The 60948-nt window shown below is 28.3% G+C and overlaps 3 protein-coding genes across 3 annotated transcripts; 1 reads left to right on the top strand and 2 right to left on the bottom strand.

The window, feature by feature from the left end:
* Positions 1 to 7178: 7178 nt before the first annotated feature.
* Positions 7179 to 13787, bottom strand: LOC148230744 (retinoid-inducible serine carboxypeptidase-like). The gene is made up of 8 exons (XM_088195743.1): positions 13745 to 13787; positions 8500 to 8732; positions 8346 to 8445; positions 8161 to 8291; positions 7667 to 8099; positions 7521 to 7598; positions 7308 to 7462; positions 7179 to 7238 (listed from the first exon to the last, which is right to left on the bottom strand). Exons 1-8 carry the CDS (start codon positions 13785 to 13787, stop codon positions 7179 to 7181), a joined length of 1233 nt encoding a protein of 410 aa, XP_088051869.1.
* Positions 13788 to 14853: 1066 nt separating this feature from the next.
* Positions 14854 to 16837, bottom strand: LOC148230743 (retinoid-inducible serine carboxypeptidase-like). Its single transcript, XM_088194302.1, has 9 exons — positions 16712 to 16837; positions 16413 to 16645; positions 16256 to 16355; positions 16052 to 16182; positions 15671 to 15995; positions 15424 to 15609; positions 15286 to 15363; positions 15058 to 15212; positions 14854 to 14975 (listed from the first exon to the last, which is right to left on the bottom strand). The coding sequence occupies exons 1-9, from the start codon at positions 16761 to 16763 to the stop codon at positions 14916 to 14918; spliced, it is 1320 nt and encodes a 439-aa protein (XP_088050428.1). The 5' UTR covers positions 16764 to 16837; the 3' UTR covers positions 14854 to 14915.
* Positions 16838 to 22479: 5642 nt separating this feature from the next.
* Positions 22480 to 30511, top strand: LOC148230742 (uncharacterized). The gene is made up of 18 exons (XM_088195742.1): positions 22480 to 22569; positions 22623 to 22837; positions 22926 to 23025; positions 24633 to 24763; positions 24826 to 25144; positions 25216 to 25395; positions 25461 to 25538; positions 26284 to 26438; positions 26507 to 26562; positions 26983 to 27068; positions 28172 to 28410; positions 28482 to 28581; positions 28637 to 28767; positions 29381 to 29687; positions 29755 to 29928; positions 29995 to 30072; positions 30126 to 30280; positions 30357 to 30511. The coding sequence occupies exons 1-18, from the start codon at positions 22491 to 22493 to the stop codon at positions 30414 to 30416; spliced, it is 2643 nt and encodes an 880-aa protein (XP_088051868.1). The 5' UTR covers positions 22480 to 22490; the 3' UTR covers positions 30417 to 30511.
* Positions 30512 to 60948: the final 30437 nt, after the last annotated feature.

Raw genomic sequence — 60948 nt, 5'->3', positions numbered from 1 at the left:
CGTAATGTATATATTTCTTAAATACTTTCTAACTTTCCATGGGCGATAATAGTAAAACACATTGATAATGGTATACGAATGAACACACATTTAATGAAATGTAAATGTAAAAACCTGCGTATCTCTGTATTGTATGTAAAGCTGAGAATATAGCATTTTTTTATAATCTAGATTATGTGCTAACAACCATTCGGATTCTAGGTTGTACTTATCATCTTAGCTTAAAATAGTATTTATATGTTTCCAACCCCAGTGTCAGAAGTGTTTATTTATATTTATTTTTTACCACAAAATTATAGTTTAATATAATAAAGTAATTTTTTTTGTGAAACAAATAAAATCGTTACGTACGTTTATATTATATATGTTAGTTATAGATAAAGTTTTCCGTGGGTGCGTCCGTAGACTCCAGACATTTTCGAATTGGTTTCAACTCTGGATTCCAGACGTCAAACTAGACCAAAAGAGGCGAATAGAGAAGTAGTGACTTTTGCGATCAGAAATTGTCTCTTAAAGTTATGATGTCTTGAACTTCGAAATAAATGTTCAAATGTGCATGTTAGTAGAAGATGAGAGAAAATATCTAATGCAGTGTCTTAGAAAGTCTTGGATAAAGTCATTGTTAATTGCCTGCATTCCAATATTTATATATAATTTTAGTGGTATGAGCAATTACAAAAGTTAAAGAATTTTTTATTCAAATTTTCATTGGGCTTTAAAGCAGATTACAAATGGCCGTTTTAAAGGCAATTCCGAATACATGCGTTATCTATTCTTAAGACTTCTGTGACGGTTACTTGTGTACTTTGTAACTTAATCTGCTAAAAGGTTTTCCCACGGTGATGTTTAATTTTAACAAAGAAACTCATTTATGTTTAAGGCGGATAAAACCCGCATTTGTATGCTATGTGCCGAACTGGTCTTGCTTATGATTTATTCTATTATTTTAAGGGTTAAATTGTAAATATAAGGCGGTTCAATTGATTAACCCTACATTGACTAACACGATAAAAGGCTACATAATATTCTAATAAACAAAATAAACATAATTAGAATGCTTTTTCAAGTTGTTTATTCATTATCTGATATAGCGTAAAAAAGAGAATAGGATTTTTATAGCCAGATATATTCTCATTCGACTTTAATCAATAATTGTACCATTATTTTTAATGTTATATAAAAATTAAATGCACTATTTGAAAACAATACTACAAAGTCCAATAATACGCTGAATATTTTTCAATACATTTGAGAAAAATTACGTTTAAAATTATATGCAAACGACTGAACACTGCAAATAAATAGGTGATAACAACAATAAGCTTAATAATATAGACAAAAGTACATTTCCCTGTATTAAATATTTTTTGTGAAAATATTCTCTTGGCATAATAAATAAATAGGTTAAAATATGAATAAAACAATATTTGATTTATTAAATTTTAGCGAACATATACAAAACCTAATGTATACAATATTCAGGTTAATAAATCTGCTGTCTAAACATATTTCATCTGCTATTTATTATGCTATGATTCGTGGTCATTTATTATAACTAGTTGTTGTATTGTAGTTTGTTACTAAATATAAATTATAACAGGGATTATAAGTATATTTGTATAAGAATAATAATAAGTACTATTGTATAATTTTTTTAACATAAAATAAATCATTATATTTATTTAATAATACTAGTATACACTGTCACAATATTGGATATATAGAAGAGATATAGCATATATGATATATTGTTTTAATTTGACTTGCGTTTTAGCCAGCAAATCGATATATTTTTTAACTTTTAATAGTTTTAATAGTGTAAATTTATTGTTTCTAAGTTAATTAAAACAATATAAAGGTACGCCTATTATATATTTTCTATATATATTAATACAATATTGTGACAGTGTATCTATGTATTACCAAATAAATGTAATGACTTATTTTTTGTATACTTATATTATAGCATTGTTTATATTATATAATATACTATAAGTATGCTAAAGAACTGTCCTAGTCTTATCCTTTTAGAACTGCGTTTGTCATGAAAAGCTCTAAGATTTTCTGCTGTTAACACGTGACATGTGTGCTTACAATTCGACATATTATAAGCACAAAAGGCTTAACAGCAATTATGATATATAAGCGTTGTTAAATAATGTATCGTTGCATTATTTTAAATGTCACTTCTATCTGTATATCATATTTTAGGAATTATTATTAAAATTATCATTTAAAAAACATATAAAGTATAATAATAACATATTACATAATTAATTGAGTGTACTAACATATTGGCCAAGACTAGATAACCATTGTTATGGGTACGGTTAACATTTTAAAATTCATTTCAAAAAAGGAGAATGTCAAAATCTGTTTCGAAACAGCTTGTTAAAAAAATAATTAAACATCATAAAGTACATATTTACCTATCTTGTAATAAAACCCATACAAATGAACGCATTTCCCTACTATAACTATTTATACATACATACATATATCGTGTTGAAGCGTCGTTGACGAGAACAATGCTCGTCGATAGTGTCACTCCATTAATCTCATTAATCGACCCAGGCATTTAGAGCTAGAATTTGAGACGTTCTGAGAGACGCGCTGTTTGATTCAATTAGTGTAAACGCTCGACTAAATTTCGATCGACAAGTCTTTGGTACGATAAATAAATGGCCAAAAATAGGTTTTTGAAAGCTGAGGAATTACAGCTAGGCTTAGCACCAGTGGCCGCGATAAAATTGCCTCAAAACAACACAATGTACCGGACGGACTCACAGAAAATATATGTACCTAAACCCACTCTTCGATTATATGAAGTAAGTCCGAATAAGCTGGCTAACCGAGTTTCTATACACCTTTCTGAAGTTCTCACTCTGCCGACTCTGTGAGTAATCCCGAACAATGACTGAATCCGGTCTGATAAGTTACCATCCCACTCTGCTCCTGGCCGCAACTTTTTCTCTGGTACAAAAATCCGATCGATCCGTTTTAAAACGGATTACCGACACAATACAATGGTTCTTACTGTTATTTTAATTTAGTCCATGGATTCTTAAGCGTATCTTGAAAGCATACTTTTAAAAATATGTCCTAATATTCATAATCGTGGAGCAAGTAAGAATATAAATTAAAGCGATATTTTACTCGGTTACGTGTGAGGCGTGTCAATTTTTTCTTCAGCCTAAACCTTACCAAAATTGTTAATACTGTATTACCATTGATTCAGAAATTAAGAAATAATTTATATTTGGCACTGGGCAAATAACAATGTATGTTGTATAACTGTTAATACTTTCTGATTGATCAGTAACATATATAATATTTTTTTTCCTGACTCAGAATAAGTGTCCCAAATATTGGATCACTGCTGTTTACTACATTTATAAGTAATGTAAGCCAGTAGGATAGACAATTGGCCAATATTACAATTTGATATAATAGCTAAATATTGATCTGAAAGAGCTGGGTTAAAGTCAATATGGATCTTAATATTTTAAATTTTATTGTGTCTAAGAGATCGGAATTAGTAATGATTATATAATTAAAATTAGTAATTACATATTTCGTTTTCTAAAATTTACCTAATCTTACAAACAGAACTTCTAAAAATATGTAGGACGTACATATTGTAAACCACTTCAGCTTATAAAAAATGTCATAAATTTTTTAGAAAAAAAAATTGTTTCCTTAGACTTTTTTTATTATATCTTATGTTATTGTTTTAAATATATACACAAATTTACATTGCGATTATTTTAACTTTCGCTTAATCAATATTCTGACCAGCACGATATACAAAATCACTGACTATTGACCTGAAAGATCTATATTCGAATTGCATACGAATCATAGTGTTTTTTAATTGTTATCGAATCTGGGAGATTGGAAATCGTGATTATTAAATATTTATAATTCCCATCCATTATTAAATATTAACCTAGATTTTACAAATCTCACATATGAATATCATAATGATTAATTAAAATCGAGTTAGGTTTTACATATTAAGTATTAAAAGCTCTCAATAATTAGCTAGCTCATAGAGAATATTTAAAATGTATAAAATATTACTAATAAGGTAGTAAGACAGAGTTTATGATGAAAAATGCGACAAAAAAATTAAAATATGGATCGGATATATAAAATTCTAATACCATTAAATGTTTATATTTATTAAAACTCTCGTACATTTTATTTTATATAATTAAACCTTTTTAGATAGTACTGAGTGTCATCAAGCATTGTACTTTCCAAACATTAGTTTTTATCCAAAGCACTCACGTATGTTGCGATCTCGAACATAGTTACTATGCTAGCAGGTAGATGGTCTAAGAAATCTTCAATTAGTACACAGTTGATGTATTGAGTATTTTCTTTTATGGTTAGGTAAGAGGTCTGACAAGTTGTTTATTTCTCTTGCATAATATTTTAAATGGTCGTTTGAATGACGTCATGGCTTTTTTTTTAAATCAACTGTTTTTTCAACTTTTGACAAATTATAAAAAGCCTGTAATTTAAGAAGTTTTCTTCATATGATATATTAAAATCCATCCAAATTTATTTTAAGCAGAGCCATTAAAAATATCAATCTATTTGTATGCTTATTATTATATAAATTTCTATACACTATTGTGTGTAATACATACATACATAAGATACTAAATAGATTACAATCGCACATGAGTGACGTCTACACCGCAAGCTTGTGGTGCTTAATTTCGACTGATGACGTCATTAGTACCGACGCTAAGTGCAGGTGTGAATTTGACTAGACCGCAATGTCATTGACTAGATTTGTTTAACTAATCTCCTCTTAATACTATTCATTGCGGGACTTCCCAAATGAGACGCATCATTGCGAACAGTGGTAATTTAATTAATTTTAGCAAAAATAAACACTCATCACTGGGTTTAAAGATATGGTAGTCATTCATTATTTCAAGTCGTACGTTGTGGCACGCTCGACCACTCCACAAATAACTCACTTTGTTAGTTACTTCTTTATCCCGAACAATAACAATTAATAACGCTTTCCCGACGAACATTCCTTGAAATTGTTTGTTCAAGAATTCAGAACCTCCATTTTCTATTCAGTTCACGCTGTGCTACCCTCTTTCTGGCGATATATGGACGTCATCTGCCTAAACTTGATACCCTTTCGTTAGTGCTGAGATTTTTGTAGCATATTTTAAATTATGTTAATAGTTTTAAAATTATTATATAGACATTGAATTGTGCAATAAATTGTGCAATTCTTGTTACAATTAAGGTACGACTGGCTATACATTTTTTTCGTAATAAGGAATACTTTTTTTTACATATTTTTTGAGAGGCAAATAAATAAATCTCATAAATTGTTGCCACATAACACAACACCTTCACTCAGTATTCCACTTAATTTTGATTTGATAATAAATTGTATTGATGTTTCTCCTAGGCATATAGTGCCTGAGAATATCTAGTTCATAGCAAAATAAGTCTATGAATTATTATTCTCACGCAAAAATGTATGCTGAACCTATGCATTAAGAGTTCGCTACTTAAACAATTAAAATAGGGTCTACTTTTACGACGTCTCCGCGGATGCGTATTATCAAGTAGAGTATGCGTGGTTCGAAAACGATCCATGATTATTCGAATTACTTGCTCAGATGAACGTTAACATCGACCGTAAAATTAACGTAGAGCACACAAGTAAACCACGACTTTCGAAAAAAAATTGCACAATTTGCAAGTGTCGTTCTGACGTAAATTTATTCATGGTGAAATGGCAAACCAAACTGAGTACAAATCAGCTGTTAACTGGTAAATTGGCTGTTGCTGGAAAAAGTGTTGCAAACTCAAAAAACAAACCTCAAAAGCTAACACCCTTTAGTTGGATCGTATATGATAATTTTTCTCGGCACAGAAGGGCCAATGATATACCGTTGTGAAATTTGAGGTAAGCCTCAAAATGACTTTGTTAAATAAAACGAAGTATTGGCATTTCGAGGTTGCGGGTTCGAGCCCCGGTAGTGGCATTCGAATTTTCAGTTATTAAAAAACCATACCATAGAATATTCATAAATAAGAAAAAACATTAAAATGTTTGTTGCTTGAAATTCCATTCCAATTGTATAGTTTTATATTAGTGTTGATTAAAATTAACTTTCAATTTAAATAGAATTACATTTATTTTTCTGCTGCTTAGAAATATTTAAATGGTCGATTCTATCTACTCACTAGATCCGTCCCTTGATAATTGCTCCATAACCACGACCGTGCACCTCAGCGACGAGAATTAATTAGAAAAAGATTAAAAAAGCATCTCGTGCTAGACTCGAGCAACTTGGAAAATCTTAATTTAACCCATGAATAAATTAAATTAAAGCTATATTGCCCGGTTGAAACTACAAACGGTCCACTCCTCGTCGACCATGAAACTTTTCCGCTCTCCCACGAGAGCTTGTCAACAAACGAAAACGTCTCTAATTAGCAATTTCGCCAAAGAATTCCGTTCTTTGTTATTTTCTGCTGCTTTTATATTTTTCTTATTCTTTATTCTAGACCAGGGCAATTCGTCAAACGGTATTTCCCTTAAGAGTTTTTTTTCTGGCAACTCTTTTACAGTTGATTCAAGATCTCCGGTACGTTCGCTCAGAGGCACAATGGAAGACGAATTAATTTCATTTATCACTTCATTTACAGTCATTCCTGAATTAATTGAGTTTGATTGCTGCCCCATGGATTACAACGACGCCTTTATTTAACATTGTCGTTTTTACTGTTATAAAACAATAGATTAAACGACCGCAGCTTAAGTCATTAGGGGAAAATACAAAGAGTACAATTAGTACATTAAAAAACTAAATTATGATATTTGGGTAATTTATTAATTTAAATTGACTTCATATTATTAGACATTTAACAAATAATAAAAATAAATTCAAAACATTTGACAATAGTTCTTTATAATTATAGTAGATAATATTATACCAATTAGTCACTCAATAGTTATTGCTTGTAAAAATAAAAACGATTTAAAATACTTAGATTATACTTATAAATATCATATTGTACCTATAAATATTAATTTAAAAATACAACAATTGTTAGGATAAATCTTTATTGTGCAAACAAAAAAAAACATCACTACACAAACTACGTAACATCATATAATTATTGATTTAAAATCCAGTCATGGTTTTAAGAAAAATTCTGGCTCCATTAGGATTATCGACAGGTACCTAAAATTATATTTTCACAATATTAACAGGTATTTGTTATTTCATTATTAAACATAAACAATTACTAACTCTATGTCCAGCATTGTTGATCCAAAAAAAGGTAAACTTTCCCGCTGTTTTTTGGTAACCTTCCAAAATATTGTTAACATAAATCGGATTCTTAGACGCTTTTTTGAACTCTTTAGCTTCATCCCAGTTCAACTTATCAACCCAAGCAAGTTGACCTATTCATATAACACTTTTAAACATATAATTCATTTTTATGAATAAAAAAAATCATACCTGGTGTATCAACTATCAAATCTAAATTTCCATTATATACATGAACTTTCAAAGAAGTTTCCTTTAAAACACTTTCGACTGTTAAATATTAAATTTAAATATGAATAAATAAATGCAATTATATAGCTCACTAATAAAAAAATAACCTATATTAATGACTGGTTTCATGAAATCTGCACGTAAATGATCAAAGACAGCACTTGAAGATTGGACCCAATTTACATTTGATGGTATATTCAAGGCTTTCTTTACTTCCCTGTTCATTAAATTAGTTATATCAACGTCAGGTTTGCTTCCTGGTTTAGTAAGTATGTTGTAGAAGTCAACTCCGTTAGTATTAGTTAATATAAGTGTTTCTGTATTTCTCCACTCAGCTGTAGCTTGCTTATATTCGCCATCATCAAAAACTTGTTTTACGTAAGAAGCCTGTTGCATAATTTCCGTCTCTTGGTTTTTATCCACAAGGCCCACTTGATATAAATAAGGTGCCCAAGATAACACAGAATCAATGGGTGATATCCAAGAATCTCCCATGGCGACACCAGAAATATTGCTTTCTATATTTCCGGCTTTCATTTCCTATAAAACGTGTTTTTATTATATAAATTGCTGTGAATATAAAATACTTCGATATATTTACATCATAAAGTAACTTTGAAAACTCAATAGCCATTTTCCCTCCATAAGATTGAGCGTATATATAAAAAGGAGTCTTTTTAAATTGAGGTAATTTTATGTAAAAATCTTTCATAAGTGAAACCAAATCTTGAGCTGGAATTTTTATTTTATAAAGGCTGACATTTATAAAATATCATGCATAATTACCAATTCCTGTATTATTGCTGGTTAAATGCGATTGCTTATCTACGTAACTAAATCCTGTTCCAACTGGATTGTCAACGAAAAGTACATTAAAATCTTTGACCTGAAAAAAAATATTTTACACGATATTATCGATATAAATATATAAATGACTTACCCAAGTATGTTCTCTATGTTTTAGGTTTTCATCTAATGGTCCAACTTCTTCAAAATTTCCAATGCCTGTAGAAGATCCTCCTGGACCACCTTGTAGCCACATTATTAAAGGTCTTTCTGAAGAATCAGACACATTGGCTGTGGTGTGAAATAACCACCAAAACATATGTGCACCTTTTCTCACATCTGTATATCCATAATCTTGTTTTCCAGAACCAAATCCTTTGTTACTGCCTGTATATGATTTAAATTATTATTTTAATATAATATTTATATTCTTTAATTAAAACAACTTGATTGCTTTTATTATAAATATAGTAAAGTAAAATATATGTATATTTCCCATTCACATTATATGTAAACAATTTAATGTTTATGTAGTATGTAAAACCACACGCTAATTTAATATATTTTTAAATATTAAGTTTCAGGAAAACATACTAAAAATAATTTAAATTGAATTATACCTTTTTAACATACAATGAAAAAATTGCCTTGGTAAATAAAACCCTGACAAAAAATCACACATCAAAAAATGCCTTCATACAAAAATCAGTTAGGGTTAGGGCTTATTACAATTATATAAAAAGCAACTTTTTCACTGCTAACCTAGATTTTTTATACGAAAGCAAGTATTACATTTTTTTTAATTGTTAAAATTCACATTTGTGTTATATATTTTAAATTTTATTACCTCATAAAAATTTTTCTTCAATCTAAATTACGAATTTAAATTAATGCAAAAAAATTTCATTATTATGACATTCATTTTATTAAAAACTTATTTGTACATAGTATTTTTTGACATACTTTATAGAATAAAAATAAGGATATATATTTAAAATTTCAAACCTATTATAAATATGATTCTTTAATATAACATAAATAAATTCTATCTTGATAGGAAATTGATATTAGAAATTATTATATTAAAATTCATATTCTGATCGATCGAAGATTGGGTTTTCTTGAATTTAATTATCTTACAAATAGAATTTTGAGCATATTGTATGATACAAAAACTTTTAAAATAAACTAAGTTTAATTAATTCCTCGAATCATAAGAAAAAGATACATTTTTAAACCTTGGTTAGCGATCTATATCATTTTATTCTGAAATATGTATATCTATCGGGTTGATATGAAGAAGTTGCCGTTTTTCAAAAATATTTTTAAATAATAAATAAGTATTCAATTAATTAAAATATCCATAAATAGATATAATCTATTTGTTACAATATTAATCCTATTCCTATATAATTATTCAAGTTTATAATAAAAAAACTCATTAAGTAATGATTCGACATTTTTTACAGCTTTTTCTTAAATATTTAAACAAAAATAATAATTGCTAAGTGAAAAGTCAGAGAATGATGGACTATGTTAAAATGTGTAATTGGGCAATAATAAATCTTTTTAAGTCAGCTTTGACCACTAGTTGAGCGTAGTTTGTCCGTGGAATAAAACTTGTTAAACCAAAAAGACACTACAATTTTTTATCACGTCTTTTCTTTACATTAACATTTATTTTTGGTTACTCTAGTTGCAATTTTCATTAAAGTCAATAATTCTTATTTTTATTAAGGGGTTGTTATATGACCTAAGATAGAACGAAACTGACCTAAACTATGTAGAAAATATGCCATTTATAAAATGTGCAAAGTCCAGAGAGATAAAAAATTCTTATATTCCCGAATGGAAGGTTTTCACTTCATCGACAAGTTTTGAAGGCAATGAATGAAAAAACTGTCCTAGAGTTTTTCATCCCTTTGATGATAAATCACTTGAGTGCCAATTAAAACTGCAATTTATGAATGTTTTTGCACTTTTTTTATTAAGTATATATTTCTATCAATTTATACAAAGCAGTTAATCAAATTAAAATATTTATGAGTAAAGAAAGACGTGGAAAAAATATTCAACTAGCTCTAATAAAACGAATAAAATACATTTGGGCTACAATTATTATTCATACAATTATTAATTTAATATAAATATATTTACCATAAGCATTAATGATCAGGCTGAAAGTCAATAAAATATTCTTCAACTCCATTGTATTAAATTTATTGTAGATGGCTATAAAAATATAACTTCATTTAAAGGTAAATAATATTATCATATATTAAGATGAACCAGGTGTTTGTTAAATATTGATATTTTTTGTATATTTACATTTGATCATCGAGAGAAAGTTTTGTGTGTAGGTTATCGTCTAAAACCAAAACCAGCAAAAGCGTTTTGTGCTGAAAAATTTTACACCAAAAACTCAAATATTTCCCGCATAATTTTCGGTCGAAAACTCTTCGTTCGGCATCAAAACGTTTATAAAATTTCCATATTTCATCCCGGCTAACCTCTGGATTGTGCTGGTTTCCCACATGAGTTTTCCAACTTGATAAAAGCGCAAAGTTGAGCAAAAGATTCCCGGAATACGCGAGCACGAGTTGAATATTAAACACAATTTTGTTTTTAGCACACAAATGCAGAAGCAATACATTATATGAACACGTTAAATACAAAACACTCATTCTATAGAACAAAAATTTAATAAAATTGACTAATTTTAAATAGAATATTTAAAAACACACCAGAGGCAAAACTTATTGTGCTAATAAGTAATGAAAAAAACATTAGCAAAATGTTACATACATACTGAAAGATATATTTATATTTTCCGCAGAGCACTGACAATAAAACAGTTGCTAGTGAAGTATATGCATTGATTATATATAACATTATTGGAATTCACAATAAAATGCAGGGGTTTTAACTGTTTTTAATTTAGATAAAAAAAATAGAATATATGTATTATATTAAATATGTTATGCATAAGCCATTGCATTTTTTACAAGAGATATTATATATTATTTTCAATCTAAATTGTATCTAGAGCAGTAGCTGCTATTCTAAATTTGCGATACAAAACTTGATTTAGGCAACAGGTAGATTGCGTCTATACTTATTTTAAAAAGGCTTTTATTAATATTTGTCATGACTTTCTTATAACAAAACTAGGCTCATTGTTTTTATTAATAAATGTATCTTTAAATAATACATAATCTTCAAAAGTTTAAAACAATGTTTTATATAAAAAGCTATACACGACATCCATATTAGTATCTAAAATTATAATAAGACAATACTGTCATTATTATATATACATATAACATATAATATATCAAGAAGTGGCTAACTCAGGAGTTCGAAATTTGCACATTAATGACAGTTATGAAATGCAATACGCTTGAATATTTTGCACAGACCGTACAAGTTAGTACCTGCAGAAGTTGAACTTTAAATAATTTTATGCAAAAGCTCTCGGTTATCTCATATATAATGTATTTCTAAAAATAATATATTGTATGTACATGTGTATCTACATGCAGTGGTCAATATACATTATATTATTTTATAAAATACACATATTTGAATACATTGTATATTTTTTCTTTTCGAGTTGGATAACTGTATTATTCAATTTGAAAGGCATCGCACCTCAGTCTCCCTATTTCAGAAGCACGACGGGTTTTGAGTTAGTATCTCGGTTCTCGGCGGTTCAGACCTGAAAGTTTGCACTTCTGAATCTAATTGAACATTTTAGAAGCCGTATTACCATTTAAATAATATTATCCCGCTTACGAGGTAGGAACATGAGGTGTTCCCGGTGCTCCGACAAGGAGTAATGAGATCTGGTTGCCGGATAAATTATACATAATCTCGTGGGAGGTGTTTCGTTATCGCCAAGAAGGCATAATATTGTAGGAACAAAGAAAAAATATGGATAAAATCGAAATTTCGCGTGAAAACTTCAACGAAAACGGCGTTTTCTATTATTTCCGCGAACGGTCTATAAATTATTGATGAGGTATGATAGCAACGCGAGGTGCGAATAAATAAAAAGAGTATTTTTGACTCAATTTATGATTGTAAAAAACACATAAGAAAACTTTGTTACTAGAAATACAATAAAAAACTATGTATTATATGATTATATATTAATAATAAGCGTTGCATTAGATTAAAATTCAACATAATATAAATTTGTAAGTCTGAGTGCTACTCTTGGTGTATTCACATACATCAACTAATTTAAAAATAGTTAATTAAAAGCAATAAACATGCTTACCGGCATATATAAAGTAAAATAATAAATAGTTTTTGGTTCAAAGTTATAAAAATACATTTTAATCAGGTATCATATTTTCTTATATATGAAATATGTCTAATTTATAAATTCATAATAATTTAACGTAAGGGTGCGAAAAATATTGCAAAAAATATAAATTTCCGACAAGTGTCTTAAAATTAAAAAAAATGCAAATATTATTGTACCTTTGCTATCACATTAAAAAAATTAAAAATTATTACTATAAGTACAACGCAATAATAAATTTGTGATCATGTGCAGATAAATGTTAAGGTAAATATTATGATTAATAATTGATTAAATAAGTGCTTGTGACAGAAGAAACAAATATTTATAAAAGGTAATTCAACAATAAATTAGTTTGATGATTTAATTTTATTTTATTATTTAAGAATTCACTTTATCATTAATTTTTTTTTCAATAAAGCTGTTTTTGACATAATTTAGTTTATCAATAGATAGTATATTGGACATGATGCTAACTAAAATTTAATTTATTAATTAAAAAAATAATTTTTACAATAACTTCAATAGTGTTATCGATATTTCTTTATAAAAATATTTTTTTTGTTATAGCCGGACTTATTGTGAAAATCACGTGCATTAGCAAATTATAAACAATACAATTCTAATAGGTACTAGTAATATTGACGCACTGAGCGTAAGAAGCAAAACGTCTTACGTATTAAGTCATATACAATACCATCCGCTGGGTAAAAATTTAAGACTCCAAATTTATTAGTTTTAAATCAATGTATTATATGTACTTTGATTTTAAATATGACTATAATATTTATTAATCTAAAATAATATACATAGTGATATATTTGATTAGTTACATAGATAGTCTTAGAAAGAGACAAAAATCGAACCATGGAAATGATTTTTGTAGTCTAACAAAATATTAGTATATACATCATTTTCTGGTATTAATATAGACATATAGTATATTATTGTCAATTTCAAATGTATTAATAATATTAAGGACATTGCAAAGTAGCACAAAAACATTCTATAATGGATTTTCCTTAAGATAAACGTGGTCTTCAAAACAAATTTGTAATTTAAAACGCACAACCCTAGCTCGAAGTTTCACATCCCATTTCTCTTCCGAACTCGATTTCATTTAAACCGACCATTAATGTTTGAAGGATACTGGAAATTTAAAAGCGGATCCTTCAGCTCGTCGGTGAAAAATTGCCAAAGTTTTTCGCACCGCTTTTGCATAATGGAAAAATATTAATTTCGATGATTCGACAACATCCATCTAGATGTATATTTTTGCCGAGAAATTCTCGCGTGCATTTCCTACCCGATCGGTCCCCTTATCTCCATCGCCATATTGTAATTACGCGAATTGTCCAACTTTGTTTTTGGCCCTTTTTTATTTGAATAACCGACTAAAGCTTTCGGTAGACATAAAAGTTTTTGCGAGCGGCCCGCATCGTCTATTCAATAGATGTTTGCTCATCATAACAAAACTTGTGCGATAGGGCGGATTCTTCTGCAACGATTTCGTCTATTCGAAAACTAAGATATAGCAGTCTAACTATTTCTGCTTTTTTGTGCAAACGAACTCGTATGAATACTAACTTTTCTCATTTTTAAAAAAACTTACTCAAGAGAGGATAGAGCAATTATTTGAGTTAACAAAACGTTCACAAATTGTTCTTCGTCCTGTGTATTCTATTCAAACTTTTAATAAATCCATATTAATAAACTCTATTGCTTGACAGTCTCTTTAATACATTAAATTTATTTTTAATTTTAATGTGCAGTTGACATAAATTCCATACATATATTTATATGATACTTAAAAAAGATTAACTATTATACATATATTTTTATAATATTTAAGACCGACCAAGTTAATCTGAATAGTTAAATTTCACGAAACTATTTATATGTCAAGCATACAAAAATGCAGATACAACTCTTTAAAAAACATTTATTAAGCAAATACACTAAGACATCAGGTTTTTGCACTTTAAAAAATATAATTATATCATTGGTGTTATTATTATATAATACATAAATTTTATTTTTTTATTTTTTTAAGAATTCTTCTCTATGTTACACTCTAACTTAAATAAATAAATGTTTATCTCTAATTTTAAATTTAAATTTAATCTAATTCTTTATCGATTAAAATTGTACATTTATACTAGCATTCGCATAATCTAGGATAAGGTAATAAAAAAAGTATTTCATTTTGATATTTATTAATAAAATTATAATTGAATATTTATTATATAACATAAAATAAATTAACTACCAGTCATAGCTTTTAAGAAAGCTCTAGCACCAGCGGGATTATCAGCCGGTACCTGCAATTAATTTATTTTTTATTTTATATAGGTGTTTGGTAAAAAATAGTATTTTATCTACAAATAATAAATAAAAACTCACACTATGTCCTGCCACGTTAATCCAAAAGAACGTAAATTTTCCTGCCGATTTTTCATAACCTTCCATTGTGTTGCTAACCCATATCGTTTTTCTAGGCGCTGTTTGGAACTGTGCGGCTTGTGCCCATTTTAATTTATTAACCCACAACATTTGGCCTATGAATATATTATATATTAACTTTATTACATATAATTTATAAAATATTATTTATTTTCAATAGTGGTTTACCAGGTGTATCTACAATTAAGTCTACATTTCCGTTATATGTATGAACTTTTAATGTAGTTTCATTCAATACGCTCTCAACTGTTAAAAATATTCAAAATTATTAAATATGTAGTAATAAATATATTATTATTTATTCACCTATACTAGTAACTGGTTTCATAAAATCTACGCTCAAATAATCAAATACAGGGCCTGACTGTCCTCCCCAATTGACAAACAGTGGTATATCCAAAGCCTTCTTAACCTCACCGTTCATCAATTGATTTAAACTTAAAGCTCTAGGGCTGTAGTATTTACTAAATGTCAATTTATCCCACATACGTTCTATAATACAAAAACATATTAAAATATAATGGTTCTTTTTTTGAACTGAAAAAATTCTTACCCATTATAGTTCTTTTATTGACATTATCATTAGAGTATCTCTTTGTTTTTGTCAATATATTGTAAAAATCAACACCATCCGTTTTCTGCATTATGACATTTTCTGTTCTTGCCCACTCTTTTGTGGCTTGAGCAAATTGTCCGTTATCAAACACTTCCTTTGTGTATAAAGCAGCTTTTAAAATTTCTGCTTCTCCCTTTTCGTCTACAAGACTCACTTGATACAAGAACGGTGCCCAAGATAGTGTAGAATCTATGGGAGAAATCCACGAATTTCCCATTGCTACCCCAGAAATGTTACATTTAATATTTCCAGCTTGAGCTTCCTGAAAGTATGAGTTATTATGTATTCATATCATTGAAATATGCGATTAATAAATACCTCATAAAGCAATTTCACAAATTCAATAGCCATCTTTCCTCCATATGATTGACCGTATACATAAAAAGGAGTATTTTTAAATTGAGGCAATTTATCCATAAAGTCTCTCATTACTTCTACTAGATCTTTAGCTAAAATAATAATTATTTAATTAAGTATTATTAATTTTTAATAATATATATTTATATACGAATAAAAAAATACCAATTTGTTTATTGTCTGTTGACAACTGCGAAAAATTTTCAACGTAACTATATCCAGTTCCTACTGGATTATCAACAAAAAGTACATTGAAGTCTTTAACCTAAAATTATATTTTATATTAAATAAGCACAAAAAAAACATACAATTATAGCAATACCCAAGTGTGTTCTCTAGGTTGCAAATTCAAATCTAATGGTCCCAATATTTCAAAGTTTCCAATGCCTGTAGAAGATCCTCCTGGACCACCTTGAAGCCACATTATCAAAGGTCTATCTGCAGAATTTGCCACATTAGCTGTAGTGTGGAATAACCACCAAAACATATGAGCACCGGTTCTGACTGTAGTGTATCCATAATCTTGTTCTCCGGGACCAAATCCTTTTTGTTGACCTGAAGTAATTGAAAAATAAGTTATTCTCTTTTTTAATTATTATGTTTGAAAGTGATTATATTTACCAGAAACGGTCAACACTAGAGCTAACGCCAAGAACACTACCTTCCACTCCATCGTGCACAGAATTAAAACAAATTAAAGCGATTGACTCAATTCTTAAGTATTTAACACAAATCTTTAATCGTTGATAAAGTATCAAGTAGAAAATCAAATTTCTGATTAATTTTATATAACACAACAATCGAGATTAGCAAATCACAACCGTTATAAAAATTATTTTAAAAAGAAAAAAGATATTCAGCAACTTGACATACGATTTTTAGTAATAAATTAACTCTGATATTATGATACTTATTAAAAAAAGGTTACCAATATGATTTCAATATAAGTAAATTGAATATGAAATTAAAATTTGATTTTTTATCAAAACATCTAAAAAAAACCCATTTGTTAATCGATAAAAGCCAGATTTACTAATCGTTATCTGTTTGAAATTATGTATTGTTATTTTTGACCTATAAATATAAGTTACATAATTTTTTATATTTTTCTCAAATGAGTACGTCCCCTTTAGCTACTTTTAGTAATATATACACTTATATTAAATTTGGCGAATATTAAACATATTTTAATGTTTTTTTTTAATTATCTCTAAAACTGTGAAAGTTCATACATTTGTAATTTTTAAGTTTAAAAATTCGTTCTATTTTTAAACCTATAAGGGCTGACGATTTTTTTAATACATATTCACACTGTCAGATTCCTACTAATAATTCAAATAAACTGTTACTAATCTTTTGTCTTACACCAAAACGGTGATAAGATCTCCCGATGCAGGAATTTAAGTAGACGTTGTATTGACGGACTCTGAGAAGAAATTCGACAATGTTTGTCATGAAATATTTTTTTTTAATTTTCGTACCTTGGTTAATCGGATAATTTAACCTGGTTATTCTCAAGTTATTTGAGCGATCGTAGACAGTTTGTAACACATAGTGGGCGATTGCTGAAAGAATATTTTACTCCTTTGGAGATTACTTAGGGATCTAACTTGGGCCCTCTGATCTTCACCACATTTATTAAAGACATAAATTCGGCAGTAACAAATTAAAGTTTATTTCTGTATGCGGATGAGTTTACAGTTAATTACAGTTTAATTTAGATTCTATATGGAAATGGGCTTTAATCGTACTGTGTCATTTTTTTCGATCCTTTTCGCATATAGTTTATCCCTACATTTCGGATAGAGAAACTTTTACCAATGATCTCGAAATCACTTTCAGAGCAAGTAAAGGTTCTCTATAAAAAATCTTCAAAGAACGCTTTTCACGTTTGCGATTCATTAGTTATGTCCTTAATGCCACTTAAGTTCACAGAATTTTTGACTAAATATTTAGAGTTTGGAATCCCTAAACAACCAAATATTTTCTCTTATTCGAAAATTTTCAGAAAAGGTTTTTGAGTTACCTTTTTAAAAGGATATTAGGTTATTATTTATTCTTTGTATCCCAGAAACTCTCTTTTAGGAGCGTGGATGTACGATTTTCAGAAAGTTGTATGCCGCCAAGAATTTTTTAAACTACTAATGGGTACAGTTTTGGGTTTCGGAAGTTCTACGAGAATCATGATCGCATCCTTTTCTGATGCTCATTAAAGCCCTTTCTACTCTAGCATTACATATCAGCTAAAAGTTGCTAGTCCGGCTTGTATCATTTAATTTGAATATCTTATTATTTTTTACTCTTTCTTACGATGTATTAAATTTCGTGTATGGTTTTTATATATCTTTTTTTGTGTGTTTTTTTCACCATCATGACTCATTGAGTGAGCCCCTTAAGTTACAATAGTTTTAATCTAATTTAAATTAATAAAAAGGCCTTGTTTTACAAGAAGTGATACCACTTTTTATGACTGACTTTCGCTTTCCAACTTATAACCGAATGCCTTTGCTAGTCTTTAAGAATAATTTCATGACATTTTATTAGCAAAAATGCTCTTGAAACTGGTATATAAATTCTAAATTAGATCGAAAAGTTCGTCACAACCCGTTACAATGCTACTAACATAGGTAGCGCTACACTCATTTCTGACTTGACTGCTATGAGTTGTGTGGCACATACTCTTTAACTGGCAATAGATTATGATTTTATAGTTAATTTAAATATTTTTTTAATAATTAAGGAATGCAAAAAATTATATTGCATTTAAAATACAGTAAGCATGTAAATATTAATATCTATCTAATTCTAATTAAACAGTTTCATAACCCAAGATATATAAATGCGATAAAATAATATATTCATCACACTAAGACGTTTGTTTAAGATATTTTTTGTTAATCTTAACATCGTTAAAACAACGGGCAAATATTTTAATGTTCTTAATAAGTAAATCACATTGTAAAATTTTTATCAAACGTTGGGCACAAAACTGTAAAAAAGTGTTTAAAACTGCTATAATAATTAGAATTTAGTTTATATAAAGATGCCAACTTAGGAGTACATATCATGTCCAATTCATAGAATATATTTTATTTGTAACGTTTTTAGTTATTTCAGTTACGGTTAATACTAAAAAAGGAAAAAAATAATATATATGGCTAAATTTATTATAAAATTTGATTAGTGAAATTTTAAACTTTAACTAACAAAATATTAATAATGTTTATACTTTATACTATGAAATGCTATTGTTTCCGTTAAGTTTATTACTTTTGTCATTTCTAACTATTACTTATGTCATTTCTACCTATTGTCATCTTTCACAGACAGAGATTTGCCATTTTTTCCCCTACCATCAATTGGTATACTGCGGCAATACGTGACTGCAAAACACGATGCACATTACTGGAATTTCAATCGAGCTGTTTTATAAATAATATAATCAAATTACAAAGCTGTGTCGCATGATAAAGGTATTTGTCGTGTACGTAACAAACCAGGTCGTAAATTCACCCGATTATGTGTATAATTTTTTGTACTCATTCCAATGCAAACTGATATACGGGTTAACCCTTAATCAGTCGCTTACTATTTTTGAAATGTCCATGCGAAATATACACATTTATAAAATCAATAAAAAACAATTATGTATTATTCCCTTATTGATGCAGCTGCTGCAGCGAAAGTTTTTGTTGTATGTTGTATGGAATGCTACACCAAGTATAAATATTATAATATTTAATTAGATTTTTACGATTATTGGTCGTATATTTGTAACAGTATTTTAATTTTTATTGATATTTTTAGAAAAATCTGTAATTAAATCGGTCTTACTCTAATAATATATAATTTTTAGACCACCAGAGGGTTAAACTAGCAGCCTAGTCGCCAAGTATACCCGCATTAATGCGGTTCGTATTGGATGCTATTTGCCGGCGACGCCCGATTAAAATGGATCTAGCTTACAAATAGGACCATAACTTATACAATGCACTGATACAAATCACTGGTCGTAAATAATACAAATCTTCTTACACGGTAGGTGTAGTAACACAGAAGTTAGCCAGTGGACTTATCCGATCGTGGTAATTTAGGAAACGAATTTCATGGAATTTCACGGAATTTACGACCGTGGGATTGGCCACCGGGTCACTAATTCGCGGATTATTAGTCAATTAGCCATCGGGAAAATTGAATGAGTTCTCCCGTGGATTTACGCCGTGGATTTATCGACGGGCTGAAATTTTAATTGGAATCGTGTTACGCCTTGGGTTTCGGGGGAATTTAGTTATGGGTGAGGTTGAAAAGTGTACGCGATGGCTAATTTGACTGTGGTTTGATTGAAGTGCACTTTTGATGTATTTAAACGAGGTTAATGCATATCATACTATGATATATTTTGCATACTTTTAAGGTTATTTGATAGTGATGCATGTAAAGTCACTATATATAATATTATTTTGATAATAAATTACATTTAAAAATACCTGCATTAGTTTGCGGAGCCTTGAAAGAATAAAGATAACGTGGTCATTTTGCACGCAAAAAGAACAGGAGATAATAGAAAGCCCGACGTCTTGAATATTTTACCATTACTTTACTATTTATTTTTTTAAGTTACAAAATATAAGGTAAGGCAATTGACATGTCTTTGACAAGTAAACTATTCTGGCACCGACATGACGTGAATTGAGGTAAACCCGTCAACACATATTGTGAAATCCTCTCAATTTATAAACTAAATTAATCTTTCAGTTTCCTAGTTTTAGATATTTTAATATAGTAAAATTAGTTGTTTTGTGCTATAAAATAGAAAAATACTTTTGAAAGAAAAGAAAATCAAAAGGCAGCAATGACAGATTAAAGTATTATTGGTTCAATTCGTAACGAAATATTGTATAGAGAAATATTAAATAAATTTAATTGTAGTAAAGTAAAATCTTATTTCTTGGTACGTTCAGTATTGAATAAGAGAGCCGGTCTGAAAATGTTTAAGCTCAGAAAAACAGGTCGTCAGAGGTCGTCAAAGGTCGCTGTATTTAGAAATTAATAATTGCATAATATATAAATATTGACGAGTACTTCAAATTACATATATCAGAAAAACGAATTGTTAAAAAATGCAAGATTCAGATAAGAATCTCTAGATATGTCATATTAGAGCAATTCTAAATCAACTTATTAGACACTCTACTAAACTTAATTCAAATTTAAACTCAAAATTTAATGCAAATTTTAAATGTCGTCATATTAAAAACAGCGGGATACAATTCGTTGTTAATTCCTGACGGTCAAACACAAGCAACGAGTTCAATATGGCTGCCAAATGACATGGGCATTTAATACTGGTAGCAAAAATTTAAATAATATAAGCGTAGCTTTTTAATCAATCCAGAGTTTGTTTTTATATTTTTTTTATCCGAATATTAATGCCGTTTAAATTCATTAAATTATCTTTATATATATTTTGAAATAAAAATTTGTTGCTAACTCAACATGTATCTATTTTATAAAACAGAAAAAAATATGTGTCTGTCTGTCACAATAATTTATTCTACACAATAGCGGCGTGACATTTGCACATATCATTCTAGCTGCCATTTCTAGGTCAATTGTACTCTTTTCAACTATCCATAATAAAAAACATCAATATTTAATAACTTAAAATTGCTATGGATTACTTAACTTTTAAACCAGTGACGTGTATGTAGATATATTACAAAATATAAGGTTCATAATCAAAACAATGTAACATGTAATTTTATGATAACTTAATTTTAAATTATTTTCTTGTATTATTAAATTACATACATCAATACACATTATTTATTTTAAACTATTTTCATTTATTAAAATAAAATCTGTAAGCTCTGTTAAATTATGATACTAACAGAGTAATGCGTTTAATTTACACATAATATATAACTATTTCTATAAATTGTAATTATCTAAAAACTGACTCATGATCTAATGTCGCATTTGGGATTCTTACAAATTCTTTATAACAAACGCATTTTCTGCGTAGCACAAAATATACATATATGACAATATAATTTGTCAAGATAAAAGCGAAAGATAAAGCAACATTTTATACTGTCAAACGTGCGATTGACATAAACGTCAAATTTAACTGTCAATTATTGCCGATAACGATCGACATTGAAAGGGAACATGCGTACTGAACCTTTTTATTTTAATAATTTACAAACACAATTTTCTTATAATATAATAGTAATTTTTATTTTATAAGACGATTAAAATCCATTACCGAAAAAGACATTTAATTTCAAATTAATAATAAATTAAATTATAATAACATGTTCATCAACCCTGATATCATATTGTGATTTATTTTCTTTATCTTTTAACGTCGTTATAAATAGAAGAAAAAACATTTGACATGCAATTCGATCTTAAGTTTGCAAAAATGTTTTCATCGCTGTTCATTGTTACGCTTTTGGGGATTTCTGGAGTTTTAGGTAAATTATATAGTTTTATTAATACATATTTTTTTTAACCATTTAATTTCTAGGTGGTTTTGCTTTCGAAGATCAAGAGCATGGTTATGTACCGGTTCGCGAAGGTGCTCATATGTTCTGGTGGTTGTATCGCGCTAATACTGATTCTTCTCAACGACCTTTAATTTTATGGCTCACGGGAGGTCCTGGGGGATCCTCTAGCGGCCATGGGAATTTTATGAGCATTGGCCCAATGGACGAACATAAAGAACCAAGAGCGCACACTTGGGTTTGTGATATATACACGCTAAAAGTTTTAGCCTTAAAAATTTTCACACTCGAAACCACATTATAATTTATAACCCACGTTTTTAAAGGTAAAAGATTTCAACGTGCTTTTCGTGGATAACCCTGTTGGAGCTGGATACAGTTATGTGGAACATCTTAAATTTTTGGCTAATGACAACAAGCAAATAGGTATTTAATTTATTAAGTAATGAACTGTACAATAGGTCAATATAACAATCTCAAACTTCTTTGCCACAAAGATAAAATAGCTGAATTACAAATTTTCGCATTGTTTGCCAATCTGTCGTTTTATATTAATCTACAAATGCATGTTCATAACTAATATCATTAACTTTTTGCGTTTGAAATAATTAAAAAGTCAATGTTACACAAAATGGTATTTGTGTAACCAGCGCAATAAACATGAATAACCATTTAGTACAATTTATTTTTATTGAAGTATTAAAAATTTTGAGCTCTAGATTTTTAATGCAAAATAAAGTTTTAAAACTATAGAAATATAATTTTTTTGGTACAAAAATCGCTATAGATGTACGCATTTTATAGTTATAACAAATATTTTTTTTTTTTCGTATTTCTCTTAGAAAATATTATTTGATATCGTAAAAATATTTAAAAACAATAAAAGTGTTTTTTAAATATTAATTATGATTATAATATGACTATCTAAAAAAATATTAAATATTTTTTCTTCTAATTTTGAGCTGCAGTTTAAAAAGTGAAGTACTAAAAAAATGTAAAATATTTTATATAAAAATCGCTATAGAATATAATTATAATTTCTGTAGTAGAAATTATAATTATATTCTATAGAAATTATAATTATATTCTTTAATACTATTATATAAATAGTTTATTTTTAAATTGCATAATATAATCTTGAGCTAAGAAGTTAACATGAAATACATTTAAAATATATTTTGTGTTTTGGTTTACCAAAATTAAACCATAAAAATGTAGTTGAATGTAAAGTTAAATTTTGGCAAATTTAAAATATTAAAAAGCAATATTTTATTTATATATTCACTGAAAAACCCTTGAGTTAAAATAAATTCTAGGGCAAATGACATTTTATTTTAGGAAATTTCTGTGACTATTGTATTACTTTTTTTTAAATATTTATTAACAAGATTAAAATACACACATAACTCATTTATTATGCGCTGAATTTTAATTTCTAGTTATTTTTTTAACATTAATTAATTCCTGTTATAGGCTATTCTATATAAATACATATACTATAAAAAAAATAAAAATATAATTTCACATATACGTTACATTATTAAACCTTAGATAACATTTATATATGTGACGCTTTACTTTATATGTGACCTGAGAAAAAAAAATATTATATGTATATATTTTTGATATTAGTCATTCTTTATAGTATATACATATTTAACATTAAAACCATTAAACCTTTTAAAAACAAGTTATATTTTTCACAATACTGTAGTTTTTAGGTATAGTAAATTTTATTTACTTACACAATTTTTAAAAGCAAACTACAGCAATTGAAATAAACTATTGACTTTAACAATAAAGTATATCCTCAATTTTTTAATATGCGTTTGAGACAAAAAGCTCATTTAAATAAACCCGTTTTAACAAGAAAAATATTACGTTTTTTCATATTTTATTTATTTTTAAACTAGTTTTTTTATATTATTATATTAATCAGCCTGACTTACATATTCTAGTTAAAATCTCCTAAAATATCACAAACTAAAGGACTATAATTTGTATTAATAATCATATTGTATTATTTTATGTAGCGGTCGATTTATTTGAACTATTAAAAGGCTTCTACGAAGCACAGCCTGAATTTAAATCTAGAGAACTATATATTTATGGTGATGGATACGGTGGTAAATACGCAGCTGATTTCGTTCTTCTGTTGGATGCCGTAAGTATTTACTTTGTTTAAATATAGCCATAATGGTATTTGAATGGGTTGTGTATTAATAGGAATTTCGAAATAAAACAATCAATACAAATTCTGCCGGTTTGGCCATGGGAAACGTTTGGGCATCGCCTATTGATATTGTACTATCATATTCGACTTATTTATACGAGCTGGGCTTAATAGACGAAGCTGGAAGAACGTTGCTAAATGACCAAGCGGAATTCACTAAGTTAAGATATGACGAAGGTCAATATTATCATACAACCCTCGAATGGATAAGAACTCTGGATTGGATTTATTATCTGACGGATGGTGTTGATTTTGGTAATGTTATTACCAAAATTCCCAAGCTATCGCCAGACTCCGGGAGATCATTCCAACGTAAGTGAATTACGAACACTTACACGAAATAATTAGGTGTTAATATATAATATTTCATATGTATTATACAGAAAGAGTATTCGATCTTTTGACGTACAGTAAATATTATAGTAAGGATGCAGAAGCTTTAGACGAATTGATGAACGGAGAAGTTAAAGAAGCTCTAGGAATCACCACAGTTTGGGGAAAACAGGCTATAAACACTTTTGAAAATCTTTTCGTCGATTTCATGACCCCAATCACAAAAACTAGTACGTATTATGATATCAGAAATAATAAAAATAAAAATGTATTACTATGTCAAACATAATTTCAGTTGAAGATTTATTGACCAATACAGACATCCCGATACACATATGTAATGGAAATTTGGATTTGATCGTTGATACACCAGGTATTTATAATTATTACTATATTTTAGTTTATTGACTAAGGTTTATAACACTTTTAGAGAAAATAATAACAAAAACGTAATGTTTGTAAAAATTATGAGAAAACACTAAAAATTATTTATCAACTCTTTATGATAGTGTTTCTTCAACTCAATGCAATTATATATAACACTATCTTTCACAAATCGTTTAATAATTATTTATAATTGTTAGATTTTTTAAGATGTAGGTTATCGTGTTGTCTAGTTTAATCAGTATGTATTGTTTTGCTTTCGTATGTAATGTTTTAAATATATTTTTTCTCTCATAAAATAAGCATTTATTCTATTTAAAAGTATTTTCTGAACTATTTTTATTCATTAGAAAATTAAAATTATTGTATTTTTCTGTGTATCTTGTTGTAAAAGTTGTACTTTTCACTATTTTATATTCTGTTTACATTATTAATTGTAAAGTTATTAGTATTATTTATAGTATAGATAATCAGTTTCTTTTATATTTTTAAATTTTATTTTTTTCACTACAAATTTCACATTAAATTATTGGTCTATTGAAGTATTATTATAAAAAAATGTTTTTTTTATTCAATTGTATTTATCAATGTAGGTTTATATACTATGCCATTAATAAATATATAAATACATAAAAATAAGCCATACGAACACAATACAGTTAGAGACAACTTGAGTGTTCTTGTGCAAATAATCAATAAGTATACAAATTATCATTTTATTATAAATATTCAAGGTCAATTATCGTGGATCAAGGCGTTAGACTGGCCAGAAGTTGAAGATTTTCATAATGCACAAAGGCATACCATATGGGGCAATAATACAATGGAAGGATACAAAAAATCTGGTGGAAAATTGTCATTTTATTGGATTAACGTTGCTGGAGTAGATGTAATATTTTATTTAATTTAATATTTTTATAAAATATAAATATAATTTAATACTATGTTATATTTCAGTTCATAAACGAAAATCCTGAAGCAACAAGAGAGTTCTTAAGATCGATGACAAACGTGTAAAATATTCATAAAATATATCAAATATTTGTATTCAATATAAAATGTGTAAATGTATGATTTATCTTTTAATATATTATTTTTTCTACGATACGCTTTTTTAATTCTCTAAAACAACAAAAAATCTTATCTTATCTTAGATATTTTTATAAATGAATAGTGTCATTATTATTACATACTTATAAAATCAATAATAATTATATTAAATATAATTGACATTTCAAAAGCAGCTAATTGTTTAAGATCTAGATTATTATGATAAGATAGCAATCAGTGAATTTATTTTGAGCTTATCAGAGAAAAACATTTTTGTTCATAATTTCATCATAAAATATCGTTTTATTTATATCATATAAACTACAGACATTGACTCTACGAGAAGGGGATTTAAGAGATAAAAATACATTGCATTAAACATAATTGTCGATAAACTCTTTGAAATCGCTCGTAATGCGGTCGATCGTGGTAATAACGTTAATAACATGTTTTATTGCATTTTCTATCGGTGAGTTATGTGAAATATAATGTATTGCTACAGAAAATTCGTGCGTGTTCGAGTTCCACAAATTTGGCTTTAATATATATATATATATATATATATATATATAAAAAATATACTGTGTGTCAAAAAATAAAATGTTAGGCATAATTTAAAACCTATTTATAATAAAAATATAGACATAATTAAAATAAAAAATACATTTTATTGTAAATGTCTGAAACTTTGCTTTATTTCAGAGTATCCCTCAATATGATTTATTGCAATAATTCTAGCACCTTTTAAATTTAATCGTATACATGTATAAATATTACAGGATACCAGAAGTACTTAAATATTACTAAATTAAAATTATAAGAAAATTCTAGCGTTGATTCTAATTCAAATAAATTAATTGTAACGTAAAATTCCTACGTAGTTGTGTTTTCGTGAAGAGTAAAAGTGAATTTCAAGTCCTTTTTCGGTACATTGCTATCACTACCTGCTCTGACTGTATCTGTGAACATCTAAGAAATATTGTCACAACACGACACTATTTAACCGTACATACCTGAAAGAACTTAAACATAGCTTTATTATGGTAATCAATATACTCATTTAACAAAAAATATCAGTTGTCAAACATAAATTTCATTTTTACCATACATATAAAACGTGAGTATGGTAAAAATGAAAATTTAAGAAGATCATATAAAAAGGTTAATCTAATAACCTTGAACTTGATACACTAAACGTTAATAAGTAAGTTACTTTTAAACAATAAAATTCTTAAAAATTTATGTTTTAATATTTTTGTAGATATTTATTTGTGAAACTCATCAGCATAATTAGTAACTTATTATATAATTTTTTAATTACACTCTTATAAATAACCAATAATCTTTTAAAAATTATGCTGGGCCCTTTCTTGCTTAACACGTGATTATTTAAATTTTGCATGCAACTAGATAATATCAAATATATCTATTACATAAACTGGAGCCCCAAAGTTTATAAATTCGGTCATAATATAAATAATTCTTGGAACAGTGTATATAGCACGAATTTTATCGATACCCAAAGGAACCAGTATATAAAATGTATCAGGGCAAATACAATTATTTCGAAAGTTACAGGTAAAAAAAGGAGTTTCGGTCCAGGTGAACAGGATTATGGGTACGTGACTGTTCGAGAAGGTGCCCATATGTTCTGGTGGCTTTTCCACACGTCGGCCAATGTTACAGATTCAGCTGAAAGACCCTTGATAATGTGGCTAGCTGGGGGCCCTGGAGGATCTTCGTGTGGATATGGAAACTTTGGGATGGTTGGACCAATCGATGAGAATATGAAACCGAGAGAGGATAACTGGGTCAGTTTAATCTTAATATACTATTCGATTTATTGAATATTGAATTTTAATAAAGTATAATATTTTTATAGGTCAAAGATTATAATATATTGTTCGTCGATTGTCCTGTGGGCGCTGGATTTAGTTTTGTGGAAAATATGAAGTATTTAGCAAACAATAACGAGCAGATAGGTATGACATAATTATATATAATATTTTAAAGTATACTATGAGTGATTATTTTCAGCTAAGGATTTGGTAGTGCTACTGAAAGGGGTTTATGATAAAGTACCAAAGTTCAAGAAGACGCCCTTTTATATTTACGGAATATCTTATGGCGGAAAGATGGCAGTGGATGCTGCAAGATTGATATACGACGTATGTAAATCTGTTTGGATAATATTTTTTATAAATTTTATACAATATATTGTACGCGGTAGGAATATATTGAGACTAATCTTAATATGAGCAAACAATCGTATACATTTTCTTTTCGATTTATGACTTTTTAAGTTCATAATCATGCACGTGATTTTATTAATTTATTTAAAATAACGCTGAAGAAAAGAAAAACAGTGTATTAAAAGTTAAAGAAATGTAAAATGCTGCTTCCTACTAATAGACCAATAATAAACTTAATAAGCGTTTTACAATTAATTAAATTTATAAAAAAATTCTAGAAATGTATTTTATGAAACAGTTACCAGTAGATTAATGCGAAGTTGAAATTAATAAATATATTTCTAAGCCTACAAAATACATCAGGGTAAATGATAAATATGTTAAAAGGCAAATAAAGTTCTAGTCATATTATATAATTTTCTGATTATTTTATTACCGAATATTTCTTGTAATTATATATAACGCTCAGGTAATTTAAACTATTTTAATAAACTCTGTTGTTTTTAAGCCAATTTGATAATTTAGATTTTTAATTAATGTATATTTAATTGAAAATCTTTTCGAAATTAATTAGTTTTACATTTTCCAGGAGGTTAAATTAGGCAACATGGAATGCAACATTAAGGGCGTATCCATGGGCAACGCCTGGATTTCCCCCATAGATTCTTCCTTATCTTACGGACCTTTCCTGTACCAAATGAGTCTGATCGACGAGATAGGAGAGTACATCATCAATCAGCAAGCGAATTACACTAAGGAAATGTACGACAGTGGCAAATATTATCACGCCTGTCTCTCCTGGTTCAGAACAATGGACATAATATATTACCTCGCTGATGGAATCGATATATACAATGCGATCACCAAAGTACCCAAGTTAACAACAAATTACCAACGTTAGTCAAAAACGTGGAAATAAGTGGATATATTGTAGATCCTATATATTAAATAAATATATTTTAGAGCACCTTAAAGATCGATTTATACGAGGAAAAGCCAGTTATAACTTTGACGATTTTATGAACGGTCCTGTTAAAGAAGCGCTAGGAATTCCACCTTATGTAGTTTGGGGTTCACAAGCTATACTAGTACTACAAAATTTATATGTTGACTTTATATTGCCTGTAACTAATACAGGTAATACTATTATTTAACATATTGATTACAAAATTAAGTTATTTAATATATCAATATACATTATAGTTGAGATCTTATTGAACAATACCGATATAGAGGTTCACGTTTGCAATGGAAATTTAGACATCATCGTAGACACTCCTGGTAATATATTTATTTTATTTAATATGGAGTGGTTATCTTACATAATATTTTAGGCGCTCTAATGTGGATAAACAAACTGAAATGGAATAATTGGAAAAATTTTTACGATGCTAAAAGGGAAACGATGTGGGTAAACAATACAATGGAAGGCTACAAAAAACAAGGTGGAGGATTATCATTTTATTGGATAAATGTTGCAGGACATGACGTAATTATTAATTTATAATATTTTAATTGAGTTATGCCAAAAATAATATATGCTAATTTGAGTTATTTACTTTTAGGCTGTAACCGAAAATCGTGCTGGTACACGTGAATTTTTGAGGTCTGTCACAGGAATATAAAAATAGTGCTTAAATGGCTTAAATATTATATATTTTATATTTTTGTAATAAAATAATATCTTTTTGATAAATAAGTTTTTTTTTTATTATTCATGTAATTTTTCTGTTTTTTAATGTATACCTTATTTAAAAAAAATATTTTCATTTACATTTTTATTATTAATAATAATATCATAGAATATAGTCGTAGTACATATTATATTCATAAACATCAAAGATTTGCGAATATTTTAAGTTTCGCTTTTCTAATTAGAACGAATCAAATTTTCTTTACAAAGATCTGCTTGTTTGTGTCATTTTATAAAAAACTAAATATATTATTATTTTGTGAATTTAAAAGTATATTTATATAGAAACAGTTTAATAATTTTCATTAAATTTTTATTAAAATAAATAAATGTTTTTCAAACCCAAAGTGCAAGCAAATTTCCGCAACATAGCCTCCAGCGTAGGAACTCGTCATTTGCTAAACATTTAAAACGCAGCAAAACTTAAAAGATAATTTTAAAACCGCTCTGTAGCAACTATTGCAGTACAATATATTATTATTAGCACATTTTATCGTTATCTCATTATTTATATAACAATTTATTGCAGACATCATAACAAATATGATAAGAATTAGGGATTAATTGTATAATTGTTCTCCTATATTTTCATTTAATTTTCATAACATAATAAAATAAATAAATGAAAATTTAAAAATATTTATAAATTTAAATAAAAATTAATATTTAAGTATAAAAATTATAATTTTTCAAGCCTCAAAAAAATATTAAGTACAATACCATAATGACTTATCTCTGATTTTAGATTGCAACATAAAATTAAATACAATAGATACGATGATTAAATGGTTTTCGAGAATGAACAGTTTAATCAAAATATATCAAATTCATTGAAATATAGATAATATTATCGCATTGCGAAATGACAAATTTGTTATGATAACTGAAATATAATTGGCAACATCGAAGCCAGTTAAAATAGCTGTCGAATGTTTAAAAGCGAGTGCTGAAGTTTTGTTTTGAAATCTACAAATTATAACTTACTTTATTGAACTTAAATATAATATTATCTCTTCAAGATCAATTACATTTTTTAACAATAGAAAAACTCTAAAATATTGTTCATATAATGGTATTAGTAATTTTACCCATATCAAGCTTTTATTGAACTCGACATAACTGGCATAATGGCTGAACATTTTAAACATTAGAATTCCACCTAATGTTTATATAAAAATGACATGTTTTCCGTTCTTAAAAAAATTGTCACAGAAAATGGAATCAAAAGACTTAATTTCTGTTTATAATTTAGTATGTAAAAATCAGTGGCGTAGCTAGAGTTTGTGTCTCCTGGAGCGATACTAAACCCCCCCCCCCCCCACCTTGAATAAATCTAATAAAAAATGTTCAAAACGGTTTTCAAGTTTGATAAAATATGTTACTGGTCAAATTTTAGGGCCGGCCAAAAATATTTTTATCTATAAGGGCGGCATTTTTTAACTGACTGGATCAACAAATCAGCATTTCTTAAACTGTTGTTTATTGTTTTATTAACATATTTAACTGAGTTTTTAGTTATTCTTGAATATATATTTTTAGCGCATTTAATTTTACCACACTACACGAACGGTCCTTCCATCGCAAAAATACCACCGCCAAACAAGTGCCGCCCGGAGCGGTCCGTCAGCTAGGTATTCGTACGGAAAGATCCTCCAAAATACCTGCAGGTAATGAAACTTTAGATAGAGAATATCTACCCTGGGACAAAGATACTGGCTTCCCAAGACTGATTAACGCCTATAGATTTCACGGAGATCTAGCTGATATACGGCCCTCCTCTGACTTTACCTGTCTAACCTCACAGAGAGGCAAACATATACAAGTGTATATCAAGCCCAGATTTATTTATAATCTTATGATAATGTATTTTTAATAGAATGGATAACATCAGGAGCTCAACAAATATTAAATATATTAGAATAAAAACTTTGCTGTATAGATTCAAATTCAACTTGAAAATAATGCTGTATCATTCTGTATCACATTTTCATTATATTATCTAATAGCATCTATATATGTAAAGTTTTATAGTTTTTTATGGTAAACATTTATTAATATAATAAGTATACATTGAAATTCGTATCGCGTGTGTTTCGCGTTGCATGCGTCGCGTTTCAGCTACGTCGTAGCAATATGTCACTTCGTAGCTTGTGCAGCGTAATTCCTTCGCACGTACAAGTAATATTATCGCCTCGAGGATATTTTTCGTCGGGATGGTAATTTTTCTTGCCAGTTTGTGGCCGCTCAGGCCGCCCATTACTGTAAAAATGCGACCCATTTCGGAAATTTACGATCCGGTAAATACAAATATGACGGTACACTTACGGCCGTTATCCGATGGATGCGACGCTCGCCTCGGCTACGTAAAGTATATAATCCCGATATTTTACAGCTGGAAGATTGATTTGTGCATAGGTGATTTAGATGAATATATGGTATGTGTCCCCTTCCCCTCCCCATCATAGTACAATGTATGCATAAATCAAAACGAAACGCTTTGACGGAGTCACGCCTGACGCTTACGTTTAATAGCCTAAATGTACATATAAACATTATGTTTTAAAAAATATGTATAGTTTAATTAATAATGTTACAATTTTATTCGATTTATTTATTTGTTTTGTCAAAATACATATGAGTAGAACCTAGTACATGGTTCGACAAGGTGCGGTTCGTAAGTCAAAAGCAGCATTTGAAGTTCGCTCTTGTGGCTTTACTAAAAAATATTTTTTTTAAAGAGATTACCTTATATTTATTATACCATACAGTAATGATTTTATATTCCCAACTAGTTATAAATATATATAGCTATATAGTCGTTTTAGTTTATTGTTATAACTGGGTGAATTAATACCAGCTGGATAAGTCAAACACAACAATACATAAGGACGGAATAGCATAGTCCGTAACGTCTCAGCCTAGTAACTCTGAGGTTGCGAGTTCGAGCACCGGCAGCGGCACTCGAATTTTTATTTATAAAAAAAGTGCTGTTGAAAACCAATTCCCACTTGTGCGCTTCTAAACGCTTGGTCTGATTGGAAGAGGTTTTCTTTCTGGCCAGCTTTCGACGCCACGTGATTGATTTTACGGATGTTTGTATTAAATTAGTATTGAGTTATTAAACTTGGCTTTGTGAAACTTGTAAAATTAACCTATAATTAAAAGGAAAAATATATACGTTATAAGCAAAACTCATATTATTATTTTGTACATATTATACGTATGTTTTATGTACATATGCGTATGCACCACTTACATACTTATTTCATTGCTACACATAAAAAGCTACCCTTTGAACGAAATATATAAAATCTGAAATGGCACTGAATCACATCATTTTTAAATGCCAATTCGACATTATGTGTGAAAATGTCGATTTAAATGTTATCTATATAATACTATTGTAGTTCCGCACCCGGCTTCACATGAGTTTTGTTCTTAGTTATATAGTATGCTTTAATTTTTCTTCTTTACAATAATTAAAATCTGACAGTCCTATATAATGTTTTATATGAGTAAAAATTATTAAGTTACTCCTTGTTACAAATATAAGGCAAATTTTGTAATTAAAAAAGAGAGATCTTTCTGAGAATCTTAATGTAAGATCAATTTACTCTTGAGAAAACACACAATCATGCTTTGACAACCAACAAATTGTAAATTACTCAGTACCATAATCCGGCAAGGATTCAAGATGTAGTGTATTAAAATCTACCACAATAAAAAAAAAATATCACGAAACGTAGATAAACTTTTTCACCGCCTTTTCAGAGTGAATAGAGTTGGATGGAAATATAAATCTAGCAGTAAATACCTAAGCTTACACCTAGACTCCAAAAGTAAATTTAACAAATTTTGATACTTTGCTATGGCTTACTGTCATTGCGGCCTTTAAACCGATATTTTATATAAAGAGCGAGCTTAAAACAAAAAATAAAATCCTAATATACAAACAATTATTCAAATTCATCTTAAAATATGTGTCTTGTGTAAGGTAGCACCAGAAATACTATTTTTTTTTAACTTGTAAGTCATCCAAAATATAGATATTAAGATAATAAATAATACACTATTTATACTAGCCTGCAAATACTCACAATCAAAGTCAATACATTGTCATTTTCATACTAAAAAAAATTTTTTTGCAATCAACACTAGCCCACTAATCTTGTGTATCGGAGACTACAATAGAAACAACCCTTAATTGAAATAAAAACATAAAATTTGATAACATATATTGCTTTAGAGGCTAAATAACATTTATTGCAATAGTTTTAGAACATTAGCTAATTTTATTTAAATTTACAGTAATCCATTAATTTTGATTCTTTCTTTCCCATTAAATGTTAAATGTTTTTAGTTTTTTTTACCCTTAAAATTATAACCACTAACGTTTTGTAATATATTTTGATTATTATTAAATTGTAGTTAAAAACTAAATTGTCAACATAAAAATGGTTTTTAACTTAAAAGTGGTTTATTTATTTTAAAAATGTTCTTTGTATGTAAACATAAAAATGGTTTATAAATTTTATATAATTGTTTGCTTGTAAAATAAATTACTATATTAAAATATTTTTTTTAAAAACAAATAAAAACATTAGGGGTTAGTTTATAATAAATTCAAGGAATTAAATAACTGAATTGCTTAACTCGTATTTTTAATTATTCAATAATTGTGTTTTTTAACCAAAAGATCATAGCCTGTTTTTTAGGTTTTAACTGAAACTTGCAGTGGTACGAATTGTTTTATTTTAATTTTATTGTATGACGGTCATTATTTAACTCTGCTTAAATATTTCACTTATAGATCTACTTTAGCTGCAATAATGTTACATAAATTTGATTGAAAGTCCTTGATTTAAAAAATACATTATCTAATACTGTGATATATTTTATAATAATATGGCATAAATTGTACGTAATTAACTCTTGACGAAATTCTATTATTTTTATAAATATTCTGCATAATGATATCTTTCTTGAATTAGTAATTACCGTACCTTACTTAGCAACGAGATGAGGCAAGGCTCTGAAGTTTTTTCAAGTCTTTCGACCATTACGTTTCCGACATTCTTTGAATTGGAGCTCGCAATATCATTGCTTAGCCATATGTGCCTTTTATTTACATATAATACTGGTAAGTGTTACTCAATGTTAACTTTTTTGTTGCTCTAAATCTCATTATATACAATTGGCTAGATATTTTTATATTTATTTTTACAGAATATAATTTTAGTTAGATTCCAGTTCAAGTCGTTTTGGTTATTTTTTTCACTTATAAATTCTACAATAACGAATTTATTTTACACACAAAGTACTACAAATTAATAGCAATTAACATAACGCAAAATATCAAGAGCATACTGATATATTTACTTTTTTATTGGCTGTTATAAAGTTATTGTCTACAGACCTTAAAAATGCTATGAATAACCGGAATAATATTCTGCCAAATCCTCAGAAAAATTAAACCGTTTCTATCAGTGTTTTAGTAATAAGTAAGACATTTTGTATATTGTATTATTATGATACATTATCATGTATTGAAATTATTATTGTTAAAAATTTATTATGTTACTCGATCTAGATTAAGTATTGCTCAATTATAACACTCGTGTATAAGTGACCATATAATATTAGCACCAAAAAGCATCTGCTATACGATCCTAAGAGATTACGTTTTAATGTAAAATACACAATAATGTATGCATTATATTATACGTACTATTAAAAATACATAAATCTTATAAAATATGTTGATCTTATTAGAACTTCGGTATTTACATTTATTTATATAACTTTTTGCATTAAAGAATTGTATCATGTGTGCGGTTACGTTACGCAAACGAATAAATCTGAGCTTTCTACCGTTAACCTCTGGATTTGCGCCTGCGGTATGTAATACGTTTTGTACTTCGGTCGAGTTAATTGCCTATAATAATATTTACAGGAAAATTAGATAACGAAATTGGTCGAAAGCGTTTATTTGCAACATAACAGTAATATAAATATTAAAATATGATTTTTTTTAATGATTTTAAATACAATTTTCAGTATAAGAGTTAAAGTAATCAGCTTGTAAGTGTGTAGATGGTGGATTGTTATTTCTCAGCTATATTTTCTTAGAACTTATTTTGACGGTTATAGGTTTTGAGAAGTTTCGGGAAAACTTAAGATGTCTGAGCAGGTAATAATAAAATTGCTACGCAAAATCAATTAAATCGTTAAAAATATTTTAAATATTTTAATGTTAATAATTTTACAAATATTTTCATTAACTACTAATATTCAATAGATTTTAAACTGCTAAATATAATAGGAATTCTTTCTTTAAATGCTTACTATATACTTGGCATACTTTAGGAATCTATGTAATATACTTCAATCTATAAATTTACGTAAATTGTAAAATAATATTCATATCGAGTATTTCGAGAATGTTTTTTTATATAACATCAAATATTATATTCAAATAGAATATGTTAATAATAAACCAATATAATAATTTACCCATAGTTATTATAATTAGTGTTCGATCAAAATCTCTCTGAACTCCTTTTCTAACTCCATACCTGTACCCATGTATTTGAATAATTTTTCGGGATTCTAACCCTTCAGGGAGTGCGACTTTGCAGCTAGTAAGACGCAGGTGGAAACTAGTGAAAATTTTATTAGATAATAGTACAAATTGCAACAGACTATGATGGGCAAGAAGTTTTTCTCCAAGCAGTGATGGAGAAGCTGGCGCAGGGATGATGTCCGTGGAAGTTCCTTAGAGTTCTGATTAATGTGGCAGTGACAGTATGGCGGGGGTCTGCTAGTCTTTTCGAGTGCCTGCCGATGTCTGCCGGAGTCTTATTGGCGACCAGCCTTATGTATTCAGGGCTGCAAACTTGCAGACCACTCACAATCATTTAGGGATCACCCAGCCAATCGTTGCACTCGCTTCTTAGAACAACGAAATAAGTATACACATTTAGAAAGTGACATTTGCTTGATGGGCATTTCCGTGATCAAATTGTGCAACGGGAATATTGTGGCCTTACAGTACTTTTTGTCTTCCGTGAATATAGACTATGTTAAGACTATTTGCTTGCATTTTTTCCTACTATATATGTTAAATAATAATAAAAAATACCGGAATTTCATTATCAAAATTAATTTATAAATATCCATAAGTAATATTTTTAGCTATATTTCAGACATATATTTACAGAATGATTGATAGTAATTCCGGTGATTCTGAATCTTCGAAAAAAAAATCAAAATCCAAATCCTTGACCCGATTGAAAATCGTACGCAGTTCTCAACCAATCTTTGAGGACATCATTGTTTTTATCGCGTCCCCTTGGCACCTGCAATTCCGATCGGAGATACGGACGACTCCAGTCTTTCCCAACATGTCGTCCGGTCTCGGGCCCTTAATAGCATAATAAAGTAGCCGGTCCGTACAGCCTCTAGCCGCCCAAATGAAGAAAGATAGGGGCAATTCTCTCGGCGAGAGAGAGCGAAAGTGTTTAATATGTTATTTTCGCATTGCGAACGATGAAATATTCAAGGGCTGGACACAGCCGCTGCTTCCACCATTAAATATTTACAATTCACCTGCGACATTATTAAAGTGGACTTACGGGGCTACGCTGAACCTCCATAATCACCGGACTGTGCCCGGCGCTGTTGTGTTCTGTCGTTCGAAACGTAAATCTGATTATTTACAGGAAGGTCAAAAGACAATCTGCGCCTCGTGAGTGTTTAGTAAATAATACAAACAGAGAGGTATTAATCTGATGGAATGTGCGATAAAACAAGATGACGCACGTTTACGTTACACAGAGCGTGAATCCTTGGATATACGTGATTTTTTTTTAAGGTACTGTATACCGTATTTGTGACAGGCATTAAATACAGAAAATGGATTAACATGCATATATTAATTAAATTATTTGATTTAGTGTGTATTCAATTTACTTTTTTGCCATAGAATTAAGATTTTTTTTTCAACAAAATGATAAAAATCAATTGTAATAACACGTATTAAACATGTTTTAAACTCATATAGTAGAAACTTACTTGCTTTTTTATTTTAGTGATCACACTATTTATAACGACAATTGGTTATGAATTAATAAAAAAAATATTTATGTTAAGTTCAGCGAAAAATCAAAATCAGATAGAACAATTTGCTTAATTTTTGCATATTACTAACGCATATTTAAACTGGAATTGACGCTATTGCTATAATTTTTACTGTTTAATAAACTGGATTCCATATTCTAGACTATATAACATTTAATATAAAATATTAGCAAACACGCATGGACAATATTAATGCGCTGGTTTACTTTCATGCACAGCTCGCGATATTATATGGCTTTTGCAAACTTGCAGTTTGTCCGAGTTTTGCACTTGCACATGGCGCTCACTTACTAAAGTATGGGTATTATTAGTTGAGCTTTATTTTTTACTATCACGTCACCTTCGCAGCTTAATAATAAAACATGTAATAGTATGCGACTAAACACATACATTCTCGAAATTAATTTCACAAAATTTCAGCACAACACAGAGATTATTATTAATACCTATTCCAAAGCACAAGGGATATTTAATACGCCCAGAAAATTTATTAGACACTACGCACCGCATATAGTATATTTAACGGTAATTGGGTTAAGCAAAGATTTTACATAGCAGGTGCTTCCGCATGCACTTGTGCCTTTGCTGCGTGAAACAATAGAATGGACCTGAGCACGTCCCTCTTCCTGTTTGTCGAGTCAGGAGTAAAACTTAATTAAAACAAATAAAACGGTGATTATTCTGACTCAGACAAATTAGTTTGGGTTGTCTTCCCTAGAGCGGGCTCTTATCGCTGTGTTTATTGAGTTTGCTAGGGGCGGGGATAATACGGAAGTTGCGGATTCATTCTTGCAGATTTCTGCTGATATACACATTCGTTTGGGTGTAACTATATTATTCATAAATGTGACAGTTCAATGGTAAGCAGTTAAGATTAAAATTACACAAATAAAAAAATTACCTTTTCACCCGTTTTACGAGAACGACTAAATTTCGATAGCCTTAATTATAAACTCTACTTTTGGATAGCAATTTATTACTTTATAATGCAAAACAAATTAATTTTCAGTATATCTATCTTATTAATTATAAATTATTATGGGTAATATTATTTATAATCACTGTAGTGAGGGTTGGTTGCAAATTGACTGTTCATAAAAGGTTCTGACTAAATTCCATATGTCGAATAAATATACAAATGTATTTAACTTCCCAACTTGAATTTTACCCATATTTATGGTTATGCATTTAAAAAAACTTAAGTTCCAGCTTATAAAAATTGACAAAAAGGAATTTAAACAAAACACACGATTATAATTCACAAAGGTAAAAATTATAAATCGGAAAACTGTTTATCGATCGAAGTTTAAATATAACTTTTAACCGATGAGCGTGCCATAGATAATTCCTGCTAAGGAATTGTTTAATGAGGGCAGAATGCAATTTGTCTTTGAAAGTGCGCTCAAATTCTACCCCCTAACAGCACCTCCATGAAGCTACCCACCCCAACTTGCTTCAGTCCATTTGAATCTTTATTAGAGTCACATTGGCGCAGTTTAAGTAAATATTTTCTTATGTAAATTGTTCACCACTCGAGCGTTTCGGATTTGATCAGATGGTTAGATTTGTTATTGAAAATCATCGCAATTTAAAAAGTCGTGTTGTTTACATAATAAAAATAATACATCTTTAATTCATAATTGCATATTTAATAATGAAATTTCAATTTTAATGATTCAATGTAATACTGGAATTTTAACTATAATGATTCAGATAATTTTTGAATTGTCTGTTAGCAGTAATTTTTTTTATATTAACACCAAATAATATTTAAATACGACTTGTTATTATTTATTTATTTATTTATTTATTTTATTAATTTATTTAGCTTAATAGCTAATCTTTACATCTAACAAATTTAGTAAACATATATAAAAATATATAAAAAATTCATAACAGAAAGAAAAAATAAAAATATACAACAATAAAGTCTTAATATTATAATTTATTTCTATATGTACGAAGGTGTTTTTTTATTCCATTTATGAAACCCGTTATATTTTTGCTGTTTCGGATTTCTCTTGGAAGACTATTATATAAATCAAAACCTCCGTACATAATTCCCCTAGCCGTACTCGTTTTCTTATACTTAATTATCTTTAAATTTTCTTTATTTCTAGTATTATATTTATGTACATCTTTATTTCTTATTAAATACTTATTAAAATATTTTGGTAACATATTATTTTCTAACTTATATATAAATACTTAAACATTCATACTCAATATTTCTTGAACATTCAACCATTCTAATCTATCAATCATACTTTTACAATTAGTTAATCTAGTTAATCTTTGACAAGAGTCATTTTAAGTAGTACAAATACTTATTAAGATATTTAATATATAACTAATAATAAATAATTACAATTTTAATATGCAAAATAATTTTTTTTATCTTTTATTAAACGCTATTTAATATTGTGTAGGATATAAAGTTAATATAATATTATTATAAAAAAAATGTTTAATTTAATTATTACACGCTTAAAATAGACAATTATGAACGCCTTCGAGGATTAAATTTATATTTTAATTTAGCGAAAGTGTTCATAAAAGACGATGAGATATAATTAACAATAACGAGAACGGATAATTTTGCTAAGATAACAAAGATCGAAATAAAAATATGTGTTTTGAATAGACATTAGATTAGCATTTTATTATGCTTGATAAACACAAGGTGGAAAGAATAATTGAACGATATTTTTATTGTGAATATCTCATGAACTGTTAATGCGATAGGAAAGTAAACACCTTTACAATAACGGAAATCAATCCTGTCAACTGAAGATACATAAATAAATGGTTTTCTTTTTAATAATTTATTTATTCTTACGAAAACCTACAAATTGTTTGCATGTAGGGATGTATAAAATACGATCGATAGAACTAAAACAATTATTGAAAGTCTAACATTTATTAAGCTTTTATTATGTTCAGTAGATAATTTCATTTGAATTATAAAATTGATGGACTTTTTTATGTATTGAGATTAATATTCGCATGGACTTAATTGTATATTTAGATTATTAATTGGCTAATAATAATAAGACACAAGCAAAAAAATATGTAGTGATTTTTATACATTAATTTTACTTTACTAATGAATATAAATTTATATTATATTTATAAAACAGGAATTTTATATATTGTATCGAGATCAAAAGCAATGAATCTGCCATGTTTTTTATTTATTTATAATAATGAATCTTGATATAGGTATACTGGTAGATGTCATGTATTATCTACACAGAATTTCAAAAGGCATTTAATATCAAACAATAATTCTAAAAAAAAAAATAAGCTTGGGTTTTTACATAAAATTAATATTTTTTAAAATCAAACTCTTTAAATCATTGTAAATATGTTAAATATAAGCTACACAAGGTGATAAAATAAATAACCTCATCAATAATTCCTAAAACCTCAGACATTATTAAAAATAAAATAAAAATAGTTTCGAACTCGTAAAAATTTGCAAGAATACAATTTTGAGTTAGTAATTTAATATAATAGCTACTTTAAGATTATTTCGTGATCTAACTGAATACAATTTCTATCTGATGTTGAAATCTGTGTGTGTAATCATTTTTTAATACATACCATTTAGAATAAAAAAAATGCTATACTAAAACATGAACACTACCTTATTTTGATCATAAAAAGAATAACAATGTACTTTATCACACATAAGTGGGAACCGATTTAAGTGTCATATTTTAAACTTACTATAGATTTTATCGGTATACACAAAATAAGCATTTAATATATGATTTGTCTTCCAATACGCGCATTAATTTATGAGCTCGAAGACAATGTGTACCTTGTATAATCCACTAGTACGGAGCACTCTTAATCTCACTAAAGTTTATCTGTAGTTTATCGGCAACCCGTTGATGCACAATGACTTTAAGTTGCAAACTGTAGAGTACTCGATATTAGTTTTTTAATCTTTTGCCACCCACAGTACACAAAAGTTCTTTATACAATTTTGCGGCACACCATACACAAACCTTAAAGACAACATATTTTTTTAATATTTTTATAAAAATAACAAACATATTGCACATAACACGAATAATAAATATATATATATATTTATACGTCATATTTATATATATTATTATATTTTCTGATATAATCCATGTATTTTATTATTGTTATAAAGTAAAAACTTGCAAAAATTACCGCTTATTATAAATATATAGATACGTTGTAGAAAATAAAAGCAGAGCTATGATAGCATAGTCGGAATAACATAATTAACATCCTTCTTAAATACAGGAAAATCTTGATATTCTAGTTCCCATAAATCGTGCTTTTAATTCCACAAAGTGTAATTTCATAAAATCACATATTGGCAGACTTATTACAGTGTCAAAAAGATAGATATAGATTATATAATAGTATTTCTAAAACAACTTTTATTTTTATATTATTTGCTCAGTTATGATTTTTACTATTAAAGTTATTAAATTTAATATATATTGATTAAACACCATGCCTGTTTATATATTTTTCATGTTATATAGTTAAATAAATGGTTATTCTAGGTTAATTTTTATATATTGTGATCCTCATAATATACTACGTTAATATATCACAAAACACAAAAACCCGATACTTGATAGTATTAAGCGACCCTACTTGTACAACTATCGTATAATATACCGTATTTTACGCTAGTTGGTTATCGAAAACATGCGCTTGTAACGTTTAAAAATTTCACTACAAAAAACTTAGTAATACCCGTGTGTGCACATGTATTTTTAGTAGCGCCGACGCTAAGTCGCGCGGAGCTTTTAAGCTTCAATTTTTAAAGCTCACACAGCGGGGCTCGTTTTTGTTGTTGCGGCGCGTCGCGTATCAAAATAAACATATTTTATACAAAATTATCTTTTGCAACCTATACTTCGGTGGTAGCAAGCATTTCGCGTTTCAAAGGCTTCATTTCCGTCACCGAAAACGTATCCGGTTTCGATTCTTAGATGTAAAAATTCCAAATCCGCGCCACATGCTCACCTACAGGGTGAAAAATTGTAATTGATTAGAATAACTTTGGCTTCGTATTGTCGAACGGTCGAACATTCATTATCGAATGATCGACCAATATCATTGTGATCGCAACGAAAAGAAGCGAATATTTTGGTCAAAGTACAGTACTAATTGAAAATTGTAATAGGTATTTAATGAAACTAAAATTGTATAATAAACGTGTTTCATCAACAAAGTGGTTATTTATTCAAAACTCATCAGGAATGTATATTGTTATTGTGTACTAAGAAAACAATTATTGTGACGTTTATGATGAGCGAATTTTTATTAGTGATTAAGTGTCCAGAAACGATAATAATAAAATAACATAAAAATGAGTAAACGCGAATTTTTTTGCAATTTAATAACTTGTATTCTGAATCAATTTACTGTGTTAAAAAAATAAGCAGTAGTGTTTCAAGATTATTACAAGTCGAACCCATATATGTATGCTTTATAAATATTATCTTACTATGGTATATTATTTTTAGTATATGTATTTTAATAACACACATCACATAATACAACATGTAAAAGAAAAATATGATACTATTTTTTAAGATTTTCTTTACTTTATATATTGATATATTTAGCGTATATAGTAACATATTATTTAAAATATTTAAATAAAGGTAGTGTTTAATTTTTAAAGAAAAAAAATTATATTTCACTTAGAAAAATAAAAACAACTATTTAGAGTATTGGAGCCTGTTTGCATGACACTGATTTGTTTTTTTTAATGTAAAATAATTTATTCTGTCTTAATAAGACTGATCCAGTAAAATTTATTTTATTTATAAACATACATATACCAATGATTTTTAATAATATTTAAAAACACTATCCCATAATATTTATTAATTTTAGAAGACTAAAGACTAAAAAAGTGATTAATAAATGTACATCAGACATAACAATTAGATTGAATTACATCATCAACTTTTTTGTGAAGCTATCAGTAAAAAACTTAAAGATGAAACGAAAATCTACTATATTTTATAAAGCTCATCTATAAATGTCATGATGGACAATTTTACTTTTTAAATCCAAGTGCTTTGGTAAATATTCAAGGAAATAGAAAACTGTTATTTTCCTTAATGTCTTAAATCATGCTAATTATGTCATGTTATAATCGCATGGTTTATAAATTTTACTCAGTATGAATCGATTCGTGTGAATTTTAAACTATTTATGATATAATTTATTTTTCTAATGAACGTTAAGCTTTTTCTCCTATTGATCATATTTTCCAAATCTTTGACCCATATACGCATCACAAGATCTCTCATTCCAAATATTGCAAGTCGACAAAGGCAAGATCTTGCAATTAAATTCAACCACAACGATTATTTAAATTCCTAATATTTATTAGAAGAAACTAAATGTTTAAGTGACTATTATTCTGGATTCGTCGAACCAAATGATTTTCGCTTAACCTATAGTGCCATTCCAGCCATCTCTTTTATTTTTTTTGAAGCCAATGCTTGGCATTTTTTTTTTCTTTTTTTTCTTTCACCCTTTCGCTAAGTGTTTGTAATAAAATATAAGACCTCAAGTTTTATACTATTTATTTTTTAACAGGCAGCTTTAAAGTGGTTTTTGAAGGATCCACGATACATTATCTGAATTTCCTGTGATTTTTTTAAGGGTTTGTTTTCTTTAGTAAAGGCTTGGTATGGAATATATTTACATAATCATTAATTGAATTAAAAAGAAAAAATACATTATAATATTCTTTATCCAGATTTTACTAAACACTGTTTTTTTTAAACATATATGATATTCTATATAGACTTGAGTAAAATTATTTTGCTAAAGTAAATTTAATTAAGACCTTACTTAACTTTAATTATTCATCACGATATTTTTCCTTTAGATTAGGAGAATCTCAGAAAATATAGTTTGATGATTGATGAGAATTATTATTATATAATTTAAAACTTATTCTGACCTTCTAGATATAATAGCAATTAAAAAAACAATCTTAATATTTTATTGATTAATTTTCAGTATGAATTCACTGGAAAAAATACTATTGATCTATGAATCTGTACAGTAAAATATTAATAAAAATTCAATATTTATATTTATGAAATATTATATTTACCTAAATTAGTAGAAAAGAAAATCGTCACCCTGTATATACCTACTTTCTGTGTGAATATTTTTGCGGAAATGACATATTACAAATATCCTCAGCCGACGCTTCATTTTTCTCTCGCGTGCGCTTAGTTATTTGACTATATCTACAAAATGGGAATATTCAATCGCTCTCGTTGGCGTATTTCTCATGACTATGCGTCGCTTAGTCGCTTCGACTTTTTTCCAAGATTTTTTCAAACCCATTTAGAGCGAGTGCTAGCTATTCTGAAAATTATATACGCATTGAAATGCTATTTTATATTATTTAAAAATATTTAACTCAAATATATTCCATTATTGTTTTTTTATTACGTATTGTAAAGAGTAGAATGCGACAAATGTTTGCAGTATATAATCTCAGGTATTAAATTTGGAAAAGTCAAAATGTGTATTCATCTAATGATAGAAGCAACAATATTGTGTTTGATATCTATGTATAAAATACTATGTAATTAAAAGTTCATAAAATAAAAAATCACAAACTAAAGTTTGTTCATTTAATTTTTAATCTTTACATTTATTATAAATATGCATATCAACATTAGATTAATGCATCTTCTCAAATACTTCTCTGAGTCTCTTAACTTCAGCTCTCTTATTTTTGTTTTAGATTTGGTAGTGTATTTATCAAAAAAATAATTAAAGCTTTTTGTAATAGCTTATTAGTCACCTACAAACACTGATCGTGTGATCGTCATCGGCCTTCTCGTTTCGTATTGTTTGATCGTCTCATCCGATGCGAGTAATCATCTCTGACTCTCTCTTAATTGCTTGATCAGTCTAATCATATATGCAAAAATTATTTGGCCAACTACATCGCTTGCATCTAACCAACAAAATATATTCTCACCTTGAATAAGTAAAACTGCAAGGATAACACAATAAGACGGTCTTTAATGCAAGTAGTAGATTACATAAACGCATTTTATGGTGCTTATCTCTAATAATTATAGTATATGTTTGTACTATTAATGCAATTGTGGCATTGAGTCTTATTGTTATAAACCTTTAGTCAAAATGCGTTGCTCTTTCCTCTTTTAAAGTTAAATATTATCGTTTGAATGACCTTTGCGATAACTGCGCCGCTGGGCTCCCACAAGTACTTTGTAAAAAAATAGATAATATGTTGATTTAAAAAATAAAACATTAATAATTTATTCAAAAAAATTGTTTTAAATCCATTTGTTGAAGTTGTAAATATATTGGCACTCCACCATACCTGTCGTTTTTAAAAATGATTATATTTCTGCTACGCAAATAATAAGTAAACTGTACGTATTATTTTAAACAAATTGTCTTCAGATTAAATATGAATTTATTTATACATATACATATATACATAAGTATGTAAAGCTAAATATAAAATACAAGCTAACAATGAAATAAGCATTAGCAAACTTGTACCGGGAACTGCAAGGGTAGCTTCAAACTATTTCCATTCAAGTTTCCCGCCTTCCGGTTCAGGGTTTATTTCGCCTTTGGTCCCATCGGTTTTAACTTCCACTTGGAATGAAAAGTTTCAGACACGAGGATTTTTCGCCCATACATATCAGGGCAAAGTTCGCAGCATAATTAAAAGAACACGTGTACGATATTTATACGACGAAACTTTGATATTGTTGTGAAGGTATTATATACAGTCTATGAATTAGATTTTTCACCTATGGAACGTTAATTAAACGTCAAAGATAATGAGGTTATTTTTAAACAAATTTACCACATTATAAGTGAACTAACAAAGCTGTGAAGCTAATTAGTGTTAGCATCTCCGATAGTTTGAAAATAATTTTTTATGATATTATAGTTTAAAAACGTTAATAAAACTGCACATTTTTGTACCACAGAGATTAAATAAATAAAAAAAATATTTTTATGATGAAAAATATAATTATAAGTTTGCTCAGAAAAACTTTAGAAAAATTCATATTAAAATATCACTAATTAAGTTTATATTTTTTATCTTTAAATCTTAAAGATTTATCGTCACTTTTACGATCGCGCCGAGCGCTATTTTGTAGGGCCGCTTTTAATTTGCGCCCGGTGTGCTAATTTGAACGGGCCGCCAAGTGCTGAATTATTTCACATATAATGCGTCGTTATCATATTACGCGGGCATACCACGAAATTATTATTTTAACTGACCCCAGCGACTCTCTGGTTAAAAAGTTTACTTTAACCGCTAAACAGTCCCTCTTGTTATTGTTTAATAATTCAACGATGTCGGATCGGTTTCGTCTTTGTACCAGAGAGTTGTACCGGAGAGGTGGCTTTGTTATTAGCCGAAATTCAATATCCGCGCGGATATTTGCATTTATTTGCATAATTATTCACGTGCCGCCAATGGCCTCGACCCGGACATAGTTTACGCGGCGTCTAAACTTCGAAATTAACCTAAGGTTTAAGTCTCGCCAAGACAACCCACATCTCAATGGGATAGATATGGTCCAAGGAGCTAAGACTTGTTCCACACGCTAACCTTCATTACCCGACATTCTACATTGCTAAATAACAATTGGAACTGGGTTCGCACTGCCTGGTCACGTTTATTTTAATTCAAAATGACTAGGAATGTGTTTGTTAAATTAAGACAAGGACTGGACGTGTTAAACTATTATTTGAATATTCTAGGCAAGCAATATCTACTACATAGTTCGCCATCACCTCAATCAAAATACAAACATTTGTATATTTTTAAATGTTTTTTTATAATAGCGCATTTTTTAAAAAGAAAATTCGATTTTCGCTTCCGGGGCTTGAACCCGCAACCTCAGAGTTACTATTCTGCGACGTAACTACGCTATTCCGTACTTCTTCGTACAAACGATCCAGCTGATTACAATAAATGCTTGCTGCTATAGTTATCCCATGTTTAAGAATTCCGTGATGCACAAAATCTTTGCAATCCCACTATATACAAAAAATACATTTTTATAGTAAGCCTGGGCTTCGAGGTTTTGTTACTTGACTGTCTTCTACAATGAGTGTTGCAGTAAAATACTCATTTCTTATCTGCAGTTATCAAATGATCGAGAAAAAGCGACCCGCTTCATGAACCAAAAAGTCTTGGGATATGCAGATATACGCCGACTTGGTTTCTTTGATAATTTTTTGTGAAACATATTCACCTTGTCTATAAACTAAACACTGGTTTAGTTTTTGGCCAGTGTTTAGCTAGTTTAAGTAAGATTTGCCTCCAATGCCGCAGGCAGGACATCATTGTATCTGGTCTTTATACATCCAGAACAATTTTCCGTTCGAATTCTTTTAAGCCTTCTTTGTCATTTATATATCTAGCTCATTTATTTTTATCAAATCTTCCGTTGTAATCTGACAGGCACAAGCTCAATGCGTTACAAGGAAGAAAATCTGTACAAACTGAGTAAGTCAATCAGATATAATAAATACCTACAAGTAAGTATTAACCACGAGACTGAAAGTCTGGGAATCTATATTATTAATTTTAAATTATTATGTGTAATATAATTTATAGCCAATAGGTGACAATAAAGCTCGGACAGGCTTCTTAATAATAGCGCACTTTTTATAAATAAATATTAGAGTGCTGCTGCCGGGGCTCGAACCCGCAACCTCAGAATAACTAGTATGAGAAGTTACGGACTACGCTATTCCTTCCTTAAATATTAATCAACTACCACTTCAAAAATGTTAATAAGGACCGTAGTTGTCGAATGTTTGATGAAATTTTATATAAATTGTTTATCTGGTAAAAGTGCTACTGTTTTACATTTTGGGCTCAATACTTTTAAATATTTAGGAGCTCAGATATGCAACAACACAGATTTGAGAAAAACATTATATAGAAATTTTATTTGTTATTCTAAATTTTATGTTGAGCTGCCAATTAAATTTTTAATTGTCATTTTTGTTAAAAATAATTGCAGTTTATAAGTATAGTATCCCAAATATGTTCGGTGCGTGGATAATTGTATCTCGATATTTATTTAAGGGAAACTGTATAATTGCGTAAAAATAGCCCTATTGTTTTCATTAATTAAGGTACCTACATTTAGTTCTTTTAATAATATTATTATACATATAAAAATATAATATTTTAAATATGTTTGATTTCAAAAAGTTTTTAATTAAAATTTAACGAAATTTGCAGTTTATGTGTAAGAAAAAGTTACTGACCCTATTCCAGTTTTTATGAATGTGGCTAAGCTCAATTTCCCTATGATATCATTAGTATTTTTTAAAACTAATTTTATTTGATAAATAATATATTAATGAATAATTTAAAAATAAAATGTAATAGAAAATGAGCCTGATTTAATAAATTCAATTAAATGTTTTTTGGCTCCTCAGCATAGTTTACAGATTATAACATAACTATTTTGTGCACTTTATTGTATTATATTGACATGGAAGCAGGGTCGGATGAAGTGCTGATGTAAGTTATATCGGCCATAGTATCCGCCTTAATTTATTTTAACGTACGACCCGGACGAAAGCCGAATAGTTTATGACAAGTTATACCATAATTATTAGTCTCTAAGTTGCGAGGATAGTCTCCGAGCGGGATTCTGCGTGATGAATGCTTAGCGGGCTACTGGAAAAGCTTCTCCATAGTACGTACCCTCTATTTCGGTTAAGTAATGTAACCAAGCAGACGGCGCGTTGAGAATATATTGCATTCTGCATGTTGGCTATGAGTAATGGTGGCAGATAATTCACATTTCCAGTTATAAATGTCACTCGAACGCGAACGCTTAACTAAAGTGGCGAGCCCGGCCAGATTGTTAACTGGAAGTTGAGCCATCTGAAGGGAGTTGTTCTCGGGCCTGAAGGGACCAAACTTGAGGCCGAAGTCAAGACGTGGTGTTAATACTCTTACGTGCTGGGAAGTGCTTGTAACGCGATATGGTTGAGCAAAATAATACTGCGGGTTGTGAATTTTGGAATATGGAATATAAAAGTATATAACGTTGATATCATAAATATATATAGCTTAAGAATTATAATACTTGATGTAAAATGTAATTTGATTTGAACTTCAATTATTATTATAATACTAATGCATGTAATATGATTTTAGTTTTACGTCAAATCATTTACTTTAACCTAAGACTCATAAATTAATAATAAAAAACTTTACTATAAAATGAGCAATAAAACTACAATGAACTATTAACGTAAAATAACTAATTTATATCATAAAGTCACGCTGTTTATAATGACGTTTTCAATTTTTATTTATGACTATATTGCGAATTAAGCAATAAATTAATTTTTAAATATGCTGGGGATTTCCTGAATATTGAGAATTGACTCTACATTTTTTGCAGAGGATTCTCTAATTATTTAGACACATTTCACACTATGGAAAAAATTAAAAGTGAAGATTTTATTTTCATTTGTCTCATTAACAGTTGATTATATAAGATCTGGTTTGATTTACTTTAAATACTATATAATAACTATACTAAGCTCAAATTTGATGCAATGGTAACAAACGACTCATCGGTTAGCCTCATGATTATTATTCGATTAGGACGAAATCCGAGATTGTAATCCATTTGACGGCGAGAGAATTGTTTTAATATGCAACAAGTGTCTCGTAGCTCAAAGGGACGAATCCGGCGAAAATCCATTATGACTGCGTTGATAAGATGCCATTTAGCAATATGAATGGGGTGTGTAATCTAAGGATTGGGGTTCGCCAAAACGACATTGAATTAACCAATTTAGCGGCGTTGTGTTACCGACGAATCTTTGTCACATTTCCATTTCGATCCGCCGAACGGATGAAACAGTAACCCGTGACTGATGACGCCCATTGTTCCTTATATAATTGTGTTCAAATTAGTGCTAACTACGAACAGCTAGAACTCGAATTGTGAATTAAGCAACTCGGGCCAATGTACTCGTACCGATTGATCGATGGAGAAATTAATTGAAAATTTGGCCTATATCCACCAGCGCCACCGCAAAGCGAAGCGAATTGATTTTATACTAATATAAAGGCTAATACGCGAATATTGCTACAAAAATAATTAGAAATTTGTATTTTTTTTATAATAAAGTATGTACAATTATGTAATAATAATATTGAATATTTTTTTAAATAGTACATCTAAAAAATAAAATATTTTATACCCAAAATTGTTTTTTTATTTATTTATTATTACACGTTAGAAATGTCATTGAATCTTATTCATTGCCGTTGTATATTAATGATATATGAACAGACAACCGCGTTCAGCGTTTCTTGTATTGTTGATAAGGTAGAATTGTTATCAATTGGTGCATCCTGCTGATAAAATTATCCTTAACCGGTATGATCAAGCAACAAAGGTTTATCAATTATTGTAAAAATATACGAGACTAAGCTTTAGAAAACTACTAAATACTTAAAAAGACCAATCGTTAGTGTATCGCTAATACGACAAGAAGATAGTCGCATTCCAATGACGAAACAGATAATACATCGTGATTGAAAAATTTTGGATGGTTATTAGATATCGCTGATACTTTTTTATCAAATACATATTTTAGTGAAAAAACAATAATTAAAAAAAGTTAAAATTAATTAACAACAATGCATTTTTAACACTTAATAAATTTATATAAGTAACTCTTTTTTTGTGTTATTATCATTAAACATGAAGTGGCAACACTTACAATACTCCCGCTAACACTTAATGGTCGATCGTATGGCAGCTGGCAAATAATTGTTTCTCTCTTATAAACTGCTATTTACCAATACCCATGCTTAAATTAAATAAAACGAAAATAATTGAGTCCGTTTGGGAAGAAAATTATGGATGTATATGTGGCGAACGTAATGCTTGGACGATTAAGGAGAACTGAGCATTTTAAAAATAAACGATGATAGCCAGATAAGGGTTGCAAACCGTTTAGAAGCAGTGTGTGGCGTTCTTTAAATGGAGATAAACTGATATGGTAAATGAAAAAAATTTACATCAAACAATACAGTCTGGATTTCTCAAATAAATGCTCGTTTTTAGCATTCTAACTGTAAGATCATTGAACTAAAGTAATACAAAGTATTGTAAATAAATATTTAAATATACTAAAAATTATATTTTATAAATATATCATATATTACACATTAAATGCTGCTTATTTAGTATTAGTAATTATGATTCACATAATATTGTGCTATGGCTAACGTTAATTTATGTTAGTAATTCTAAAACTAAACCAATTATGCGATAGTGTTTAATGACTACGCTCTATGAACCGAAAGACAGAATTTATATGGTTAAGCACTGTGAAATTGCAAAACTATACAAATCCCGCAGTTATTACAATACATAATCCCAATAAAGCAAATTTTCACTAGTTGCAATACGAACGTATCCACCATTAAGGCCGTAATCAAGATATATTTTGATGCATAATTTATATTCTGCGTGCATATTATTAAGATAGTTTATGTATTGAAAAAAAATATATAAATGAAAACTTACATATTTATTTGTATTTTGTTGTACTGTGGTTGTGTGGTTTTTCGTAGGTATATTTACCTTTAAAAAATACCAGTAGTATTAATTATTCAAGACGGCTTAACCTGACTAAGCTGTGTGTTGTATAATGACTTGTCATTTATTATTAAAAATTTAAATACTATTGCTTTCTTGTATATAATAATGCCATTTCTCACATCTAACGGTTATTATTTTTAAGTTAAAGTCGCTTATACAATCGATAATCAAGATGATCAAATTACCAATAATCTAATTTATTTACCATATGTCGTAAGTGAAATGTAGCAAAAGAGTATGCACAAAGATACTTTGATGTACGTTTTAATTCGTACAAGATACTTATTTATAAAAAATATTTACTTATTATAATTATTACGTTTTTTTTAATTGTATGTATATTTTTTATTATAAAATTTTATTCTTTAAATAAAAATAAATTATCAATACTGGTATTTCGTAAGGAAATTCCGTTATTGATATTATGATTTTATTTCATTTTTATTACAGTAAAAAATTAAGTTTTAGTATATAATATTTTGTAAAAGTTTTAATATTAACTCACGTTCTCTAAATGCAATATTATTCACCTCATAAAAATATTACTTTTCACTAGTTATATAATATATTGATCCATTTTCCATAAAATAATATATGTGTGTTTAAAATGACCTATTCTTGAGATTACAATATAAAATGTACCAATTTTAAAGAACATTGTAATTACATATTAAAAAAAATTAGTAGAAAAATAGGTTTATTATCTAGATAAAGAAATATATTAAGTATAAATACAAAAAAAAAAATTTACAATAGTATAATATTGCCCCATTTTAATTATTGTGCAACACTATTAAATATGTTAAATAAATTAGATAAACAAATGTTGCAAAAATTACAAAATAGGGCAATGAGAGTAATTTTAAATAAAAATAGATTAACTAATTGTAAAAGTATGATTGATAGATTAGAATGGTTGAATGTTCAAGAAATATTGAGTATGAATGTTTTAGTATTTATATATAAGTTAGAAAATAATATGTTACCAGAATATTTTAATAAGTATTTAATAAGAAATAAAGATGTACAAAAATATAATACTGGAAATAGAGAAAATTTAAAGATAATTAAATATAAGAAAACGAGTACGGCTAGGGGAATTATGTACGGAGGTTTTGATTTATATAATAGTCTTCCAAGAGAAATCCGAAACAGCAAAAATATAACGGGTTTCATAAATGGAATAAAAAAACACCTTCGTACATATAGAAATAAATTATAATATTAAGACTTTATTATTGTATATTTTTATTTTTTCTTTCTGTTATGTATTTTTTATATATTTTTATATATGTTTACTAAATTTGTTAGATGTAAAGATTAGCTATTAAGCTAAATAAATTAATAAAATAATAATAATAATAATAAATAGGCATTTATCTCCCTAGTCACTCAATGTATCAACGAGTCATTTTAAACATACACTAAAGGCACAATTTTGCAGTGATTAAAGCTTTATAATTCTCATTACGTCACGAAAATATTAGTGAAAGTAAAATAATTCTCGTTAACTCTTTCTAACTTTGTACATTTTATTATATAAATATCACTAGAATATAAGTATGATTTTAATAATTTTTTTTAAATACTTTATAATATTTTTAATAAAAATAGTTGATCTAATTATTATATAGTGTTAAATTTTTGATTTTCAGTGAGACATACTAACAGAAATACAGTTTTGAATAATTATAATATAATATAGATAAAATAATATCAGGGTTTTTAATTGAATTCCCCATAATTTATTTTTTTAAATTGTTGTAAATAATTTTATCAAATATATATTTTACCGTTTAATTTAGGACTATAATTCTACTTCATAAAACTTAATTACGATGCTTGCGATTCCTTACAAGGAAGCTGGAAGTCTACGAGATTTTCTTTGGATGGTCATATTTCATTCTCTGCATAGGATCGCTTGCAGTAAGTGAATCACTTCCGGTGGCGCACTTCCGCAAAGGTGTAAAAGCGTGATAATATTTTCTTTCAATAATTCTAAAGCTCGTACGGAGTTTCCGTGATTTTAGATATAATATTTTTCCGTTGAACTCCTTTAATTTTTAAGTGTCCGCTATTAATTTTACTTAAACAAGACTTAAAATAACCTCATAAATTATTATTATGTTATTTAAAGATTGAGCGTAATAAATTACACAATGAACCGTTCATTTAGCTTTAATACGTTATAAAAACACTTTTGAAAGCAATTATTAAGCGCTTCTAGCGCATTTAAATACGAAAAAGCACAATAAAAAATTAAAATATAGTTGAAGTGTAATAAAAAAGTTTCGCTTCACTTAACAATGCCGAGCTTTGTATCGAAGTGCATCCCTGGCGTTAAAAGCTTATATACATTTTAAAAAGGCTTCGGGTAAACTGCTTTTTTGTTGAGAATAAGCTTTTGATTTTATTTTGTGTCGCACGGAGAAAAATATTATTGCAGGTCGAATGGGTCTGACTTTAATTTTGACTGGCCTTAAACTTTTTCGAACAAAGTTTAATTAAAAAGTCTAGAGCGCCCGAATTATGTTCATACGACACGCTAGTTTATAATTTGTTCTAATTAACTTTACACTTATCCCATTCATATACATTTTAATTTAAAAAAATTATAAACCTACCTTTTGATCTATAATTACTGTTATATTAAAAATCTAATGAAATATATTTTCATAGAATTTTTTAATTTAAAAATAAAATAAATCGAACAGACTTTTTTAATGTTGCCTGAAAAAAAAGCATTAAAATAAAATTTACCTTAAATCCATAGCAGTTAGGTAGGCCATTTGTTTATATTCTTTGATTACGTCGATTTCGTCGTTGACAGTTGCGAAACGTCCATTTTCTGTTTAAACCAAAATTTAAAATAATTAATTAACCAAACTCCACAAAATATATCGCAAACTCTAAAGAATAGGTTGCACAGTATTTTAATTAAAGATATCAAACTTATAGTGGATTTTTTCTAATTTTAGTTACATATACCAAGTGCATACTATTTAAACTAAAATGCATTTATATATTCCCTGTTTTAAATGCCAGGTGTAAAGATATTTTTTTTATTTTGTATTAAGAGCATTTTTCTTAAGAGCATTATTATTATGAAAACCTGGTTTTACCGATTCATATTAATTATTAATCGCATGAAAAAAATTGCAAAGAAATTTTGTGGTTGAATAACTTTTTTATACGTTTGACGAAGTGTTTGCAAGCAAGTGAGATTTACAATTATAAAAATATGGTTGGTTTTTAAAACAGACAATTAGCCATTTTACATAATACAAAAAAAATATTTGCAATAAGAAATTAAAAAAAAAATGTTTATCAAATGATACAAATTTTATTGTTTTATTTAGATTTTATATAAAATATTTTATCGTTTGGGGCGATGTTTGTTGCAGCATATTTTAAGGAATAAGGATTTGTTTTCTTGTATTCATCCTGTCGAATAAAATAATATAATCAATTTATTAAAAAGTCCCTGTTTAAAAATCTAACTCTTAATCAAATACAATTGAATGTTAAGAAAATTTGTTTGGTCCATTAGTTAATACATAATATATTATAGTTACTACGATGATTAATGCGTATGACACATTATTAAGCAATAAATTACAAATAAAACGCTATTCCATTTCCGAATCAATTTTAACCGTGAATCGTCCGGTCGCCAAGTATAAATCACTTTTATTCGATATTAATAGCCGCACCCGGCACCTAACATATCGTTTCGTGTTTTTTTATGGTTCACCATATACACTGTAAGTGTACACAACCTGGGAAACATACACGTCTCGTTATATTCAGTTCCAGTTCGGGGCTCCATTATGAATACAATACGTTTCTGGTGCACCGTGGGATGCAAACTGCATTTGAAAGCACGCGTATCTTTAATTTATAACCAAGATACAGCCAGGTCTTGAATAAGACCCAACGAGGGCCACGAAAAACGACCGTAGTGCTTGTGGCAAGGGATAGGGTAAAGGTGCACAGGAAAACTAACACGGAATGGGTGGGTAATATTTATCTCCGGGGTATGTTTGTGTATTATCATTAAAAATATTTAAGTTTATCATTTTTGAATTGATCAGAGATGGTAACTTAGGGTTAAGCTAAGACAAATATGGGCGAAACTATATACGTCTGTGGTAACGATTTTAAGCTCGGCGAGCTCGTTGGAGTTTAAATAGATACTATTGTCTTAATGGTTCTTATCTGATGAGATAATCGTCTTTAGGAAGTTAAGTCGTCCCACAAAACATGTATAATGCTAAGTGTTTTAAAGTGTTGATATACTTATTTTAAATTATTTAAAAATGTAATAAAATATATATAATTTTAATGGTTAAGGTAACAATTAAAAAAAATTGCATAATATTATTCGGCAATCAACATTTTTATACCTTTATTTTGCCATAAATGTTGTTGCATTTAAAATTTTATACTGATTTCTAATAATATATATAAAATTAAGTAGCTTATATATAATACAATAATATAAGTCCTAGTCTGTGTTTCATGGTGTTTAATTTTTATAAGAGGCGCAGCTATTTAGTCATGAATTATTATTATTGTGTAACATTTTTTTAAGTTCACGTTAAATTTGTGTTATTTTTTTATACAGTTTTAGTATTCTTTTCTGCGTCTGAATAAATTAGTCGTCTCTGAAGATCAGTATAAACTTTGAATTTTAGACGTCGTAGCTGGATCAGTGTAGACGTAAAGAAAGAAACGGCTGATTTCTTGGTTTTCTCAGTCTCTGTTAATTTAGTCCAAATTCTGATCAACTCAGAAATGTCACATTGAACTTCTTCTTAGAAGTAAATTTAGAATGTAAATACACACTAAAGCCAACTTTGATTAGATATAAATGATATCCCTATGTATTTGCTTATGTATGTAATTTGATTTCTTAATTTTAGTCATACGTACTTGTAAAAAATATTTAAACAAAAATATATATTCTAGAAAAAAAATACTTTTTTACGAATTTGTTGGTGGTTCTTCTTGGAATTCGCGCAATAATTACCGTAACCATTGTATAATAAGGATGAACTTGACAATAGAGTGTAAAGGAAAGTACTACACAAAACCTTCGTTACGCTAAGAAAATAATTTTACATAAATAACACGCAATTACTCTCCGATGCATTAAAAGAATATTTCTTTGTTGCGGAACAGGCACAAAAACAATTTATCACCGGACGACCAAAAGCACCATAAAGTCGCAATATTCCCGTTGTACCATACGAGCTTATAAGGATATCCATTATACAAATGTCATTTTCTAGAGGCGTGGATATATTTTTTTGGTCGAAGAAACGAATGTCGCAATTGGCTGGTTAGTCGCTGCATGGTAGTGACTCGTCAGCGAGTTTTGTAATCCTTGATACTTAGGGCTGGTCTCCAATGAGTAGAAGCCAGATACGGACCGAGACGATAAACGGCCCGAAACCAAGGACATATGGTTATAGACGATCATGTAAAATTAAAATATTATAAAAAATATATTTTTAATATAATTAAAATAATTAGATAATACTGATACAGATACGATGAGAATTATTTTTTTCCATAAATTATATAATACAAAATCGACCCCTATATTAAGGAAAGTTTGATTTGGAATGATTGTTTAATTTGGTTATTATCCCTTTAGAGCAAAGCAATTAATTTCTAATAAATATTGGCTATAACAAATATGTTTATATTAATTTAAAAAAAAATATTAAATAAAGTTTGAAAATGAACAGTCTGATAAACGTTAACACGCGTTTCATGCGTAAATAGCCGATAGCGCCAAACGACCTGTACAAGGCATATATTTTATCGAAGGATACATACTTTATAGCTTACATAGGATCCGCTTCAATGAGCTCACACGACCAAAAAGATACAATGATTATGTGTATCTATCTATCTAACTATGTATGTGTTAAAGAGAAAACAGAGAAAAGAGAAATTGAGGCGGGAGTGTATTTTGTGGATAATATCCAGAGAAAATCGAGAAGTCTTTCGCAAATAGGGTTCCATGCTAAAGTATCTGTCTGAGTGGCACAACGGGAGGCTGATGCCTGTTCCCGAGGAAATGTTTCATGCAACCTGCTTTTTGCAAACATACTGTGGTTGTAACGGTTGCAGTTCAGCCAGATTCCACTGCAGGGCTCACCGGGGAGCAAGCTGAAATCCTTGATATTTATACTTTCGGGGGGTAGAGCTTTCGAGACGTTTAAGTAATCAACTTTACACGCGATTCTGCACTTCTTAATTTTACTTTAATAATATTTCATTTTTTTACAAAACGTTGCATATGCAGTTTTAATGGGTTTTGTATATATTTCAGGTTTATCCACCACCTGGGAAGCCTTGCTCTGAAACGCAGCAGGAGCACGGCTTCAGCACGGTTCGGTTCCCAAGGAAAACTGTTATGCATTTTCCGACCGCAATATCCGCTTTGGATATAAAATTGAAATATGCGCTTTTTAAAATGATACCCTTGATATTTGCTGGTAATAAACGCAAAGCTGTATACGTAAATGGACCGCAAAGTATACATAATAATTAAAATGGATGCTTATTTATATATAATACTTATTTTGTTATAGGTATTACAATAAAAATATATTAAGATTAGTGCGGTACTTTTAAAGTTTATATCAACTTATAATACAAATTATTAAATTATAAAAATGCAATATTTTATTATTATGTTTTATTTATTATTGCAAATCTAAGCATGATGACTTGCCATACTCCTTTAAATCGCTGCCTTACTACTCAGGATCGTGATTATATTTTACATATATGAATAGATAAATACAATAAGTCATTTAAAACATAAATTCATATATGTTTACAATGCTAATTTTATTTTCCAAAAATATATTAAGTGCATCGTTTTTTTAAATCATATACTTAAAAATAAACTAAGGCGAAAAAATATTTAGGTTAGGAAAGGGTTAAAATAAATTTAATCAAATTGAATAAAAAAATACTTCATTGCGTTATAATTAATTTATTTGCCAAGCAATAAGTAAATTTATTTTTGCTTACTTTTTTTTAATATATTTATTATGGTAGTTGCATATACCATAGTTAGGGCATACAAATACCTGGTCAAATTTATTACCCGGTTCTTGAGTATTTTTCTATAAATTAATTGGGTACCTAGTTCGGTTTTGTATAATTTTTTTACCTTTATATACGGACTCAGAGCTTTATTTTATATTAAATACACAAATATTTTTTGCTTTTCTGAAATAGTATTTATTTATTATTTTTTTTTTATTGAAATAACCATAACCGGGTATCCGTAAAAAATTGCCCAATTCTCGGATATTTTAAAACCATGTGGGTACGTGGGTATCCGGTTCTAGTTTTACCCGGTGTGAAGGTCACAACCATAGTCCTTGCAACTTACTTTTGTATTAGTTTTACCTGTACTAACCATACAAATTTAATTTATTAAATAATAAAAAAACTATTTGCAATTATGTTTTATTTAGGGTATCTGAGTATCATTTTATTCTTAGATAAAATAATATTTATTACCATTTATTAATAACAATATTTATTCAAACTAAAGCAAAAATTTGAACATGGCTTATTCTTCGA

This window comes from Plectrocnemia conspersa, unplaced genomic scaffold (assembly GCF_051122295.1).
Source record: "Plectrocnemia conspersa isolate PC_06_02 unplaced genomic scaffold, ASM5112229v1 ptg000010l, whole genome shotgun sequence".
Classification (NCBI taxonomy): domain Eukaryota; kingdom Metazoa; phylum Arthropoda; class Insecta; order Trichoptera; family Polycentropodidae; genus Plectrocnemia; species Plectrocnemia conspersa.
This window is presented reverse-complemented; position numbering and strand designations above follow the sequence as displayed.

Excerpts from the sequence above, each read along its gene's own strand:
- LOC148230744 (XM_088195743.1), bottom strand. The coding sequence starts at position 13,787 with ATGGTCGGTTTAAATGAAATCGAGTTCGGAAGAGAAATGGGAT. Across the intron at positions 8,292-8,345 it reads CAGCAATAATACAGGAATTG|CTCAAGATTTGGTTTCACTT; the intron begins GTAATTATGCAT and ends TAAAAATTCCAG. Across the intron at positions 8,100-8,160 it reads TTTCAAAGTTACTTTATGAT|GAAATGAAAGCCGGAAATAT; the intron begins GTAAATATATCG and ends CACGTTTTATAG.
- LOC148230743 (XM_088194302.1), bottom strand. The coding sequence starts at position 16,763 with ATGGAGTGGAAGGTAGTGTTCTTGGCGTTAGCTCTAGTGTTGACCGTT. Across the intron at positions 15,213-15,285 it reads CTTAATTGTAGATACACCTG|GCCAAATGTTGTGGGTTAAT; the intron begins GTAAACCACTAT and ends ATATATTCATAG. Across the intron at positions 14,976-15,057 it reads TTAACGTGGCAGGACATAGT|GTACCGGCTGATAATCCCGC; the intron begins GTGAGTTTTTAT and ends AATTAATTGCAG.
- LOC148230742 (XM_088195742.1), top strand. The coding sequence starts at position 22,491 with ATGCAATTCGATCTTAAGTTTGCAAAAATGTTTTCATCGCTGTTCATT. Across the intron at positions 25,396-25,460 it reads GACCCCAATCACAAAAACTA|TTGAAGATTTATTGACCAAT; the intron begins GTACGTATTATG and ends ACATAATTTCAG. Across the intron at positions 29,929-29,994 it reads ATTGCCTGTAACTAATACAG|TTGAGATCTTATTGAACAAT; the intron begins GTAATACTATTA and ends TATACATTATAG.